The sequence below is a fragment of the Hylobates moloch genome, unplaced genomic scaffold (genome assembly GCF_009828535.3).
Source record: "Hylobates moloch isolate HMO894 unplaced genomic scaffold, HMol_V3 SCAFFOLD_3, whole genome shotgun sequence".
Lineage (NCBI taxonomy): Eukaryota > Metazoa > Chordata > Mammalia > Primates > Hylobatidae > Hylobates > Hylobates moloch.
The window spans coordinates 113,441,821-113,502,768 of NW_026652278.1; the positions used below are offsets into that span (position 1 = coordinate 113,441,821).

The window sequence follows — 60,948 nt, forward strand, 5'->3', positions numbered from 1 at the left end:
CAGAAAGTTTGTCTCTTATCCTTGAACATAAAATACAAGAGCATGGTTCCTCAGATATTCACCATTGTCTATCCGTTCTTTGGAGCCTTGCTTCCTGGGGTTAAGAACTATGGAATGCTATGGACTGAATGTTGTGCCCCCCTAAAATGTATCTGTTGAAATCTTAACCTCCAATGTGATGATAACAGGAGATTGGGCCTTTAGGGGGTGTGTAGGTCATGAATGTGTGCCCTTGTAAGAAGAGACAGGAGAGAGTTTGCTTCCCTCCTCTCTGCTTTCTGCCATGTGAGGCTACAACGAGAAGACTGCTATCTGCAAACCAGGATGCAAGCAGGCCCTTGTGACAATAGAAGTGCCAGCACCTTCATCTTGGACTTCCCAGACTGCAGAACTATGAAAAATAAATTTCTGTGTTTAAGCTACCTAGTCTGTGGTATTTTTGTTATAGCATCCAGATTGGACTAAGACATTAGGCAAGAAATCAGTAAAACTGCAAGAAAACATCCTTCTGAAAGCCTCTGAAGGCACAGAATCAAAACCACATATGGTCATTCAGGTAAATTACTATGCTGATGGTGCTTGTAAGGAATGATAGCATTTCCTGAACACGGTGCTAAGGAAATCCAAATTAGAATTCAAAGATAGAAAGAAAAGACTATGCAGTCAATTTCTAGAAGAATCCAGTCTTCAACTAGAAAGAGAAGACTATGTAGTCAAGTTCTAGAAGAATCCAGTCTTCAACTGAGGGCTGAGGATCACCAGTGCCCATTTGCCCAAGTTCAACCTTTCTGGGGCATTTTTTAAGGCAGGTTACCACTAATCTTGGTCACTAACTGTGTTAGAGTTATTCAGAGAAAGAGACCAATAGGACTATATGTGTGTGTGTGTGTGTGTGTGTGTGTGTGTGTGTGTGTGTGTGTGTGTTGTGTGTGTGTGTGTGTGTGTGTGTGTGTGTGTGTGTGTGTGTGTGTAGAGGGAGATTTATTTTAAGGAATGGGCTCACATGATTATGGGGGCTCCAAGTGGAATGTCTATAGGGCAGATCAGCAGGCGGGAGCCTTAGTAAGAGCTGATGTTGCTCACTTGAGTCTGAATTCTGCAGGCACTGGCTAGAAACCTAGACAGGGTTTCCATGTTTCAGTCTTGGGGAGAATTTCTTCTACTTCAGGAAACTTTAATCTTTCTTCTAGTAAGGACTTCAACTAATTAGATAAGGCCCACCTACAATACAGAGGATGATATGGTTTGGTTTTGTCCCCACTAAAATCTCATCTTGAATTCCCACATGTTCTGGGAGGGACCCAGTGGGAGGTAACTGAATCATGAGGGCAGGTCTTTTCCTTGCTGTTCTCGTGACAGTAAGTCTCATGAGATCTGATGGCCGTTATAAGGGGGAGTTTTCCTGCACAAGCCCTTTTTTTCTTGCTGTCATCCATGTCAGACATGACATGCTCCTTGCCTTCTGTCATGATTGTGAGGCTTCCCCAGCCACATGGAACTGTAAGTCCAGTTAAACCTCTTTCTTTTGTAAATTGCCCAGTCTTGGGTATATCTTCATCAGCAACATGAAAACAGACTAATATAGAGGATAATCTGTTTTACCCAATGTCTACTGATTTAAGTGTTAATCACATCTAAGAAAAATACTTTCACAGTAACATCTAGGCTGGTGTTTGACCAAACAACTGGGCAAAGTCAGCTTGCTTATACCCTAGCCAAGTTGACACATAAAATTAACCATCACACTAACTCATATATTTGGATTTTGGAAGTCCTGGCTACATCTCTAAGGCATAGCAGAGTTTCATCATATCTTGTAAATAAATGCCCAAAATTTGTAAGATGTGGGGCCAATGCTCATCCATCCATCCTATCATTCTGTCCACTACTGTTAATAGCTGACCACTATTTTGAATGTCAACCCTGTCTTACCAGCTAGTTGCACAATGTGTTAACATTTAGGTTGTTTGGGATGTTCATTGTTTAAACTGTCATAAAGTGTGGAGCTTAAGGTCCTAATTCATTTCTCTAATGTGAGAGTAAAGAAGTTTTGATAGACATATTTGGATAGGACTTAGATTAAACTTCCAACCATATGAAGAGTGTTTTTATTTTTCTAAGGTTTTGTTTGTGTGTGTGAATTTCTTTTTAACTGGATGTATTACAATTTTATTCAAGAAAATGAAAGGTCTTTTCCATTCAAGGAGAAAATGAGTGTTGGTAGAACTTAAAGGGAATAAAGAAGGCATAGAAGTAGATAAGCTGAGAAATAGTTCCAAATGTAAAAATTTAGGTGATGAGGGATGGAGCCAAGATGGCCGAATAGGAACAGCTCCGGTCTACAGCTCACAGCCTGAGTGACACAGAAGACAGGTGATTTCTGCATTTCTGTTTGAGGTACCAGTTTCATCTCACTAGGGAGTGCCAAACAGTGGGTGCAGGACAGTCAGTGAAGCGCACTGTGTGTGAGCCGAAGCAGGGCGAGGCATTGCCTTACTCTGGAAGCACAAGGGGTCAGGGAGTTCCCTTTCCTAGTCAAAGAAAGGGGTAACAGATGGCACCTGGAAAATTGGGTCGGTCCCACCCTAATACTGCACTTTTCCAACGGGCCTGGAAGACGGCAAACTAGGAGATTGTGTCCCACACCTGGCTCGGAGGGTCCTATGCCCATGGAATCTTGCTGATTGCTAGCACAGCAGTCTGAGATCAAACTGCAAGGCGGCAGTGAGGCTGGGGGAGGGGTGTCCGCCATTGCCCAGGCTTGCTTAGGTAAACAAAGCAGCCAGGAAGCTCGAACTGGGTGGAGCCCACCACAGCTCAAGGAGGCCTGCCTGCCTCTGTAGGCTCCACCTCTGGGGGCAGGGCACAGACAAACAAAAAGTCAGCAGGAACCTCTGCAGACTTAAATGTCCCTGTCTGACTGACAGCTTTGAAGACAGTAGTGGTTCTCCCAGCACGCAGCTGGAGATCTGAGAATGGACAGACTGCCTCCTAAAGTGGGTCCCTGACCCCCGAGCAGCCTAACTGGGAGGCACCCCCCAGTAGGGACAGACTGACAAATCACTCGGCCGGGTACTCCTCTGAGACAAAACTTCCAGAGGAACTATCAGACACCTGAATTGGTGGTCTCATGAAAATCTGCTGTTCTGCAGCCACCGCTGCTGACACCCAGCCAAACAGGGTCTGGAGTGGACCTCTAGTAAACTCCAACAGACCAGCAGCTGAGGGTCCTGTCTCGTAGAATGAAAACTAACAAACAGAAAGGACATCCACACCAAAAACCCATCTGTACATCACCACCATCAAAGACCAAAAGTAGATAAAACCAAAAAGATGGGGAAAAAACAGAGCAGAAAAACTGGAAACTCTAAAAAGCAGAGCACCTCTCCTCCTCCAAAGGAATGCAGTTCCTCACCAGCAACGGAACAAAGCTGGAAGGAGAATGACTTTGACGAGTTGAGAGAAGAAGGCTTCAGACGATCAAACTACTCCGAGCTATGGGAGGAAATTCAAAACAATAGCAAAGAAGTTAAAAACTTTGAAAAAAAAATTAGACAAATGGATAACTAGAATAACCAATGGAGAGAAGGGCTTAAAGGAGCTGATGGAGCTGAAAGCCAAGTTTCAAGAACTATGCTAAGATTGCAGAAGCCTCGGTAGCCGATGCGATCAACTGGAAGAAAGAGTATCGCTGATGGAAGATGAAATGAATGAAATGAAGCGAGAAGGGAAGTTTAGAGAAAAAAGAATAAAAAGAAACGAACAAAGCCTCCAAGAAATTTGGGACTATGTGAAAAGACCAAACCTACGTCTGATTGGTGCACCTGAAAATGATGAGGAGAAAGGAACCAAGTTGGAAAACACTCTGCAAGACATTATCCAGGAGAACTTCCCCAATCTAGCAAGGCAGGCCAACATTCAGATTCAGGATATACAGAGAATGCCACAAAGATACTCCTCGAGAAGAGCAACTCCAAGACACATAATTGTCACATTCACCAAAGTTGAAATGAAGGAAAAAATGTTAAGGGCAGCCAGAGAGAAAGGTCGGGTTACCCACAAAGGGAAGCCCATCAGACTAACAGCTGATCTCTTGGCAGAAACTCTACAAGCCAGAAGAGAGTGGGGGCCGATATTCAACATTCTTAAAGAAAAGAATTTTCAACCCAGAATTTCATATCCAGCCAAATTAAGCTTCATAAGTGAAGGAGAAATAAAATACTTTACAGACAAGCAAACGCTGAGTGATTTTGTCACCACCAGGCCTGCCCTAAAAGAGCTCCTGAAGGAAGCACTAAACATGGAAAGGAACAACCAGTACCAGCCCCTGCAAAAACATGCCAAATTGTAAAGACCATCGAGGCTAGGAAGAAATTGCATCAACTAACGAGCAAAATAACCAACTAACATCATAATGACAGGATCACATTCACACATAACAAAATTAACTTTAAATGTAAATGGGCTAAATGCTCCAATTAAAAGACACAGACTGGCAAACTGGATAAGGAGTCAGGACCCATCAGTGTGCTCTATTCAGGAAACCCATCTCATGTGCAGAGACACACACAGACTCAAAATAAAGGGATGGAGGAAGATCTATCAAGCAAATGGAAAACAAAAAAAGGCAGGAGTTGCAATCCTAGTCTCTGATAAAATAGACTTTAAACCAACAAAGATCAAAAGAGACAAAGAAGGCCATTACATAATGGTAAAGGGATCAATTCAACAAGAAGAGCTAACTATCCTAAATATATATGCACCCAACACAGGAGCACCCAGATTCATAAAGCAAGTCCTGAGTGACCTACAAAGGGACTTAAACTCCCACACAATAATAATGGGAGATTTTAACACCTCACTGTCAACATTAGACAGATCAATGAGACAGAAAGTTAACAAGGATATCCAGGAATTGAACTCAGCTCTGCACAAAGTGGACCTAATAGACATCTACAGAACTCTCCACCCCAAATCAACAGAATATACATTTTTTTCAGCACCACACCACACCTATTCCAAAATTGACCACATAGTTGGAAGTAAAGCTCTCCTCAGCAAATGTAAAAGAACAGAAATTATAACAAACTGTCTCTCAGACTACAGTGCAATCAAACTAGAACTCAGGATTAAGAAACTCACTCAAAACCGCTCAACTACATGGAAATGGAACAACCTGCTCCTGAATGACTATTGGATACATAATGAAATGAAGGCAGAAATAAAGATGTTCTTTGAAACCAATGAGAACAAAGACAAAACATACCAGAATCTCTGGGACACATTCAAAGCAGTGTGTAGAGGGAAATTTATAGCACTGAATGCCCACAAGAGAAAGCAGGAAAGATCCAAAATTGACACCCTAACATCACAATTAAAAGAACTAGAAAAGCAAGAGTAAACACATTCAAAAGCTAGCAGAAGGCAAGAAATAACTAAAATCAGAGCAGAACTGAAGGAAATAGAGACATAAAAAACCCTTCAAAAAATTAATGAATCCAGGAGCTGGTTTTTTGAAAAGATCAACAAAATTGACAGACTGCTAGCAAGACTAATAAAGAAGAAAAGAGAGAAGAATCAGATAGATGCAATAAAAAATGAAAAATGAGATATCACCACCGATCCCACAGAAATACAATCTACCATCAGAGAATACTACAAACACCTCTATGCAAATAAACTAGAAAATCTAAAAGAAATGGATAAATTCCTCAACAAATACGCCCTCCCAAGACTAAACCAGGAAGAAGTTGAATCTCTGAATAGACCAATAACAGGCTCTGAAATTGTGGCAATAATCAATAGCTTACAACCAAAAAGAGTCTAGGACCTGATGGATTCACAGCCAAATTCTACCAGAGGTACAAGGAGGAACTGGTACCATTCCTTCTGAAACTATGCCAATCGATAGAAAAAGAGGGAATCTTCCCTAACACATTTTATGAAGCCAGCATCGTCCTGATACCAAAGCCTGGCAGAGACATAACCAAAAAAGAGAATTTCAGATCAGTATCCTTGATGAACATTGATGCAAAAATCCTCAATAAAATACTGGCAAACCGAATCCAGCAGCACATCAAAAAGCTTATACACCATGATCAAGTGGGCTTCATCCCTGGGATGCAAGGCTGGTTCAACATACGCAAATCAATAAAAGTAATCCAGCATATAAACAGAACCAAAGACAAAAAACACATGATTATCTCAATAGATGCAGAAAAGGCCTTTGACAAAATTCAACAACCCTTCATGATAAAAACTCTCAATAAATTAAGTATTGATGGGACGTATCTCAAAATATTAAGAGCTATCTATGACAAACCCACAGCCAATATCATACTGAATGGGCAAAAACTGGAAGCATTCCCTTTGAAAACTGGCACAAGACAGGGATGCCCTCTCTCACCACTCCTATTCAACATAGTGCTGGAAGTTCTGGCCAGGGCAATCAGGCAGGAGAAGGAAATAAAGGGTATTCAATTAGGAAAAGAGGAAGTCAAATTGTCCCTGTTTGCAGATGACATGATTGTATATCTAGAAAACCCCATCATCTCAGCCCAAAATCTCCTTAAGCTGATTAGCAACTTCAGCAAACTCTCAGGATACAAAATCAATGTACAAAAATCACAAGCATTCTTGTACACCAATCACAGACAAACAGAGAGCCAAATCATGAGTGAACTCCCATTCACAATTGCTTCAAAGAGAATAAAATACCTAGGAATCCAACTTACAAGGGATGTGAAGGACCTCTTCAAGGAGAACTACAAACCACTGCTCAAGGAAATAAAAGAGGATACTAACAAATGGAAGAATATTCCATGCTCATGGGTTGGAAGAACCAATATTGTGAAAATGGCCATACTGCCCAAGGTAATTTATAGATTCAATGCCATCCCCATCAAGCTACCTATTACTTTCTTCACAGAATTGGAAAAAATTGCTTTAAAGTTCATATGGAACCAAAAAAGAGCCCGTATGGCCAAGTCAATCCTAAGCCAAAAGAACAAAGCTGGAGGCATCACACTACCTGACTTCAAACTATACTACAAAGCTACAGTAACCAAAACAGCATGGTACTGGTACCACAACAGAGACATAGATCAACGGAACAGAACAGAGCCCTCAGAAATGATGCCGCATATCTACAACTATCTGATCTTTGACAAACCTGACAAAAAGAAGAAATGGGGAAAGGATTCCCTATTTAATAAATGGTGCTGGGAAAACTGGCTAGCCATATGTAGAAAGCTGAAACTGGATCCCTTCCTTACACCTTACACAAAAATTAATTCAAGATGGATTAAAGACTTAAATGTTAGACCTAAAACCATTAAAATCCTACAAGAAAACCTAGGCAATACCATTCAGGACATAGGTGTCGGCAAGGACTTCATGTCTAAAACACCAAAAGCAATGGCAACAAAAGCCAAAATTGACAAATGGGATCTCATTAAACTAAGGAGCTTCTGCACAGCAAAAGAAACTACCATCAGAGTGAACAGGCAACCTACAGAATGGGAGAAAATTTTTGCTACCTACTCATCTGACAAAGGGCTAATATCCAGAATCTACAATGAACTCAAACATATTTACAAGAAAAAAACAAACAACCCCATCAAAAAGTGGGCGAAGGACATGAACAGACACTTCTCAAAAGAAGACATTTATGCAACCAAAAAACACATGAAAAAATGCTCATCATCACTGGCCATCAGAGAAATGCAAATCAAAACCACAGTGAGATACCATCTCACACCAGTTAGAATGACCATCATTAAAAAGTCAGGAAACAACAGGTGCTGGAGAGGATGTGGAGAAATAGGAACACTTTTACACTGTTGCTGGGACTGTAAACTAGTTCAACCATTGTGGAAGTCAGTGTGGCTATTCCTCAGGGATCTAGAACTAGAAATACCATTTGACCCAGCCATCCCATTACTGTGTATATACCCAAAGGACTATAAATCATGCTGCTATAAAGACACATGCACACGTATGTTTACTGCGGCACTATTTACAATAGCAAAGAGTTGGAACCAACCCAAATGTCCAACAACGATAGACTGGATTAAGAAAATGTGGCACATATACACCATGGAATACTATGCAGCCATAAAAAATGATGAGTTCGTGTCCTTTGTAGGGACATGGATGAAACTGGAAAACATCATTCTCAGTAAACTATCTCAAGGACAAAAAACCAAACACCGCATGTTCTCACTCATGGGTGGGAATTGAACAATGAGAACTCATGGACACAGGAAGGGGAACATCACACTCCGGGGACTGTTGTGGGGTGGGGGGAGGGGGGAGGGACAGCATTAGGAGATATACCTAATGCTAAATGATGAGTTAATGGGTGCAGCAAACCAACATGGCACATGGATACATATGTAACAAACCTGCATATTGTGAACCTGTACCCTAAAACCTAAAGTATAAGAATAAAAAAATTTTAAAAATAAATAAATAAATAAATAAAATAAAAAATAATAAAAAATTAAAAAGCAGAATAAAAAAAATTTAGGTGATGAGAAAAACAAAGAAGTCACAAAAATCAATGAGGCAGCTCTGCTCTGAAAATTCTATTAACATTTTGAGATATTCTAACAATCATTTTCAAGTTTTACAATTTCCACAAACAGCAATATTTTGGAGACTTCTAAGACTTGGTAGCATTTCTAAATATGATTACAGTAACCTCAAACTGTCACAGAATTACAAACTGTATGTGGTAATAACTAGGTTCTTATTAGGTAAAAGCACTAGTTATCAAGATACGCTGTTCTTTTTTGCACACTGGTCTGAATATTATATTCTTATCCAACAAATAATGATACTTTCAGAATAACTATAAAATCATTTCAGTGACTTTTATCTACTAGTTTATAAACATTCTATAACTTACTTCATTTTTTGTGCAAGAATGTTGCAGAATTACCAATGTGTTAGTTTGCTTTGCTAAGGCAAAAGATTTGGTGCAGAGAGAAAGATGTGCCAAATGCTAAATAATGGTAGATCATGAGCTAGTTTTAAAAGAACAGAGACCTCAGCCCATAGTTCAAGTGATCAGGACACATATGGACCCTCTAATGCAAGCTTGTCCAACCCACAGTCCGTGGGCCACAGGCAGCCCAGGACAGCTTTGAATGCAGTCCGACACAAATTCATAAATTTTCTTAAAACATGAGGGGTTTTTCAATTTTTTTAGCTTATCTGCTATTGTTAATTTTAGTGTATTTTATGTGTGACCCAAAACAATTCTTCTTCCAATGTGGCCCAGAGAGGACAAAAGATTGGACACCTATGCTCTAATAGCTGAGAGAGGACTTGGACAAGTGACTAGAGACTCCAGAGTCTGTCTTCAGAGGGAAGCTCCAGCCACTTCCTCCTACAAGACGAAAGAAACTCCTATGCTGAACTATTTCAAAGAGTTCTCCTTCACATGCACCGGAGCTGGAGCAATCCAGGAAGGAGGCAGAACTGTTCCAGCATTATCACTATAAAGCTCTGCTTCCCCAAAGGTCAGGCCTGGGGTAGTAAATCAGTGCTGAGCACAGACTTGCCTACCAAGAAACTCCTCACAGCCTAGTTCCAATACCATTGACCTAGATCCCACTGTCCCTCTCCTTAGTGCATAAATCATTCACTTTCAGGGGTCCTAAGAAATATAGGAAACTTTTTAAAGGAGCCCTCCTTAGAAATTGTGCCTTTTACCCAGGTTATGGTTCCGATGAAGCAATTTAAGTGAATTGAATCCATCTCTCTCCAGGCTACTATTCTGAGCAATTCCACCACCAGCACTGGCAACCATCCAAGGTACCCACCCACAAGGAGGAGTAACAGGAAGGTCTTGGGGAGCAAAGAGATGAATGTGTGTTTCAATACATTAGCCACAAGGAAGGGACAATCTGGTCAGGCTGAAAGAAACAAAATTCTGCAGCACAGCATAACATAAGGGAACACATCTTAAGATACATGTAAACAGTGGCAATGAGGCGTGAGGTCTTGCTTGCACTTTCTGATTACATTATTTATATTTGACTTACAGTGTCTTTTGCATAGAGAGAGAACCATCAAGAACCTCTTGACAGCTGTACTTTTGAAAGAGTTATGACAACCCAAGTGGCAATAGGATCGAGTGAAATCAACTCAGCACTAGAGGTAGACATTCAGGGTCCTGAGGTATCACTCAAATCTTTAAGGGAAGCAAGATGAATACTTGGCAAATCAACTGGTAAGATATACCTGGGCCTAGGACAAGACACTGTGATTGTCTTAAGGATTCAAAGCAACTGTTAGAAAGGAGAGAAAAGAGCACCAACTACTATAGAAGAAAATAGCTCAAAGTGCTTACACAACATAACACAGTCCTCCCAAGGACCCTGAATAATATTGCAGGAGGGGATGGCTTAATTAAACATTTGGCTCTTGACCCAAGGAGCCCTCAACCTTGGAGCTGGGGCCACTTTAACCCATTAGATACAGTCCTATTCTGGCCTCCAGAATCAATGTTCTTTATAAATATGTTTAACTATAAGTGTAATATTATCCATAGTACATTTTCTCCATAATATATGTGGAGAAATAGATATACTGTAGACAAACATACACACACTGCTTCCACTCTGTTCTTCATTCATCAAAAGAAATAACAAAGATGAAGCCAACACTGAAGGTTTATCCTAACTCTACTATCACTCGCTATGTGACCTTGGGAGCAAACCACTTAGTTTTCCATAGCTATATTTTTTCCTCATCTATGAACTGGGAATAATACCCACACTGTTTTTATGAGCACAAATGAGTTATGGGTAAGCGAAAATGATGCATAAATGTCCAGCACATTTCCCTCTTGTTCACTGGCACAAAATTCTCTACTATTTTGTGTCTGATATTTCCACATCTCTGGGATTAGGAGTCGAAATCAACACCATCAGTCTTTCTTCACTGTCCTTTGCCTAGGTTTTCACTACCAGATGCTGCCCTTCAATACTCCCCTTTTGACTGAGTGTCTCACCATGGCTTGCTTCTGGCCTCTCCTACACATCTGCTCAAATACCTTAGGACTCTAAGGTCCGTGATATCAGATACTCTGAACCACATTGTCCAAGTATCTCTGACTCGCGCTCAATTTTTAGAGCAGCATCTATAGTAGTACTTGAGCCCAGTGACTTCTAAAGACTCCCTGGACTCAGATTACTAACTCTCTTTTCCTCTTCTAGACTCACATGTTTCCGTGGGATGGGGAGACTCTCCAAGATTTAGCAATTTCATTTAGTGTTGAGGGAGGCAGAGGAAAGCTGATGTCCGGTATGTCTATTCAGAGGTCATGACATAAGCCTATAAGCCTCATTACTGAGGTAATTAACCTCTCAAAATTCCAGATGCCTGCATGCCTTTCTCTGCCATCTCCTCCACCGATGAAAGATAAGACAAAAGGCAAATATTATGAAAACCCTCTCCAGTGAGATTCCCTGCAGAGCCCATTGCCTGCCTGCAGGAACCAAGAAGAGGATTTGTTGAGAAGAATCCCACAGCAGAGGAGTCCAAGGATTGTAAATAATGTGATTCTAAAGTTGGGAGTAAAATTGGACATCTGTATTTTATATATAGTAGCATGATATATAAAATTAGATAAAAATGGATCATAGACCCCAATACAAAGTCTAAAACTTTAAAACTTCTGGAAGAAAACATAAGAGAAATTATTTGTGACCTTGGGCTATGCAGAATTCTCTATCTTCTTAGGAAAAAGGACACAAGCCATGAAAGAAAAAAGGAAAATATAAATCCAGACTAGAAGAAAATATTTGAAAAATGCATATCTGATAAAGAATTGGTATCCAGAATATATAAAGCACTCTCAAATCTCAGCAGCAGGAAAACAAAGACCTAATTTTTTTTTAAATAGGCAAAAGAGCTAAACAAACATTTCAACCAAAAAGGCTATACCGTGGCACATAAGAATATGAAAAGATACTCCGCATTGTTATTACTAGAAGTGCAAATGAAAACCACTACACATCTATTATGGATACTACTACACACCTATTAGAATACCTTTTTAAAAAAATAATAAAAGCTCACAATACCAAGTACTGAGTAGAATGAGGAACAACTGAAACTTCCATGCATAACTGATGGCAATACAAAATTGTGCAGCCACACCAAAAACAAGTATGTCAGTTTTGCATAAAGTTAAATGTAAGCTCAAAGTTAAACATATGAACCCAAAAGGTATACCCAAAAGATATTTACAGGGAAATACAAACATATTTCAACATTTTTAAAAAACTGTATAAAATGTTTATAGTAGCTTCATTCACAATTTCCTGACTGAGAAAATAAAAGTGTCCATCTTCTGGTGAATAGATAAACAGATTATGATACCTCCATAGAGTGAAATCTTACAGAGCAATGAAAAGGAATAAACAATTGATATAGCAGCATGTATAAATCTCCAAAGCATTACTTTAAGTGGAAGAAGCAAAACCAAAAGTTTCCATTCCAGAAAGAGCAAAACTGTGGGAACAAAAATGAGATTAATGGTTGTTTGTGGCTGGGGACAGGAGGAGAAGATTGACTATAAATGAGGCCTAGGGGAATGCTTTGAGGTGATGGAAGTGTTCTGTAGCCTTATTGTGGTAGTGGCTATATAGCTACCATGCATCTATCAAAATTCATAAAACTATACACCTAAAAAGGGTGATCCTACTACATCTAAAATATATCTCACTAAGTTTGACTTTTCAAAAAACATAAGTGAGAAACTACAGAGTTCTGTTACCATTTTGTCCACTGGTCTCCGAGCAATCACACTGTGATGTTTGAAAAACGTGAACATGGGCTATGCCACAAGTTAAAAGGTCCAGGAACACCTTCTTCCCATTTCTGAAGACTCAGAGAGCCACAGGGAAATTCAGAACTGTAAGTCCTCTCAGCAGCAGTGGCCAGTGGTAAAACAGGAGTATTCCTCTAAGAAGACTCTCCTACAACTGAGGCACTGGGAGCAGAAAATGGGGGAGCCTCAATATATCCCTGAGTCATCTGCTAAGTCAAGGTTCCTCAGCCTCATCCATACCAAGATTTTGAGCCAAATAATTATTGTGTGGGGCTGGCCTCGGCACTGCGGGATGTTTAGCAGCATCCTTGGTCTCTGCCTACTAGATGCCAGCAGACAGCCCCCTCCACTGTGGGAGCCAAAAATGTTTCCAGACATTGCCAAGTGTCCCCTTGAGTGGGGGCACAATAGCCCCCAGTTGCGATCCACAGTGCTGCATGGAAAGCAAACACTGAAGCAGATCCACTGCCCCTGGGAACACTCAGAGAGACCTACCGCAGGAGTGGACTGATCACTCATGAAGGATTTCACGAGAAAAAGTAAACTCAGATGAGAACAAGCTTATGATTACAAGGCTGGGCCCAGTAAGTGGGAACCATGGAAGAAGTCCTCTGGGGGCGACGAAGACAGACAAAAAAGCAGAAGAAAAACAGAAGACGAGGATGAATATGTTCTTACAGAAGATCCTACCAGTGTCATGGCTGTGTACTGCGATAATTAAAACATGCCAGAAAAGAGAGAGAAAACGTCCAGAAAGAAAAAGCAAAGCTCCAGAAATATCTGAAAAGAGCCAAAAAATAAGAAAGTCTACAAAAATTTAGTACATTTTTACTTTAACTTTCCTTCTCAGTTCCACACCAAGTTAATTTCATGAAGTTGAAAACAAAACAAATAATAAGTAATAACAGCTAGCCCATATTAAAAACAACTATAAACAATCAAAAAATTCCTATGGCAATTTCACTCAGGGCTCCCACTTAGAAATGGGCTGGAGAAAGAACCTCTTAATATAAATGCACAATATTTAAAACATACCACAAAACCAAATGTACATAATTCACACAATAGTCAAATGGTAATTTCACCACAGATAAAATTCTGAAAAAAATCAGCAAACTAAGAGAGTAAGAACTGGATAGAATGATTTCAAGGAAACAAAGACAGAAGTTCAGGTCAGCCAACAAAAACAGGATAGAAAGCAGTGAAATAATTGCCCAAGAACTTGTGCTAGGAGTCTGGAAAACAAAGTATTTGTTCAAGACATATGGGAACAGCTACAGGGTATTATATAAAAAGTGGAGTTTGATACAAAGACCAAGACCTTCTGAGTGGGGTCTCTGTGTAATTCTTGCCCAGGACCTGGACTTTTCAAATTAGAACTGACCTGAGCCTGTTAATACAAACAAGCAGGTATGTGAACTGAAAAGAGTCGTGAGAAAGTGAAAAACCAGGCCTTTTTTAAACCATTATTTTAGATTTCTGCAAAATTTAAAAGGATAAAAAATAAATTTCTTTTTTTTTTTTTTTAAGACGAAGTCTCACTCTGTCGCCCAGGCTGGAGTGCAGTGGCACGATCTCGGCTCACTGCAACCTCTGCCTCCTGGGTTCAAGCAATTCTCCTGCCTCAGCCTCCTGAGTAGCTGGGACTACAGGCACATGTCACTACGCCCGGCTAATTTTTTGTATTTTTAGTAGAGACAGGGTTTCACCGTGTTAGCCAGGAGGGTCTCGATCTCCTGACCTCGTGATCCACCTGCCTCAGCCTCCTAAAGTGCTGGGATTAGAGGCGCAAGCCACTGCACCTGGCCTAAATTTCTTCTTTCTAAACTTTAATGGATATTTAAAAATCAGAATATCCGTTATATTTTAACACTGACTTGAAGTTGGTGTTAACCTACCTTTTAAGTATATTTCACTAATGCTATGAAAACTCCATCAACCTGCCTTTAGTTATCCACCTAGAGGATTCAAGATTGGTTTAAGAATGACTACAGAGAAAGAAAGGGTAACTGAGTGGCCTACATATCATTTCAGTTGGGAAAATAAAGAAAGAAAATTGATTTAAGGACAATTTATGCACTGTGCATTATAGTACAAAATGTAGAAATTGATTAGAAAAAGAGGCAATTTGATGATAAAAAGAGACAAGGAAAGTAATGCTTTTGTAATATAGCTAGAGAAAGTGTAATCAAGGCACCCAAGGGTCTTGGGATATTATTTTCTATACAGGAAGTATGGAAAAGGCTGCTGTCTACACAATACCTATTCTTCCTTTCTACAACAGAACCCTCTGTATTGTGGGGGTTGGGTAGCAGAAAACAGACTGCACTCACATTTGCAGACATGTTATTTGGGAATGGATGTGAGAAACAACTGCCTGTGGTGAAAGGGTACCATAAAACTGTTGAATGCATATCCTTTCATACAAAAAAAAATGGTATTATCAATCTAAGAGTAACAATTTGGGAAGTCCAAATTTTATACAAAGCACCTTAAAATGTCCATAGCAGCAGCAATAAGCTCAGCTAAAAAATAATTACTAACTCATCTCCCAGATGCCCTTGCTTATATGATCTATGGTATATGAACCTAACATACTGGACAGAGCTTCTGAGAAACTCTTTAAACAGGAGTGAATCATCTGCAAGGCATATCATTTTTCTTTTCCCACTGCATCCTTCTAGAATGCAAATAGGATAGATAGAACCCCTTTGTGATCACAGAATGATCTTGTAGATGAAGCCACAAGTTAATGATAGAGGAATAGAAAGGTAGGAGTCTGGGTTGCTGATGGGATCATAGACAAGAACCAGCCCAAGGCTGGCTACAATCAGTCTTCACGGTATGTGAAAGGAAAACAAGCTATCTTATTTCAACCACCGTTTGTTGTGGTGGTGGTGGTGGTGGTGCTCATGGTGGCGGTTGTGGTAGTGGTGGTTGTTTTGCCCTTTATGTGGTTCAATAAGCCACTGGTTTTTGAGATCTTTATTAATAGCCATTTGCAGTTAGAATGGATATTGCCATTCCCAACTGCCTAAGAGGGCTAACTCTTACGTAACGGAGATTCTGATAGGCCCTTGCATGATATTATGGTGGGCAGAGCCAGAAACATTGAGAAGATAGTTGAAAAAAAAAAAAAAAACACTTGTGCACATGGAGCTTTTCCTCTGAATTAAGCCAAGCTAATTATGTTAATAAATTTTACTGCAATGTTTTAATAAAAAATAATTAATATGGCCGGGCGCAGTGGCTCACGCCTGTAATCCCAGCACTTTGGGAGGCCGAGGTGGGCGGATCACGAGGTCAGGAGATTGAGACCATCCTGGCTAACACGGTGAAACCCCGTCTCTACTAAAAAATACAAAAAAATTAGCCGGGCGAGGTGGCGGGCGCCTGTATTCCCAGCTACGTGGGAGGCTGAGGCAGGAGAATGGCGTGAACCCCGGGGGATGGAGCCTGCAGTGAGCCGAGATCGCGCCACTGCACTCCAGCCTGGGTGAAAGAGTGAGACTCCTTCTCAAAAAAATAAATAAATAAATAAATAATATATACAAACCCACTTCTACAGTTGAAGGTAAGATTTGAGTGATGATCTGAGTTTTAGAATGAGCAAACCCACTACACACCAACAACAAAGAGACAAATCAGGAATGCAGTCACCATTTGCAACTGCCACAGAAAAATTTCCGGGTATTTTACCTAGTAATACAGCTAACCAGGGAGGTGAAAGATCTCTACAAAGAGAACTACAAAACACTGCTCAAAGAAATCAGAGATGACACAAACAAATGGAAAAATGTTCCATATTCATGGATAGAAGAATCAATATCATTAAAATGACCATAGCACCCAAGCAATTTATAGACTCAGTGCTATTCCTATTAAACTACCAATTACATTCTTCACAGAACTAGAAAAAAACTATTTTAAAATTCATGTGGAACCAAAAGGAGCCTGAATAGCCAAGGCAATCCTAAGCAAAAAGAATAAAGCTGGAGGCATCTCGTTACTTAACTTCAAACTATACTACAGGGCTACAGTAACCAAAATAGCATAGTACTGGTACATAAACAGACACATAAGCCAATGGAGCAGAATAGAGAATCCAGAAATAAGGCCGCATACCTACAACTATATGATCTTTGGCAAAACTGACAAAAACAAGCAATGGGGAAATGACTCCATATTCAATAAATGATGCTGGGATAACTGGGTAGCCATATGCAGAAGATTGAAAACAGACCCATTCTTTATACCATATATAAAAATTAACTCATTAAAGACTTAAATGTGAAACCCAAAACTAGAAAAGCCCTGGAGGACAATCTAGACAATTCCATCCTGGACATAGGAACGGGACAAAGATTTCATGACAAGGATATCAAAAGCAATTACAACAAAAGAAAAAATTGACAAATGGGATCTAATTAAACTAAAGAGCTTCTTCACAGCAAAAGAAACTATCAACAGAGTGAATGGACAGTATACAGAACCAGAGAAAATTTTTGCAAACTATGCATCAGACAATGGTCTAATATCCAGCATCTATAAGAAACTTAAACAAATTTACAAGAAGAAAACAAACAACCTCATTAAAAAGTGGGTAGAGGACATGAACAGACACTTTTCAAAAGAAGACATACATGCAGCCAACAATCATATGAAAAGAAAACCCAACATCAGTGATTATTAGAGAAATGCAAATCAAAACCACAATGAGATACCATCTCACACCAGTCAGAATGGCTATTATTAAAAGGACAAAAAAAACAACAGATGTTGGTGAGGTTGTGAGAACTTATACACTGTTGGTGGGAGTGTTAGTTCAACCATTGTGGAAGACAGTTTGGTGATTCCTCAAAGATCTAAAAATAGAAATACCATTCAATCCAGCAATCCCATTACTAGGTAGGTATATATCCCAAGGAACATAAATCGTTCTATCATAAAACTACATGCCTGCATGTGTTTATTACAGCACTATTCACAATAGCAAAGACATAGAATCAACCTAAATGCCCATCAATGGTAGACTGGATAAAGAAAATGTGGTATATATACACCATGGAATACTATGCAGCCACAAAAAAGAATAAAATTATTTCCCTTGCAGGAACATGGATGGAGCTGAAAGCCATTAACCTTAGCAAACTAATACAGGAACAGAAAACCAAATACCACATGTTTTCACTTATAACTGGGGGCTAAATGACAAGAACACATGGACACATAGAGGGAAAAAACACACTAAGGCCTATCAGAGAATGGAGGGTGAGTGGAGAGAGAGGATCAGGAAAAATAATTAATGGGTACTAGGCTTTATACCTTAGTGACAAAATAATCTGTACAACAAACTCCCACAAAGCAAATTTACCTGCATGACAAACCTGCACATGTATCCCTGAACTTAAAATAAAAGTTACATATTTTTTTAATTTTTTAAATAATTAGTTAATTGATTAAAAAAGAGTAAGCCAACCCAGCTTTAAAAGCTGCCTGTACACATCAAAAGTGCAAGCAGCAAAAGAAAAACTAGATAAATTGAATTTTAACTAATTTTAAAATTTCTGTGCATCAAGAGAATAAAAATACAACCCACACAATGGGAGAAAGTAATTGCAAATCAGGTCTCCAACAAGGGATTAATAACAAGAATATATAAAGAATTCCTACAACTCGGCAACAAAAAAGCAAACTATCTAGTACTGACATGTGCAAAGAGCTTGAAAAATATTTCTCCAAAGAAGATATACAAATGGGCAATAAGCACATGCAAAGATGTTCAATATCACTAGTCATTAGGGAAATGTAAATCAAAACCACAGTAAGACACATTCACACCCATTAGTTATGGCTCTTATCAAAAAGCTAGAAAACAAAGTTGGTGAGGATGTGGAGAAATTGGAATGTTTGTTCATTGCTGGTAGAAATGTAAAATGGTGCAGCCACTGTGGAAAAAAATATGATGCTTTCTCAAAAAGTTACACATAGAACTACTATACAGTCCAGCAACTCTTCAAACAGGGATTTGGAGATTCTGACTTTGCTGATTAGCTAACACTTTGCAGAGTGTCAGTTACTACTTGTCCTATGCCCTTATAGACGAAGTCTCTGAAAGCTCCTCTCCATAAACTCAAGATGGGAATGTCTGCATCTTCAGCCCATCAGAGATTTAAGGACTGGAATAGTCTTTTTGGCATAGTATATGGCACAAGGTGAATTGAAAGTAAGTCTAAGTCATAGGCTCCCCTACCTTCCATCATATAGGCCTGGTTTGTATATTCATCATCAAATGTCAAGGTGGAACAAATACATATAAGAAAATCTTGTTCTTGAGCTTCGAATAACAGTGTTCCATTAGCCTGACTTCTCAAAAGCAACTTACGGCCGGGCGCGGTGGCTCACGCTTGTAATCCCAGCACTTTGGGAGGCCGAGGCGGGCGGATCACGAGGTCAGGAGATCGAGACCACGGTGAAACCCTGTCTCTACTAAAAATATAAAAAAAAATGAGCCGGGCGTGGTGGCAGGCGCCTGTAGTCCCAGCTACTCAGAGAGGCTGAGGCAGGAGAATGGCGTGAACCCGGGAGGCGGAGCTTGCAGTGAGCCGAGATCACGCCACTGCACTCCAGCCTGGGCGGCAGAGCAAGACTCCGCCTCAAAAAAAAAAAAAAAAAAAGCAACTTACACATTGTTTTATTCTATTTGTTCTAAAAAATCAAAAATAAAGTTCAGCAATGCATTAGATTCTTGCTTGACCTAAATCAGCATATGCCAAACTCTAATTCAATTCATTCATAATGATCCCATGTGGAACATCGAAAGGTTGAATAGAAAGACCTCAAATCATCTATATCAATTAAAGTTTTTTCCTTAGAAACCAGGTGATAATGATAGAACGTATCTCCAAGGGGCTGACAATGGGAAGATGCATATACAAACAATAACAAATGGTTCATGAATAATAATATGAATCCTCAAGGATGGGTCAATTAAGACTTCTGAATTTTTTTTTAAAAAATCCACTCAGTGTTAAAAATCAGTGACTACAGTTTTATTTATATATATATATGATAGAGACCTGTTAGGAGACTGAAAATCACATAAGTTATTTTAACAGGGAGAGTTTAATATAAAGAATTAAATTAGGTAAAAGAATTTTTAACTAAAAATAAAAAAAGTTAAAGAGCAGTAAAGTGTCATTAAACTAGCAACTACAGGAAGCAGCTACAATCCCTAGGGTTAAGAGAACACAAGGAAGAGGTTGGAACTATTAAAGCTTCTTAGGCTTTGGACAAGCGGCACCAGGGAGCTGACTCTCAGACCTCTGAAAAGAGTGTATTTCTTAGCTGGAGGAGGTATCTCTGAGCATGGAGGAGGAAGTCCATAGGGCAGGAACTCAGACTTCTCAAAAAGGTGAATTCCCATTGGTGGCTGCTGGTGTCTCTGAGGGGCACAATAAGGCTGGCTCTGCAAAGATTGGAAAATCTGCAAAATTGATTTAATTGCTTCTATAAAAACAAAGTACCACTGTCACATTGAAGAAATGAGACTGCTGTGATGCGGACTGGAACCCACTCGGTCAGCAAACAGGAAGGATTTCCTTCCTTCTTTTTTCTCTAGCCTTGAAATTCTCTCTCATGTCCCCATTTGTCAGAGGCTAACAGAGAACCAGATTGCAAAGGAATCCTATTTGCAGAATCAGGCCCTAATATCACAAAGCAGAGTATAAAAAGTGGATTTGGGCCTGAGACACAATAGCTTAATAATTGATACAATCTACCTCTTTGTCTACTCAGCATCCATACACATATCCATACACATCTTTCTACCTATATTTGAAATTCCATATAACAACAAAAATAACTCCATATTTGCACCTAACATAATGAAACTGTTCTTTAGACAAATGAAGGCATTCTCATCCTCTTCCAAAATATGGGGATGCAAAAGTCCCAGTTGTCACTGGGACAACTAATAATTAGGTATATTAATTATACCTAAAATCCAGTCTCAGCCACATGTAATTGTTCTTCTATCTAGACTATGTTGCAAAGTTTACAAAACTTGCATAAGATTATTTCAAAAAGGAAAATTAAAAAGATATATATGTCTATGTATACACGCACACCTGAAAGAAGATAAATATATAGCTGCTGCTGTCCTCATTTCTGTAAGGTCACATGGCCAAAGTTGATATTTATAACTCCTTTCTTCTACCTTCTGTTCATGTATCCCTTGTCCACAGTCAGGCCTCAGCTAGTCATGATTCTCTACCTTGCAGGTGAACTAAACCCTCATTTCTGAAGATTCTAAATCTCCAGTTGTACTATTTTTTTAGGTACTATAGTTTTCTATTTTCTTTCACTCTTGAACAAGAAAGTATTAAAAACTCCATAGAATTTTCTGAGTCCCAGATATATTTCCTGTTGTCCCTATAGTCTGGCAGGAACCCAATTTCCTATTGTAAATCAGTACCAATGTCCCCAAGTAGTAGTTAACCTCCTTCTTGACATATTAGCCAAAATGGCTAAGTGACAGTCTTAAGTTCAATAGTAGAACAATTGTTGCATCCTTCTTGGGAACCAACACCTCCAATCCAACAAAGTTCAAAGCTGTAGGGAAGGGAAGAAAAAAATTCTATGGGTGTTTTTTTTTGTTTGTTTGTTTGTTTTGAGATGGAGTCTCTCTTTGTCGCCCAGGCTGGAGTGCAGTGGCACGATCTCGGCTCACTACAAGCTTCGCCTCCCGGGTTCATGCCATTCTCCTGCTTCAGCCTCCTGAGTAGCTGGGATTAGGGTGGGTTATTAATGTAATAGTGAGAGGAACAATTCCCACATATACACTTTGATTGTTGTACCCACATATTGGTCCATACACTCAGCCAATGAAAGAGAAAGCCTCATATATTGGTTGATGATTCAAAGTACACCCTTGTGTTGTAAACGGGGGAGTGAGTCTCCCTTACAGGGTCTTTAAGGATCGTTTCAACATGGCTGTGGAAATTAAACTCAAAGAAAACTATGAAATTAAATGATTTATTATACTTATAGGTCCTAGAGACAGGAGGTATGCCACCCACACCACACAGGGGCCATATCGGAAGAGCTCCCAGGGAGCACATTCAACCAAGCAGGGGTGAGCCAAGAGAGGGGTTGGGGGGAGAACCCTTCAGCAAGAGCCTTTACTGGGGGTTAGGGTGGAGTACACAAGCAACAGGTGTGGTGGGGTTATGCAGTTGTGTTTGAATGTCACTAGGCCACAGTCCAGGGATGGCAAGACATGGAACTTGGGGCAGGGACCAGCTTTATCACACCAGTGTACCTGGGAAGGGGTCATAGCCTGTTTGTGGGGATAAAAATAAAAATGAAGTTTTGTTACAATACAATACTGCATCCTGTATAACAGAACCACAATCTTTTCAGCTTGTTACCTCCCAACTGGAATCATAACTGAATCTCCAGTAAGCTATTTCAGCACTGTGTTAGGACAACTGATCTGGATGATAAGGTAAAGGTCAATTTCATGGACATGAGCCCATTGTCAGACTTATTTTTCTGTGACATTAGTTACTTAATCAGAAGAATAATAGGCAGATTACTTTGATAGTAACACAGACGCTAGAGAGAATATTATGACCATGACATTATGAACGCGAAGTCAAATCCATATCAAGGACACATGTGTCTTCAAGTGAAATCAAGTATCCCCCTGCCCATGATGGTAAAAGGTGAGCACTAGGTGGCTGGCTAATTCCCTCTGGGAATGGTGCCATGCCAAGGGCTCTGTGTTGACCTCTGCTCTTGACAGGGCAGCTTATCAACAGTAGCAGTAGCCTCCAAGAGGTAAAATTCGTGTTGCCAAGCCCATAAATGGCCTTCACCCCTGCACTGTGGTCACTTTGTACATATGTTCAGTTTGCAACACTGGAGTGTCTGAGTTTGAGGCTGATGTGCACCCACAGAATGTATCATTTTGTTCAGCTATTAAGAGCCTCCTCTGCAATTGGTGCCCTTTGATTAGAATTCAGATGGGGTGCAAATATCTTTATACTACGTGCCTATTCTGAAAAAAATCTAACCACAAACCTCTCCCCTAGACCTCCTTATCATCAATCATCCTGTTCTTTCCAAGTCGCTGACCATCCAATCAAAACCATTAGAAATAGTGAAGATCCATAATTCTGGCCAGCTCTCTACCCAGACAAAGAGAACAACCAAATGCAACCTCAAAGTTCTGCCCATTTGGAGGATTTTCCTTTATCACTCTCCTTCAGGCCACTCCTGAACAAGGCTTTTATGTGGCAGATATTCAATTCCACTGGTGCCAGCAATTCTTACATAACCATCCATAAACCAGGCCTACTCTTTGTTTCTTCTTAGTCAAAACTTCCCAAAGAATTTTCCATGATGCCACAGGTACGGAAGAAGAAAAAAGACAATACAGCAGAAGTTAGTTTTGAAGGAGTCTAGGGTATCTATTCGTGCAACTTTCTTATGCCTTTCAGACCAGCCCAAGCTCAATTTCTTATATCCCATTTCCATTTGATAATCTATCGCATTGCTTGTGACTAAAATTATGGCTTGGTAAGAATATCTAGTTTATGACAGGAACCTTAGGTCACTTGATCATTTGATGCCTAATGACTGGACATTCAGCCTCTACTGAGGCCCAGTAGCAAACCTGGAGCTATTTCTCAAAAGAAGAATAGCTATCTGTAGAAGGAAGTGTGGATTTGTTCAAAACTCTAAATATCTGCTCTGTAATTATTTTATTGGTGCTTGCCAAAGACTCCATAGAGCATCCCTATTTTCCACAGCATTTTCAAGTTTATCAAATCTGCTGATTGATTAAAGCCTAAGTGGAAAAGAAGCTTTCACTGCTACAGAGCCTTCTCTGGTTGTTTCTATTCAAAACTGACAACCTACAAGTTACTCGTAGGAGGTATCATAAACATTCAAATATGACATATGTTGCCTCTTCAAAAATACCAAAGGCAAAATCAATCTAGCATTGTGCCTCTTTGTTGGCGGGTGGTACAAGGTACAATTCATCCTTCACCCTTAAAGTGATATCTCAGAAATTCTCTGAACTTGTGGGTCCCTGAATTTTCAAAGGATTTATAACCTATTCACCCCTCAGAGGCTGCTGCTACTGTTGATAGGCTGCCCTGTCAAGAACAGAGGTCAACGCTCTGAGCCCTTGGCATGGCACCATTCCCAGAGGGAATTAGCCAGCCACCTAGTGCTCACCTTTTTCTATCATGGGCAGGGGCATTCTTGACTTCACTTGAAAACACATGTATTCTTGATATTGATTTGACTTTCCAGTCCATAATGGGATTTATAACACATTCTTTGGTTCTCATAGGCCTTATTAAGGTATCTAAAGCCCTTGCTACTTCCAGCTCATTAGAGTGAATTAGCATAATATCATCCATGCAGTGGACAAATGTGATGTTTTTCAAAATGTCAAGGTGGGACAGGCGTGGTGCCTCATGCATGTAATCCCAGCACTTTGGGAGGCCAAGGTGGGCGGAGACCCAAGGTCAGGAGTTTGAGACCAGCCTGGCCAACATGGTGAAACCCTATCTCTACTAAAAATACAAAATTAGCCAGTCATGGTGATGGGCGCCCGTAATCCCAGCTACTCAGGAAGCTGAGGCAGAAGAATCGCTTGAACCTGGGAGGCAGAGGTTTCAGTGAGCCGAGACCATGCCATTGCACTCCAGCCTGGGCAAAAAGAGTGAAATTCCATCTCAAAAAAAAAAATTTTTTTTAAAGTCAAGGTGACCAAGATCCCTGTGGAAGATGTTGTAAGAAAAAGCACAACAATTGACATAGCCCTCAAGTAGGATCATGAAAGCGTATTCTTGGTCCTAACATACAAACCATCCACTTTTGTGGTTCTTGCAAATCAATATAGAAAAACAAACATTTTCCAGGTTGGTAACTGCATACAAGATGCCAGGGTCAAAGTTGATTTGCTTCATTAAGGCACCATTCTTGAGAAAAAGCTGAAATTGAAGTCAATACCTGAATAAATGTATGATATTCCACAGTCGTTCTCCAAGATCCAGCCCACTTCTATAGAGCCCAAATAAGCAAATTGATAGGGATGTGATGGTATCACCACACTTGCATCTTACAAATCTTTGGGAATGGCAATAGCCTCTGAAGTTTCTCCAGCAATGTGGTATTGCTTTTGGGTTACCATCCTGAGAGAGAGAGGATGTTCCAGGGGCATACACTTGGTCCTTCCTCCCATAATATCTTTACCTCATGAGTCAGAGAATCAATGTGATGATCCTTCCAACTCTCAAGTATATCTATTCAGATTATACATCCAGTAACCTAGGAAACAACCACAGGGGCCTGCGGATCTACTGGGCCCATGGTGATTCAAATTTAGGCCAAAACCTGATTTATTACTTGATCTCCATAAACCTTACTTTGAAAAGTGAACCACAGTGGCTTTCTGTTCCCCTGAATTTAGCATCAATTCAGAGCTGGTTCTAGTAATCCTTCAAAATTATTGGTATTTTCTTTTTTCCAGTGTTCATTTACTCTTGTAAAATGCTAGAGATACCTTGAGGAAAGCTTGGAGGAAGACTTATAGTCTGAATATTTTTCTGATATAACATTATAGTGCAAAATATCTGTTTTTTTGTAAAAAGCACTAATGGTAGAGCAAAAAGATGGTGACACACTCATGCCTGTCCATTCCTTCATTCAAAAAATATTTGATTGCAGGCCTACTGTGTACCAGGGTTGTTCAACTTGATGGATATACAGCAATATCTTTAAAGATCCTACATTTTAGAAAACAGAAAGGGAAATTAATTAAATATTTCAAATAATTTTAGATTATGATAAGTTCAACAAAAAATAAGTAAGATGATATGATGGAGATATTGACGGGAGATTTTCAAGGTGCTGCTTCAGATAAAGTAGTTTTAAAAGGCTGAGAATGTAAAATTGAGGTTGAAAACTGAAGGAAGCAGTGGAGCCAGCCCTTAGAAGAACTCGAAGAATAAATAAGTAACAGGCAGAAAGAACAGGTCGTGCAAAAAAAGACCCTGAGGTGAAAATGTGTGGTGTGGCTGCAGCGCTGTGTTGAGTTGATATGAGATGAGGCAGGTCATTGCAAGTAAGGAATCTGCACTGTAAGATCGGCTGTAATATGACACGTACTTCCTGCAATTAAAAACCTACGGCACCCATGCGGAAGCAGTCAAACACCTAAGTGACTTGATTTAACACTCAACTTTGTAAGAGGCACTTAAAAATAGTAAAAACCTGACAAAAACAGCACACTTTTGCACTTTTTTTTTTTTTTTTTGAGACGGAGTCTCGCTCTCGCTCTGTCACCCAGGCTACAGTGCAGTGGCGCGATCTTGGCTCACTACAAGCTCCACCTCCTGGATTCATGCCATTCTCCTGCCTCAGCCTCCCGAGTAGCTGGGACTACAGGCACCCGCCACCGTGCCCGGCTAATTTTTTGCATTTTTTTAGTAGAGATGGGCTTTCACCGTGTTAGCCAGGATGGTCTCAATCTCCTGACCTCGTGATCTGCCTGCCTCGGCCTCCCAAAGTGCTGGGATTACAAGCGTGAGCCACCGTGCCCGGCCCACATTTTTAATGATTAAGTTCATAAATACTACAATACATATGACACCTTACCTTAAAAAATACCTGAAGTTTGTAGAAGTAGATGTCAGAAATGATGCAGCTGTGAGTTATTGTGATGTGGTTGCAGAAGGGTCACCTGAAATCCAATGGAAAGTTGTAACGCCTGATATGTGGGGTGCGGCTTGTAACACAGTTAACTGAGGTCACTGGTGGATGTTTGAGGTGCCTGTGTGCATTCTGTGTGTCCCTGCGCTGAGCCACTCATCAGGTACAGTTTCTGCATTTACTTAGAATTTTTCACACATACGAGAACATGAAATTTTCATCATGCTCAAATTTTTCCTTAACGATTGCTTTTCAAAAGCAAGCATTATATCAGAACTGACTGTATTTTATTCTAATTGCAGAAGGTACTATCTGAAAGTTTTAAATAACAAAGTAGCATGATATAATTTTTGTTTTAAAAGACCATTTGGATAGTTAACAATAATAATATGTACTTGAAAATTGCTAACAGAACAGATCTTAAATGTTCTCACCACAAAATAAGTGTATGAGGTGAAAGATGCTAAGTGACTTGATTTAATCATTTCACAATGTATACATATATCAAAACATTAAGCTATGCACCATAACTGTCAGACCTCTGAGCCCAAGCCAAGCCATTGCATCCCCTGTGACTTGCACGTATACATCCAGATGGCCTGAAGTAACTGAAGATCCACAAAAGAAGTAAAAGCCTTAACTGATGACATTCCACCATTGTGATTTGTTTCTGCCCCACCCTAACAGATCAATGTACTTTGTAATCTCCCCCACCCTTAAGAAGGTACTTTGTAATCTCCCCCACCCTTAAGAAGGTTCTTTGTAATTCTCCCTACCCCTGAGAATGTACTTTGCAAGATCCACCCCCTGCCCCCAAAACATTGCTCCAACTCCACCGCCTATCCCAAAACCTATAAGAACTAATGATAATCCACCACCCTTTGCTGACTCTCTTTTCGGACTCAGCCCGCCTGCACCCAGGTGAAATAAACAGCCATGTTGCTCACACAAAGCCTGTTTGGTGGTCTCTTCACACAGACGCACATGAAATTTGGTGCCGTGACTCGGATCAGGGGACCTCCCTTGGGAGATCAATCCCCTGTCCTCCTGTTCTTTGCTCCGTGAAAAAGATCCACCTACGACCTCAGGTCCGCAGACCCACCAGCCCAAGGAACATCTCACCAATTTTAAATCGGGTAAGCAGCCTCTTCTTACTCTCTTCTCCAACCTCTCTCACTATCCCTCAACCACTTTCTCCTTTCCACTCTTCAATCTCCCCCTTCTCTTAATTTCCTTTCCTTTCATTTTCAGGTAGAGACAAAGGAGACACATTTTATCCGTGAACCCAAAACTCCGGTGCTGTTCACGGACTGGGAAGGCAGCCTTCCCTTGGTGTTTAATCATTGCAGGGATGCCTGTCTGATTATTCACCCACGTTTCAGAAGTGTCAGACCACGCAGGGACGCCTGCCTTGGTCCTTCACCCTTAGCGGCAAGTCCCGCTTTCCTGGGGCAGGGGCAAGTACCCCTCAACCCATTCTCCTTCACCCTTAGCGGCAAGTCCCGCTTTCCTGGGGCAGGGGCAAGTACCCCTCAACCCCTTCTCCTTCACCCTTAGTGGCAAGTCCCACTTTTCTAGGGGGCAAGAACCCCCAATCACTTATTTCCATGCCCCAACCTCTTATATCTCTGCACCCCAATCCCTTATTTCCGTGCCCCAACCCCTTCTCTGCTTTTCTGTAGGGCAAGAACCCCTCACCCCTTCTCCGTGTCTCTACTCTTTTCTCTGGGCTTGCCTTCTTCACTATGGGCAAGCTTCCACCTCCCATTCCTCCTTCTTCTCCCTTAGTCTGTGTTCTTAAGAACTTAAAACCTCTTCAACTCTCACCTGACCTAAAATCTCAGTGTCTTATTTTCTTCTGCAATGCTGCTTGACCCCAATACAAACTCGTAGTTCCAAATAGCCGGAAAGCGGCACTTTGAATTTTTCCATCCTGCAAGATCTAAATAATTCTTGTCGTAAAATAGGCAAACGGTCTGAGGTGCCTGACGTCCAGGCATTCTTTTACACATCAGTCCCTTTCTAGTCTCTGTGACCAATGCAACTCGTCCCAAATCTTCCTTCTTTCCCTCCTGCCTGTCCCCTCAGTCCCAACCCCAAGCATCGCTGAGTCTTTCTAATCTTCCTTTTCTACAGACCCATCTGACCTCTCCCCTCCTTACCAGGCCGAGCTAGGTCCCAATTCTTCCTGAGCCTCTGCTCCTCCACCCTGTAATCCTTTTATCACCTCCCCTCCTCACACCTGGTCCGGCTTACAGTTTTGTTCCGTGACTAGCCCTCCCCCACCTGCCCAGCAATTTACTCTTAAAAAGGTAGCTGGAGCTAAAAGCATAGTCAAGGTTAATGCTCCTTTTTCTTTATCCCAAATCAGATAGCATTTAGGCTCTTTTTCATCAAATATAAAAATCCAGCCCAGTTCATGACTTGTTTGGCAGCAACCCTGAGACACTTTACAGCCGTAGACCCTATAAGGTCAAAAGGCCGTCTTATTCTCAATATACATTTTATTACCCAATCTGCTCCCGACATCAAATAAAACTCCAAAAATTAGAATCCGGCCCTCAAACCCCACAACAGGACTTAATTAACCTCACCTTCAAGGTGTACAATAATAGAAAAAAGTTTCAATTCCTTGCCTCCACTGTGAGACAAACCCCAGCCACATCTCCAGCACACAAGAACTTCCAAACACCTGAACCGCAGCAGCCAGGCGTTCTGCCAGAACCTCCTCCCCCAGAAGCTTTCTACATGTGCCGGAAATCTGGCCACTGGGCCAAGGAATGCCTGCAGCCCGGGATTCCTCCTAAGCTGTGTCCCATCTGTGCGGGACCCCACTGGAAATTGGACTGTTCAATTCACCTGGCAGCCACTCCCAGAGCCCCTGGAATTCTGGCCCAAGGCTCTCTGACTGACTCCTTCCCAGATCTTCTCAGCTTAGCAGCTGAAGACTGACACTGCCTGATCACATCAGAAGCCCCCTAAACCATCACGGACGCCGAGCTTTGGGTAACCCTCACAATGGAAAGTAAGCCCATCCCCTTCTTAATCAATATGGAGGCTACCCACTCCACATTATCTTCTTTTCAAGGGCCTGTTTCCCTTGCCTCTGTAAGTGTTGTGGGTATTGACAGCCAGGCTTCTAAACCTTTTAAATCTCCCCAACTCTGGTGCCAACTTAGACAATACTCTTTTAAGTACTCCATTTTAGTTATCCCCACCTGTCCAGTTCCCTTATTAGGCTGAGACACTTTAACTAAATTATCTGCTTCCCTGACTATTCCTGGACTACAGCCACATCTCATTGCCACCCTTCTCCCTAACCCCAAGCCTCCTTCACATCTTCCTCTCATATTCCCCCACCTTAAACCCAAGTATAAAATACCTCTACTCCCTCCTTGGCGACTGATCATGCACCCCTTACCATCTCATTAAAACCTAATCACCCTTACCCCACTCAATGCCAATATCCCATCCCACAGCATGCTTTGAAAGGATTAAAGCCTGTTATCACTCACCTGCTACAGCATGACCTTTTAAAGCCTATAAACTCTCCTTACAATTCCCCCATTTTACCTGTCCTAAAACCAGACAAGCCTTACCAGTTAGTTCAGGATCTATGCCTTATCAACCAAATTGTTTTGCCTATCCACCCCATGGTGCCAAACCCATATACTCTCCTATCCTCAATACCTCCCTGTACTACCCACTATTCTGTTCTGGATCTCAAACATGCTTTTTTTTTTTACTATTCCTTTGCACCCTTCATCCCAGCCTCTCTTTGCTTTCACTTAGACTGACCCTGACACCCATTAGGCTCAGCAAGTTACCAGGGCTGTACTGCCGCAAGGCTTCACAGACAGGCCCCATTACTTCAGTCAAGCCCAAATTTCATCCTCATCTGTTACCTATCTCGGCATAATTCTCATAAAAACACATGTGCTCTCCCTGCTGATTGGGTCTGATTAATCTCCCAAACCTCAATCCCTTACAAAACAACAACTCCTTTCCTTCCTAGGCATGGTTAGTGTGGTCAGAATTCTTACACAAGAGCCAGGACTGCACCCTGTAGCCTTTCTGCCCAAATAACTTGACCTTACTGTTTTAGCCTAGCCCTCATGTCTGCATGCAGCGGCTGCCGCTGCTTTAATACTTTAATAGGCCCTAAAAATCACAAACTATGCTCAACTCACTCTCTACATTTCTCATAACTTCCAAAATCTATTTTTTTCCTCATACCTAACGCATATACTTTCTGCTCCCCGGCTCCTTCAGCTGTACTCACTCTTTGTTAAGTCCCACAATTACCATTGTTCCTGGCCCGGACTTCAATCCAGCCTCCCACATTATTCCTGATACCACACCTGACCCCCATGACTGTATCTCTCTGATCCACCTGACATTCACCCCCATTTCCCCATATTTCCTTCTTTCCTGTTCCTCACCCTGATCACGCTTGATTTGTTAATGGCAGTTCCACCAGGTCTAATCGCCACACACCAGCAAAGGCAGGCTATGCTATAGTACAAGCCACTAGCCCACCTCTTAGAACCTGTCATTTCCTTTCCATCGTGGAAATCTATCCTCAAGGAAATAACTTCTCAGTGTTCCATCTGCTATTCTACTACTCCTCAGGGATTATTCAGGCCCCCTCCCTTCCCTACACATCAAGCTTGAAGATTTGCCACCACCCAGGACTGGCAAATTAGCTTTACTCAACATGCCCCGAGTCAGATAACTAAAATACCTCTTAGTCTAGGTAGACACTTTCACTAAATAGGTATAGGCCTTTTCTACAGGGTCTGAGAAGGCCACCGCAGGCATTTCTTCCCTTCTGTCAGACATAATTCCTCAGTTTAGCCTTCCCACCTGTATACAGTCTGATAACAGAACAGCGTTTATTAGTCAAATCAGCCAAGCAGTTTTTCAGGCTCTTAGTATTCAGTGAAACCTTTATATCCCTTACAGTCCTCCGTCTTCAGGAAAAGTAGAATGGACTAAAAGTCTTTTAAAAACACACCTCACCAAGCTCAGCCACCAACTTAAAAAGGAGTGGACAATACTTTTACCACTTTCACTTCTCAGAATTCAGGCCTGTCCTCAGAATGCTACAAGGTACAGCCCATTTGAGCTCCTTTTTATTAGGCCCCAGTCTCATTCCAGACACCGGACCAACTTAGAATGTGCCCCCAAAAAACTTGTCATCCCTACTATTTTCTGTCTAGTCATACTCCTGTTCACCATTCTCAACTATTCATACATGCCCTGCTCTTGTTTACACTGCCGGTTTACACTGTTTCTCCAAGCCATCACAGCTGATATCTCTTCATGCTATCCCCAAACTGCCACGCTTAGCTCTTGAAGTAAATAAATAACCTTTGCTGGCAGGACTATGCTGAATCTCCTTAGGCACTCTCTAATCAGATGTCCTAGGTCCTCCCAATTCTTAGACCTTTTATAACTGTTTTTCTCCTTCTCTTATTCCATTTAATTTTTCAATTCATACAAAACCGTATCCAGGCCATCACCAATAATTCTACACGACAAATGTTTCTTCTAACAACCCCACAGTATCACCCCTTACCACAAAATCTTCCTTCAGCTTAATCTCTCCCACTCTAGTTCCCACGCCGCCCCTAATCCCACTTGAAGCAGCCCTGAGAAACATCACCCATTCTCTCTCCGTACCACCCCCCAAAAATTTTCACCGCCCCAACACTTCAACACTATTTTGTTTTATTTTTCTTATTAATATAAGAAGGCAGGAATGTCAGGCCTCTGAGCCCAAGCCAAGCCATTGCATCCCCTGTGACCTGCACATATACATCCAGATGGCCTGAAGTAACTGAAGATCCACAAAAGAAGTAAAAGCCTTAACTGATGACATTCCACCATTGTGATTTGTTTCTGCCACACCCTAACTGATCAATGTACTTTGTAATCTCCCCCACCCTTAAGAAGATTCTTTGTAATTCTCCCTACCCCTGAGAATGTACTTTGCAAGATCCACCCCCTGCCCTCAAAACATTGCTCCAACTCCACCGCCTATCCCAAAACCTGTAAGAACTAATGATAATCCACCACCCTTTGCTGACTCTCTTTTCGGACTCAGCCCGCCTGCACCCAGGTGAAATAAATAGCCATGTTGCCCACACAAAGCCTGTTTGGTGGTCTCTTCACACGGACGCGCATGCAAATAACTATATACGATCTTTGTTTGTCAGTTCTACCTTAATAAACCTGAGGGGCAGGGGAAAGACTCCAAACCATTACAAGAAAACACTCAGAAAAAGAATGTGATACTCAATAAGAAGAGAAAGAGAACCCCCATTTTCCTGTAGCAACTCTGTAATTGTGCACAGAAAACGGAGCGAGAACAAAGAAGTGGCCTAGTTGGAGAGTCACTGGCATATAAAGCACATCCATAAAGAATAAACCTGACACTTCACTTACAGAATCTACATACAAAAGTCACTAAAGGAAAATTTGTTGCATGAGTAAATGATCAGATTAATAAAGAAGAACCATTCCTAAGTTCTAAGTGGGAAATGATCACTTTGGTGTGTACAGAATGAGTATAGATGGATATGAATGCCATTTAACTGAGCTGGAAAACAATGAGAAAGTGCAGGTTTAGAGGGAAGCAGCCTAGTGGAAATGACAAGTTGGCAGTTGGATCTGTGCTTTCAGCCTCAGTGGAGAGGTAGAGCTTGAGGCATAACCAGCATCTGGATGGTGTTTAACGCAAAACTGGCTGCATGAGACAACCTAGGAAAGGCAGAGGCCCAGGACCTTTCTCTTCACAAGCATGCATTTGAGATTCTATGCAGTTATTTTCTTGTTCTGATTGGGTGTCTGAGGTTTGTATAGATGGTCACCATGACAAAGAAAGGAGAGCGGAAGGAAAAATGGAAGGAAGGAACTATAAAATTCCAGGTCTGTCGTCTAAAATATACTTAGGAAAGAAAGCTACTACGCTAAATTACTAGGTAAAGGTTAACGAATTCACTAACCCCTTTCCTTCTATACACAGTTTTTTAACCCATTATTCAATCTGGGATATTCTGTGGCTTTTTGGTAGAAAGAGAAGTAGATACTGTTGAAGACTAAACAGATACTTAGCTTTTAGTGAATACACTTGAATCATCTTGAGTCTTGAAACTTCCTTGGCCATTTATCTGCTTTTAAAGTAATAGCTTTATGTACCAAAACTTTCTAGTCACTCATTCCCGAAAATGAGCACTTAACAAAATATAAAATATCAATCTTATAAATGGTTTCAGAATTATTTTGCACATTATCACTGATGCTGTTATATTCAAACAGCCACTGTTTTTGACAACCATTGCTATCACCAGCCAAATAAGCTTCTTAACCAATTCACACACTTGAGCAAATCTGCCCTAACTATGGTACTTTTTAATTTTTTTACTCTATATATTTGTAATAACTGTTTCAAATTTTATAATAGTTCTAGAGTTACAGAACAATTGCAAAGACAGTAAAAGAGGTTCCATATATCCTGCACCCAGATGTCTTTTTACTAACATTTTACATTAGTTTGGTACATAGGATACAATTAATGAACCAATAGTGAAACATTGTTACTACCTAGTGCCAATTGCTTATTCAAATTTCCTTATTATTTTTTATTTAATTAAACTAAGGAATGCAGTTGTCACATCTCCCTAGGTCCCTCTTGGCTATAACAGTTTCTGAGACCTTCCTTGTCTTTGATGACCTTGACAAATTTGAACAATCCTATCGACCTAAATTCCAGTCTAAAGTTTCCTTTACAAAGTTGTGTAAAGCCCCCTTATATGCTAGTTGTAGGAAATATAGTTATTAAACCAGACTCTCAAACTATAACCTGTGAAAATTGGAGATTGTTTACTTGCATTGATTCGACTTGTAATTGGCAGCACCGTATTCTGCTGGTGAGAGCAAGAGAAGGCGTGTGGATCCCTGTGTCCATGGACTGACCGTAGGAGGCCTCGACATCCATCCATATTTTGACTGAAGTATTAAAAGCCATTGTAAAGAGATCCAAAAGATTCATTTTTACTTTAATTACAGTGATTATGGGATTAATTGCAGTCACAGCTGTGGCTGCTGTGGCAGGAGTTGCATTGCACTCTTCTGTTCAGTCAGTAAACTTTGTTAATGATTGGCAAAAAAATTGTTAATGATTGAACAAAAAAGTCATACACTAAATTTTTAATAGTGGTTAGTTCTAATCAATATGATGTTGAGTGAGTTTTATTTTTTTTATTTTGCTTTGCTTTCCTTTATTTTCTTACTTTTCAAAGCATGCTACCCTTAAAATGTGGTTTTAAAGGGGAAGACGATGAAAAGTTATTGATATCATCATCTGTCATTATTCCATGAGAGTTTGGGAATGCCGGAACAGAGTAACCCAGGACAACAAGCTCTGCAGACTGCCCTGTTAGTGCAGGGGTACTCAACCACATACCACTAATGGCTCAGAGTATAAGACTTTACTAAAAATACAGCTACATTGTTAACCACTTGACTGCAGGGACCATGTGTTAAACAATTTATGCTTGCCAAGTGCGTTGCATAAAGTAGGGGCACAGTATATTTGTCAAAAGAAATAATGATCATGGGTGGGAGTGAATATGATGAAGAGAAGTGAGGTAAAGGGTACAAACAAACAGTTAAATATAAGGAAAAAATTCAATATTTGATAGCAGAGTAGGATGACTATAATTAAAAAATGTATTGTGCTAGGGTAATGGAAGCTTTAAATACCCTGACTTGAACACTATGAATTACATTCATAAGAAAAATTTCTCATGTACCCCATAATTTGCACAAATTAAAAAAAAGGATCATGGTAGAAAAAAATAAATAATAAAGACCATAAGACACTTAGAAGTTATAGGGGATTGACAGTCACCTGGATCCAACTTTAACAAAAATCACTACATTTATAGTGTTTGACCTCGTAGCCTTCGATCATCCTTATTTAAATGGAGAGACATCCAGCCTCCTGCTGCTTGCCTGGTTCCTAGTTCCACATCAATCTGTCTTTGTCTCAAACATATCCAGAGTTTCCCCACCCCCACCAATTTTCTGGCTATCAGAGAGGGCTCAGCTCTCTGTCCCTCATATATGACTGTGGTCTACCCTACTCAGGGAGATCACATAAGCTTTTCCAAAAGATAGACCTCTTCCCAAGTTCTGGAACTTGACCTCAACAATGTATAGATAGAAATAATTACATAAACACCACAGATGCCCTGTTCTTTCTTCCTACCATAAATATTTTTATAATCAGGTTATAATTAAATGTATATGTCACCCAGACATATACATTTGGTGCCCCCACAAAACAACATTTTGCAAATATTTATCCAACATGTTTTAGTGCTAGCAGGATTAGAGCCATCAAGAAATAATTTTTATAGCACTGCCATTTGTTTTCTTAATTTCTCCTTGAGGGAACTTCCTGTGTTAGCAGGAATAAGACTTGGAAGTCTTCTGAAAATAGTAACCGTATAAGAAAAAGAAACGTGATGAATCTTCTTGGGATCCTTTCTAAGAGGTCAGACCTCATGTACTCCATGAAAGAGGTACAGTGGGTTTAAGGAAATAACATCCTGAAATAAAATGTCCAGAAAGGAAAGAAGCAAAATAAGAGGATTACAGAAAAAGCAAATACTCGATAACACTTGTAATTCATGTTGAAAAAAGAAAAGATCTGAATTAACATTAGAAAACCCTAAGAACACGAGGGAGAGGACAAAACTGAAACATATATTAAAGCACAGAGAATAATGATAAAGAAATAAAAACCAATAAGGACAGAGAAGAGAGAATCAAACTAAGAATTCTATTTTTCTCTCAGGAAGAGACCAAAACAACTGACAAAATTCAAACTTATAAATAAAGAAGTATCTAAATTTTGAAGATTCTTCGGGGTCACAGATTAAACAGTTCACTTCATTCCTGGGAAAATAAATCCATAATTAGACACACCTGGGTAAATTTTTAACATTAAAATAATAAAGAAAATAATCATAAACTTTCAGGCTAATGGGGTAGAGGGAGAAGGGAAAATTACTGACTAGCCTCACTTTTTTCTCTTATAATGTTAAATTAAAAAAAAAATCTACAGCTTTTGAACAAAAACAAATTTTATAACCAACCAAGTCGTTTTCCATGAAGAAAAACACTAAAAAGACACAAATATGCATGAACTCGGAAAACATTTCACAAATATCTGTGTTAAAAATATTCATTGAATATACACTGGCCAAAAATTAGATAAATCAAAGTAATAAACATTAATATTAGAAAATTATATATTAAAAGACTGGTGAGTCATTGCTGAAATTAAACTCCAAATTCAGGAACTTAATCGGATAATATGTGATGAAACAGATTCTGCCTTCTGTGGATAAATTATGGTCCTGCTTTCCCTGAGTTTCTCTTTTATTCATTCATTAAACAATTATGAAGCACTTCCTTTGTGCCAGGCACTGTTGGCCCCTAAAGATACAGTGATAATACAGTAAATAAGACAGTTGTAACCTCTTCTTTAAGTCATTCTGCAGTCTAATTTTTTCAGTTCTGTCCCTTCTCTAGCAGAAATAATTATTGAGTCACATTCTTCATCCCCAATTTAGCAAGAATTTCTTCTCAAATATGAGGTCTGTTTAGAATAATAACAAGTGTTATTATAGTCCAGCATTTTAAAAACAATAATTAAATTATTTTATAGTTGGAACACTGTGCCAGAAGAATTATCATACAAAAGGTCTTTTGTTTCCCCCTCCACAAAAGCAGAATTGCGCAGAGCAAAATAATAGCCATTTTCATTGCCAAGAAACTTAAATAATGATTTTTTCCCACTTTAAAGATCACATTTAATGGCCAGGTGCGGTGGCTCAGGCCGGTAATCCCAGCACTTTGAGAGGCCGAGGTGGCCAGATCACCTGAGGTCAGGAGTTTGAGACTAGCCTGACCAACTTCGTGAAACCATCTGTACTAAAAATACAAAAATTAGCCAGGTGTAGTGGCAAATACCCATAATCCCAGCTACTTGGGAGGCTGAGGCAGGAGAACTGCTTGAACCCGGGAGGTGGAGTTTGCAGTGAGCTGAGATCACACCATTGCACTCTAGCCTGGAAAACAAGAGTGAAACTCTGTCTCAAAAAAAAAAAAAATCACATTTAATGAACAGAATCCCTTGGGCTCTGTAAGTGGAAAAAATGCAGATATTATTTGTCACCATACCCATTTTCACGTTGCCTCACATTTAGGACTTGGGTTGTTTCTGTGTTGACTATACTTTAAAATAAGCCCTTATAGCAAGTAAACACATGAAAATGGTAATGGATGTTATAAAAGGACTTAACTGAACTTGGCTTCATTGCCCCTTCATTTTAGGGTCCTTTCTTCTTTCAAAAAAATGTTGGTGCTAAGGCCTTGGATATTTTAACTCAATATTCTTTCTCTCTCCCAAGCTTGCTTTGCTAGTACTTCAGACCTAAGTAAGTGAAATTGAAATACCAGAATAGTACATTATGGAGTGTTCCAATACTTAACATAAAATCAGTACTGCATAAAGGGAGGATTATTTTCAAAGTTTAATTCTATTTCACAAATCTCTTTTCCTCTTGGATTAATTAGACTGAACAAATATTTTTGTGTCAGAAGTTTAAGTAAATAAAGTATGTCTAATCTACTCAAAATGAAATACTCTTCTGCCATTAAAGATGATGTTTATACAGAACTTGCAACAATATGGAATCTCAGAAGATGGATTAGGTTGGTTGTGAGGGGAACTATAATAGTCATGGTTTGGTCAGAGAAGCAAATCCACTAGGAAATTTACATAAAATGCATTTACTGTGGGAATTTTTCCCTACCCAGTTGTAGGATCTAGTTAAACAATCTATGTGACTCTGTTGTCTCTGTATCTAGTGCCTTAAGTCCACAGGGTGGGCAATTGGGAAAGAAAGATGGACACAAAGAGGAAAGAGCAAGGGCAAACAGGAGTCTGCTGTCAGGCTCGGATAGTCCCCTGCTTGCAAGCTGATAGATTCACCTTCAACTGTTTTATGTTGGCAGAAGACCCAAGACACGTGGATCACAGATAAAGTACTTTGTTACTCACAATACAGCAAATGGCATGAACATCATGCTTGTCATAGTCCCCCTTGCTCCCCAAGTCCCACAGGGGCTTTACAGAAAATCTCAGATGGTTACTGCACATGCAGCATATCTGTATCACAGCTGAGAAACACTGAATTTGGAGAACCCATTACTTCTGTAATAAGCAGAAGTAGCTTGTTCTTTGTCACAGTGGGAGATACGTCATCTTCAGCATTCTTGCTATAAACACAACATTGAGAAATGACCAAATAAAAGGAGGCTTAAATTCTTGGCACATTTAACAAGAACACAAAGGCATGCTCACAGCCCATGGTGGATTGCCTCTTCCAATACCTCTGAGGCTGAGCTGAAAACCATGAAAGATGGATTGGAACTTTCCCTTATTTCTCACCACTTTCAAGTCTCCAACTTTGATGATGGGTGTGTCCTGCAGGGAAGACCAGTGTTTTTTCATCATAAAGTGAAATACACATCTGGTCCAGGAGTTGGGGAGGCTGAAGGAGAATAAGGCAGGAGCTGCAGTTGATGCAGGTCCAACTATGGTACAATACTGACCAGGTGAGCCTGGTCTGTTTACAGTTCCATTTAGGTTATAGTTCACAATGTACAGAGAAACCTTTAGGCCGAACTTAACATATGTAAGGAGGCAGCTTTAGGTTAAACTTGATTTAACACTGGGAACTGAAGGAGCAACAGAAACCACACTATCCATGTTGTTTTGGAGGGCTCCAAGAACACCTCCCAGTTCAGTGATACTCTAGGAAGCCTCAAAGGTCCTGGTATAAAGTTACAGCGAAGAGCTATTACAGCAAAAGGGCCTAAAGCAAAATCAGCAGAGGAAAAGTCCTATGGGGCAAAGTCCAGAGGAGGCCACACACAAGCTTCCAAGAGCCCTCTTCCAGTGGATTCCTATGGGACACACTTATTATCCCAGCAATAAGTTAAAGGAAGATCGTTAGAGCTTCACTTCTCAAGATTTTTACTGGGGGCCAGTTGTGTGGGCACTCTCTGCTTAACATATATCAAAATTCCGAACTCCCAGAAGGAAAGCAGGAGTTCCACATAATTCATATTGTTTGAACAATTTAGGCATAGTGAGCTTCTCTTATCAGTTCTAGTCAAGATGAAAACCCTCTCAAAACCCGAATTTCCAGATGCCATCCAACGGCCAATCTTTCAATCAGGCATTTCTAAGACTAGCAGTCCCAAACCTGCTGTGTGAACTCTTTTTTTACACACGTGTCTTCATATGACAACAATCATGACTCCATTGAAACTCTTGCTTTGTTCTCTTTATATGAGTGTAGAAATATGTTCTTCTGTTTGTTTTTTAAAAACTCATAAAAATAAAACACCTTTTCCCATTTCCATTTTCTATGGAAAGGATTTTCTTCTAAGCTCTCCTCTTAACCTCCCCCCTTCCCTTTATTCACACTGGCCCTAGAAAGGTGGAGTCAGTTGGGTTAACTGATTGCTAAATTTGGAAAGAATAACTCAGGGTGTTTGACTCAATTCACCCTTAGGATTGTCCTGGCTTCAGGGAACTCATGTTCCTCTGATATTCCAGGAGTCTGACCCTTCAAAGAGAGGCCTACTGCACTAGTGTTGCTGGCACATTCAATGTTAGCAATATTCAATGTTCAATCAATATTCAATATTAGCAACCCATATGGCAGACCAAGAGCCCTTATCCCAACAGTAAAGATAATTTTTGGACCTCCTCTGCCTTATTTTTTGTTTTAGTTTGTTAACTTGATCAGAACCAAGTGGGGAGGGGTGTTTCTGTACATGGAGTCCCTTCAGAGGCTCCAACAAAGAACAGGAAGAACAATTTTGAAAATGGTAAAACATTACTTATTAGAGTGGTATTTTTTTCTTTCTCTATGTCCTCAATTTTCTAAAATATCCTATTACTTTCACAATTTTTAAAAATTATTTTTATAACCAACTGAAAATTTTATGCTCAAAACTTCTTGCTTTCTTTAAAGTCAGAAAGGAGCTATAGCTGATTCTTACATAATGAAGTCATGGGGAGAACTACCTTCATACATACACACGGTAAGTTGCAATTTATCTGAGGGCTTTACAGAATCAACAACTGCGGAAAAGTCACAAGAATCACAGTGAAAATCTCTTAAATCATGATTGCATAAGATAAAGGATATATTTGCTCTAGATGGGTAACGCTGAGTTATACAATGTTATGGATAAATGTATAATCTATACAGCAATGTCGAGTATATTTTAAAGAATAAGCATGCAAAATATAATGTTGTATCTTCTCCAGCAGTTTGCACATTTGAAGTTGAAGCAGATTTTTCAATGTTTATGCACACCTTAGTTGGCTTTCAATTCCTTTGTACCTCTCTTCAGCAGAAAATCTGAAAGCAAAAACTTTTGTAATTGAGTCACTTTTTGGTTCAATTTTACAATCAAAAACCTTTCTAACCTCTTACCTAATGCTTTTTTATTCAGCTTAGTATTTATTAGAGTTCTCGATGTCAAGGTTTGATAAAGTTCTCTCTTTCAAGATGCCAATTTTCTGAGATTTGCAACAAATTGCTATTTATTCATATGACACCATGTTTCGTGAAAAGTGTATTATCATTAAACATTAGAATCCGGCACTTTGTGGTGGGGTGCTCAGGCTATGAGAAGCAAGAGGGAATGGATGTCTCCACCCTCTCTCACTACAGGTAAAGAAATCTTAAGTGCAATGTTATACTAACTACCCAAATTTTCTCTCTCCAATATTTCTCTCTCTATCTCTGTGTCTTCCTCTCTCTTCTATTCTCTCCCCCTGCCCCAATTAAATTTGCATTGGCTAAAGTGTATGGTGCTATTTCCTTAATAGAGTTAGCAGTGGAAGGATAAAACTGCTTTCTTAGGCGGGGCGCAGTGGCTCATGCCTGTAATCCCTTCGGCACTTTGGGAGTCCGAAGCTGGCAGATCGCTTAAGGCCAGGAGTTTGAGACCAGCCTGGGCAACATGGCGAAACCCCGTATCTACTAAAAATACCCAAATTATCCAGGTATGGTGGTGCTTCTTACTAGGACTTTCATCCATATGGTTGGTATGACAGCTATTTCATACTTTATTTTCTTATGCATTGACAGGATGAAACACAAGATGTGTATTAGTCAGAACTCATGGTTACTATTAGTTTCTTTTAAGATAGTTAAACTAGTTTACCTACCTTAAACAAGTTTCTTTCTTTGTGTCAAGGACACTTTCTTTGTGTCAAATACAGTGTCAAAGATGAAATTACCAGAATATGGGGATAATGAAGAGTCTAAACAAAAATAAGATGATTATTAAAACATGAAATGGATACCTTTCTCACCTTCCTCTTCAACAGATAATCAGGAATGTGAATACAGTAAACACCACTTGGATGGCTACCTATGGAGGTGGGTATCCAACAGCCATGACTGTTCTTAGTAACTTTACTGCACAGCTATAGCTTATTGATGCAGGAATGGTCAGCTAACACAAGCTGGACCACTCAAATACTGTCATTTCCAATATTTGAAATTTTGAACTGAAAGATAAAGAGACAGGGAATTGTTGGAATGGAGTCATAGTAATGGCAACACATAAGGGATGAAAAATTCATGCATTCCTGCTGCTAACTTCCCAAAATATACTCTGCTGTTTTCCATCATACTCAAGATTTAGTTGTTATTTCCCCTAATTCTTTGAGATGAATCAGTGTTGGTTGTTCATCCAACAGTCATTTTCTTCCCTTCCTCTTCCTTGATAACAGAAGCCCTAATTGGTCATTTGTCTAGGAGTCACTGGGCCCCTTCCCAGACCCAAGGCAGTGAAGTCAAAGCCAGGCATAGAGAGTCTCATTCTCCTTACCACTGATTGGTTTATGCACAGGCATGCTACGGAGATTGGGATAAAGTCAACTTTTTATCACCCAAGCTTTTTATCATCCCCTTCCCCCCATATCTGGATATCATCATATCTGTACATGATTCCTGGAACACCTAGAGGCATCATAAAGCCACAAGGAGAGACTCCCCAACAGGCTGTGGTTAGAGAGAACAGCTAGACAAAAGGTACCTGAGTCTCTGATTGAGCTACTGAATTAGCCAAATCTGGGACCTCTGGACTTCTTGTTACTTGAGATAATGAAGGTCCATATTATTTAAGCCAGATGTAATTGTGTTTTTGTTTACTTTGGGGTTAAATAAAACCAAGTTATATATCCAGTATACTCACAATCAATTTCTTTTTTATACAAAGTACCTGAGTTTATTTCTGCTACTTGCTACCAAAGACTATAAATCAGTAGATTGTGGAACTGTGTGTTCCAAGTTTTACCAGGCTGCGTGAACAAATGAGGTCATCTTTACGTTAATACTCCAAACACTGATGCTCTGATCCCACACCTGCTTGACTAGCAGAAAATTCCATGTTTTATTTATATGTTTCTCCTTAAAGGTTTTCAAAAATCTCGTGGAAATTCTTAGACTTGCTAAAGATTTACTAGTTACTTGTTTGTTTTTCATTATAATTTTATCAAATAAGCATGTGTCACTAAAAATATTATTTTAATTTTTTCTGTTCTTTAAAGTTTATATAAATTAAATCATAACATATGTATTTTATATCTTGATTCTTTTTTCACTCAACAATGTGTATGCAAGATTTATTCACATTATTTGGTGGAGCTAGAGTTCATTTCATTGCTGAATATTCCATTAAGTGATATGTAATAATTTAATTTATCCATTCTACTCTAGATATAGATATGGGTTATAGCCAATATTTTTCTTGAATATTTTCTGTCCATGGTAGAATTATACCATCTTTAAAACTGTATATTCTATTTTCATCACTTAACATTTTAGCATAAGCGTTTTTGTGTTGTTAAATTCTATTCCTAAAGATTATATCTAACAGCTGTATAACATTTCATTATGTGTACCTAGTATAATTTATTTAACCATTTCCCTAGGGTTTTCATTTAGATTGTTTTCAATTATTTGTTACTATGAATAATGTTATGGTGAATATCTTTTACATAGATTTATATCTGTATTTCAAAGCATTTCCTTAGGTCGTTTCCAAAAACTAGAATTACCATGTCAAGCAGTATAAATGTTTTAAATCAAATTTCCCTGCAGAAGGGTTGGACTCATTTATTCTTTCATGAGGAAGAAATGAGAGTGCCTATTTCACCTCATCCTTATGAGCACTAAATATGCTTGCATGTTGTTCCCTCTCTCTCCTCCCCACCATGTCCCTCTCTCTCATCTCCTTCAAGGGTTTTGATACAAACCTTGATCACTACTTGGTCATGTACCAAAAAAGGACTTTTTATGTATAAGAAATTCTAGATGAATTAGACCTTCAAAAAGAAAAAGCATTCAACAATAATAAATAAAAATATCCCTGGATTTTTAAAGAGAAAAATAGAAGAGGAAGGAGAATAAAACTGTGGCCAAAACTAACTAGACGCTCACCAAACACACATTCTCTTCTAAGCACACAACGAAATTACATTAACTAGTCTCCCTTACATTTGTGTCTATAACAGAGTTCTAGCTAATGGAATATGGGGAGAAGTGGTGCATGCCAACAAAACTTCCCATACATCACCCTACTTTCTCCATCTATAGGCTAAATGAGAAAATTCTAAGGACATAGAGGACAGAGCCATAAAAAGAAAGGAGGCTTAGTCCCTAAATGATTACGTGAAATTCCCTAAATGATCACATAAAATTCCTCCCATCCAGAAATACTCACACTGAAATGAGTGAGGAATAGATTTTATAAGGTTAAGTGTCTGAGAATTCTGGATTTAGACATTAACAGCAGCTGGAATTGTTTATCTTAACTATTACAAAATACTTATTGAATAATTACTATAGGTGCTTTGTTAGATGTGTTACTTATGTTTCCTTGTTTAATCATTATAGCAATTTGTTGCAGAAGTTCTTATTAGTACCATCTTGAAAATAAGTGATTTGCTCAATTAAAGACAAGTGATTTGCCCAAGAGGGAAGAGTCAGAATTTAAATCTGAGTTCCTCTGATGGCAAAGGCCATGCTCATCACACTATCTCAGGCTTGCTGTAAGTGTTTTATATACAGAGGCTGTATATACATAGGGACTATGGTGCATTCATTCAGCAACCAATCATTGAATGCACACAGGCTCTTTTTTTTTTTTACATATATAATGGGGCCTACATCTTCTCATCTCTAAATTATATCTCTTATAAATATAGAAATTGAAACTTAGTCATTTATATTTAGCTAATGTCATAATAAATTGTTTTATATTTTAAATATGAAGGCCATGTATTTACATGTTTTGAGTGGAGGAAAGTGAGGTGGGGCCATAGAAGGGCAGTAGAGAGATTCCTTCTCGATGATTTTGGGCCTGCATCCCATTTCCAAGTCCCATGAGGTGCCCTGGAATGTGGCAAGGCCTTTGAAGCAGTGGCTGACGGAAAGCAATAGAGGATGGGGAACGTTGTAGAGCTGCCTCTTAAGTGAACCACGCAGCAAGTCACTACAGTGGACTGTTCAAATCACTATGGCATGTTTTAGGCTGCCTGTGCCTCAATAATAACCTACACAAATTTAGCAATCCAGTTCCTAAAGAGAAAATAATCTGTGAATATACACCTTAAAGCTCCAAATTTACAGAGCAATGTCTATCATCAAAATTAATTTTAGATAGCTTCCTTTTATGTCCAGCTTCAGCTAATTATCTGCTAAACTGTATACTACAGATGCTTCAAATTTGCCCCACAACACTAAGATGAAGACATTTCATGCTATTATCTCTTTTTAAAAATCACATCATGTCAGAATCTAAATTCCTCATCTTTCATATTAATAAAAGATTTCCGGCCGGGTGTGGTGGCTCAAGCCTGTAATCCTAGCATTTTGGGAGGCTGAGGTGGGCGGATCACAACGTCAGGAGTTCGAGACCATCCTGGCCAACATAGTGAAACCCTGTCTCTACTAAAAATACAAAAAAATTAGCAGGGTGTGGTGGCGGGCGCCTGTAGTCCCAGCTACTCGGGAGGCTGAGGCAGGAGAACGGCATGAACCCGGGAGGCGGAGCTTGCAGTGAGACGAGATGGTGCCACTACACTCCAGCCTGGGGGACAGAGCCAGACTCTGTCTCCAAAAAAAAAAAAAAAAAAAAAAATTTCCCCAAACTTTATCACTCCCCTTTCCTCAATATCACAAAATAAATTGGTGGGGCTTACACAATCTCATTATGTATATATATATATAAAGGGCTTCTAAGGTCATCAGTTCATCTTTGCTCTCCGAAAAGATACAAGTTTAGATGATTCACTTGAAGGGGCAGCTCCAGAACACTCCCATTCCTCAGCCCCCTACTGCCCAACATCAGCGACCGCATCAAAGACCTTGCCATCTTCCAGGGTACTTCATGGGAACTGGGACTGGAATACAAACCAATCCCACAGAAAGGGACCCTCTGTACTCTCCCTGCCGTCTCAGCCTTAGGGCTCTACCTCACTTCTCTACTCAAAGCGTGCCTTCCTGCTCAGGGGTAATACTGCATAATCCCCTCATCCTACTTCCAATCCTACCACCCAAAACTCATGAACCAGAGACGCTTCTCACAGCTCAAACCTAAGGGAACACAACACCAACCTTTTCTTTCTGGGTTTCATTGAGGAAATGAGATCTTAATTCCTTCCTGGTGAGGATTCAGCAGCAGCAACAACAAGAGAAAAAAATAAGAAAGCAATAATAATGATGCTTTCACATACATAAAAACAGAACCTAGCAATAGACATTGATAACATAAAACTAGTCATTTTACTTAACATTATATTTTAATAAAGAGCCACTGGAATCAGGATCTTCTCAGCATCATTCATTAACTACTCAGGAATAGTCTGCTTCATTCATCTCACAGGCAGTCCCACATTTATTATTCAGCAAATGTTTGTCACATGCTTTCTACATGCCAGCCATGGCACTGGAGGCTGGGGATATAAAAATGTCCATGCTTGAGCATTTCCTCTGTCCAGGTGTGCCTTCACAATTATTAACTCATGTTAGTTCTCAATGAAGTGCACCAATATTATCTTCATTTTATATATGAGGAAAATGTCAGAGAAATCAAGTAACCTGCTCAGTCATAGAGCTGGTAATTGGTGGAGAAGGGATTCTAACTCAGTTGGTCTGGCTTGAGAGCCATACTCTTTATCAGTACCCTAGTGAGATGTATTAGGTATTTCTGTATAGCACCCATATTAGCATAATGATTGCCAGAACACCCCATCCACATCCCCCTACTGAACCCTGGAGTTTCCCATTCCAGCATCCCTTTCCCTAAGACCCACCTAACTCAGATGCATCCCGCCGTCCAGGATCCTCCAACCAAAACCCTGATCTGCACTTCTCCAGGGTAGGTATAGACCTTTAACACCCTAAACACTAGAAAGATTTTGGTGGGCAATACCACCCAATATGTACCGAAAACCACAATTTAATATTTTGAAATGATACAAGCTTAACTATACTGTAAGAAAAACCATTTCATTCAGGCCAGCCATGGTGGCTCATGCCTGTGATCTTAGCATTTGGGAGGTCACGACTAGGGGATCACTTGAGCCCAGGAATTCGAGGCCAGCCTGGGCAACCTTGTCTCTACAAAAAATACAAAAATTAGCTGAGCGTGATGGTACACACCTGTAGTCCAAGCTACTCGGGAGGTTGAGGCAAGAGGATCACTTGAACCTGGGAGGTCAAGGCTGTGGTGAGCCACAGTTGGGCCCCAGCACTCCAGCCTGGGTGACAAAGTAAGAACCTGTCCCCCCAAAAAAAGAAATTATTTTGTTCTAAATTTTTAGATATAAATTTATATGAAAGTTTATTGAAGCTGAATCAACATCTCTTCGTTTTCTACCCCCTTTTTTCCCCTCTGTCTTCCTGACATAAGCTTACACTTAATGTAGGTAATCCAGTCCAGCCCAGTCCGGCAAGGTATTTAGGAGGCCCACAGGGGAGGCTGCTCCATTAGATTGAAATTACTTTAAGCTCTTAAGCAGAGACTACGTCTCTCCACAAAAAGAGATGATCCTCAGTAGCAGTGATTATCTGTAATTTCTTGAAGTTCTTATGAACTCTAAAATTCTACGCGGCTCTAGCTGTTAACAATCATTGTTTGCTTAGGTTTTTTCTTTTAAAGAAGGAGAAATGAAGACACCATGGCCTCAGTCTTCTGTGGAGTTTCTGGTTTATGTCTGCAAAACATTGTGCTCTGCTTGATGATAAATGTACCCATTATCTTAGTTAGAAAGAAAAAAAATACATTTTTTAAAGTTACATGAATCGATTGCTTTCTCATCAACAAAATTCCTCCTATTACATCTCTCTCCAGTACATATGCTTGAACTTTATGTTAATTAAAATTAGAAATAATTAAATAAATTACCAAAAAGTATCAGTGTCAACTGCACAAAGGACGCTTTAGGCAGAGAGGAGCATAAGGCTCAGAAATGCTCTTCAAGGACTTATATTCTCTTGGAGGAAAGAGCTGAATAGGATAGTTAAAAGCACATAGTAATAAATTTCCATCAACTGCAGAATATAGATAAGATATACCACTGAAATACAGAAAAATGAGAGATCTCTTGGCTGAAGTGATTAGGCAAGTTTTAAATATGATATTCGGGTTTGGACGGGACATTAAAACTGAATGGATTTTCACAGGGAAAAAGATGGGAAGATATTCAGGTAACATACTAATGAGAGCAAAGTAGAAAAGCAGAAACTGTGGTTAAGAGTATGAATAGCAACTTAACTAGAGTGGATGATCTATGTCAGGAGAGAAGTGAGAGCTAGGACTAGAAAGATGGTTAGGGACATTCTTTACAGAATGAGGAATTGGGACTTTGGACAGTTGACCATGGGAGCTACCAAAGGTGTTTGGGTTAGTGAAGATATGACGAAAGTGGTGTCTGAAAAGTAAACTGACAAACATGATAGCAGTATTGTCAAGATTTGTTTTCATGGCCGGGCGCGGTGGCTCATGCCTGTAATCCCAGCACTTTGAGAGGCTGAGGAGGGTGGATCACAAGGTCAGGAGTTCAAGACCAGCCTGACCAACATGGCGAAACCCCATCTCTACTAAAAATACAAAAATTAGCCAGGGTGGTGGCAAGCACCTCTAATCCCAGCTACTTGGGAGGCCGAGGCAGGAGAATCGCTTGAGGCAGAGGTTTCAGTGAGCCGAGACTGTGCCACTGCACTCCAGCCTGGGTGGCAGAATGAGACTCTGTCTCAAAAAAAAAGATTTGTTTTTATTATTGTCCCCCGACCCCAGAACCTTCATAGACATTTTTCCCCTAATTGCCATCCCCTGTAAAATATTAATAGCACAGATAAACTGTATGTCTGTTTAGGGACTGTGTGTATATATCTGTGCTTTTTATATATAAACATGAAAAGAGTACGATTTTTTCAGCTCCCAATAACCAGTTTTTACCCTCTTATGAGTGACATTGCCCCCACTGAGAATGTGTAGATTGCAGGATGTGTAAAATTGGAGGATGTCTTAGTCCATTTGGGTTGCTATAACAGAATACCATAGACTAAGTAGGTTATAAACAACAGAAATTTATTTCTTACAGTGCTAGAGACTGGGATGTCCAAGATCAAAGTGCCAGCAAACATGGTTGCTAGTGTGGGCCTCTTCCCTTGTTCATAAACGGTACTTTCCAACCATGTCTTCAGATAGTGGAAGGGACAAACAAGCTCCCTGGGGCCTGTGAATAAGGGCACTAATCTCATGCATGAGGCTCCACCTCCCACAAGGTCCCACTTCCTAATATCACCACTTGGGGGGTTAGGATTTTAACATAAATTTGGAGAGACACAAACATTCAGACCATAGCAGAGGATGGTATATCAACAGATGGGAATAGGAAATATTTTTGTATTCCATGTAAAAGCCCAAACCAGCACAGGAGATAAAGAAGACAGGGCCTAATGAAAGAAAATACGTATTCTCAGCAAACTATCACAAGGACAAAAAACCAAACACCGCATGTTCTCACTCATAGGTGGGAATTGAACAATGAGAACTCATGGACACAGGAAGGGGAACATCACACACCGGGGACTGTTGTGGGGTTGGGGGAGGGGGGAGGGAAAGCATTAGGAGATATACCTAATGCTAAATGACGAGTTAATGGGTGCAGCACACCAACATGGCACATGTTTACATATGTAACAAACCTGCACATTGTGCACATGTACCCTAAAACTTAAAGTGTAATAATAATAAAATATAAAAAAAAGAAAATACGTTAGATCACAGCACAGTTTGGAGGTGAGCTGCGCTAACAGCAGGGCAGTCAACCAGGAGGAGGGACAAGGAAGTGCTCTAAAGAGGCAGCCACTTCAGGGTAAGTGCAGGCAGCGGTTTGCACCTGGGTTTCCAGGAGAAGACTATGAGGTCCCAAGGAAGCAGACAGCACCCACTAACAGGGAATCTGAGCTGGAGACTGGGGCCTGACAGCCACAGTCATCTTGGAGTTGTGGCAGATTCACAAGATTGCCAACTGGCAAGAGGAGAGGTTGACAAGAGACAAAGCTGCTAGAAACAGAAGCAAAGCAGAAATTAAGTCCTAGGAGCCCAAGATATAGGGGACAAGAGAAGCTCTGATTTGCAGACTAATCTGGGACCCAGAGATGGGCACTCAGACCTGGCCCACAACCCAGGAGGACGATTAGTGATACTTGGTGAAGGAGGTACAGAGGTACAGAGGTGGTTAACCATTACCTTCTTTATGACAGGCTGACTTGGCCTAGTAATAGAAGTAAGGCTGAGTCTTCAAGAAATGAGATATACTGGTCATACAAAGGAATCTAGGCAGTGTTGGCAGAATGGCAGAAGAGGCTGTAAACAGCAATGGCACTTAAGAAGTCATTTCAGAACATACAGTTCAAGACAGAAGTCTGAGCCGTAGACAGTTAAATGAGAATAATGGTAGTAAAAAATTCACTTGTAAGAGAACGGAAGGAAAGTCATCAGCACAAGAGAGATGTCATCAAATTTTTGAGAAATGGAAAGCTGAAGAAGTGGTGACTGATGAAGCCCTAACCAGAAATACACAGAAAAGAGGCTGCAGATGAAGAGAAAGTCTCTCTCCAAAAACAGACATACAGTTTATCTGTGCTCTTAAAATTTCATGAGGAGTGGCAATTAGGGAAAAAATGTCTATGAATGTTCTGGGGTGGGGGGCATTAATGAAAAAAAGTCTGAAAAATACTGCTTTAACATTTGCCAGTTTACTTACCAGATATCATTTTTGTCATGCCTCCGCTTGCTCAGAAACCTTCAGTAGCTCCCATGGTCAACCATCTACAGCCCCAGTTCCTCATTCTGTAGTTTAAAGCTCTTCCTATTTTGCCCCCAACCAAAGGGGGATGGTGAGTTCTTGCTCTATTAGTTCCCGTGAGAGCTGGTTGTTTGAAAAGCCTAGCAGCTCCTCCGCTCTCTCTTGATTGCTCTTTTGTCATGTGACCTCTGCCCAAGCCAACTTTGCTCCCACTTCTGCCATGAGTGGAAGCAGTCTGAGGCCTTCCCCAAATACAGATGCCAACACCATGCTTCCGGTATAATCCACAGAATCTTGAGCTAAATAAACCTCTCTTCCTTATCAATTACACAGCCTCAGGTATTCCTTTATGACCCAAACGGACTAAGACAGCCACCCTCACATGCTGACATTTAGAGGCCCCCAGGATGATGGCTGTGCAGCAAGCCTAGAGAGAAATCAATGCAATCAAAGGATGGAGGCTCCAGGAAAAAATTTTCAGGAAGAAAAATATGCATAAGGTGCCATCAACATCCCATAATGCTTGGATATTACAAACACTTAAGAAACAATAAAGGCAGCTGTCATGAGGGTGGGAGGGACAAGTATACAAGAAGGGGAATGAAATCATAGGGCACAGCTGGGTTAGATATTAGCCAATTTATCTAAACGTTTTTCTTCCCAATTACAGAATCAATATACTGACAAAGCACACAAGACTTAATTGGGATCAGAGAATATAAACAGAAGCAACCCTGACAATTTCAAAGCAAAATTACAGGTGACGTGTTGGAAGATGAAAAGGGAAGAGGAGAGATGAAGGACATTCTAGTGCTCTAACCTTTCAAAATGAGGAGATCCTTTCTATAGTTGTTGGAACGACAAATAAAAATGCAATATATTATTTAAAGTTACAGAGGTAATGAAAAGAGGAACTAAGAACAGTCGGTAGAAGAGAAAATGAATGGTGAATGGGGTAAATGAGCTTAACCACCATCTATCATGGCAGGAATCCAACAGAAAAACCTGAAAAGAAGGAATGAAGAAATCATAGTTTATGCATATTATTTATAAGTATGGATAGAACTACCTAGAACAAATAAAAATGGAAAATGATAAAAATGTTAAAAGAGTTCCCCACCATGGGAAATGGAATGGGAGTGGGAAATTGAGAGAATAAGGACTTTTCTTTTTCCTAGGAAGACTTCCATACTATTTAACTTTTTAAACATTTGTATTTATTACTTTGATAAAAATAATAAATTTTTTCTTTGATAAAAATAAGTCATTTGTATAATCCAAATACAGTAATTGGTTCCAAAAATAGGATAGCAGCAGAAATGGAAAGAAAGGGTAGATGGAAAAGACAGAATGAAGAAAGAAGTATGCAGGCTTGATCATTAACACAAAAGACAAAGAAAGAGATGATATAAAAATATTCCCAAAGATTCGAATCTGAAGCCTTTTATTCAGAAGGCTCTTAGAGCCACTACTAAAAGCAGAAAAATTGGGAGAGCTTATTTGTCTGTGGGAAATATGATGAATGTACTTTGAGTCATTCGCATACGAGAAGATAACGGTAGCAATAAGTGAATTTACATTTTTAAAACATTTATTTATTTCAAATATCAAAACCTAGCTGGCAAATAGATTCTGCAGAAGGGAATCTTTTTTCTTATGTGTGCCTGTGGCTATATATCTCATTATTGCCAGGTAACAACAATGGAGAGAAATGTGCAACATTTGTAGAAAACATTTAAAAACTACGAAAGAGAGACATGTTCCATGCTCCATTGAAGGACTGGGAGCAGGAGAGAGGATGGGAATCAGACCAAGGAACACAAACCAGTGCTTTTTAAAACAAAACTGAATGTCCTAAAATGAAAATGTAAAGTGATTCTAAACCACCAAGCAGCAAGTGACTAACCAAGAAGAAGATTAAAATCTAGATTCACTTTTTGTCTAAGTGTTGGGGTAAGGAAGATTTTATAAGAATATCCTGGGATAACACGGGAACAGAAAACCGAACACCGCATGTTCTCACTTATAAGTGCGAGCTGAACAATGAGAACACATGGACACAGGGAGGGGAACAACACTCACTGGGGCCTGTTGAGGGAGGACAGGGGATGAAGGGAGAGCATTAGGGAAAACAGCTAATGCATGCTGGGTTTAATACCTAGGTGATGGGTTGACAGGTGCAGCAAACCACCATGACACACATTTACCTATGTAACAAACCTGCATGTCCTGCACATGTATCCCAGAACTTAAAATAAAAGAATATCCTGTGATGCTGAAAAAAGAAAAAAAAATCAGTATAAATAGAAGTGTAGGTTGAAGGTGATGGAAGTAAACCTATGTCAACAGCACCACCCTCTGGGCACAAAATAGACTGCCCAGACTTGGGATGTACACACACACGCGCACACACACACACACACACACGCACGTGCGCGTGAAAGGAAAAACATATCCACAGAAGTTTTGGCAACTAAAATTAGGTATAAGTTCTAAATCAAGTAATAAACTGTTTTGCCTCATTCATATCAGCTAAATTAACTGAAGGCATATTTGGAGGTTGTACTTCCGCATAAGACATAGGAAGCTGGAAAGAGCATCACTTTTACCCTAGCAAAAATAAAATGGTGTGTATGCTGCAAAATCATGATTCTTGAAATGATCTTTGCTAAGCAGAAAAAGCCTTCCTCACCCGCAAAGATGTTCATGTCTTAATTCCCAAAACTTGTGAATGTGGGATCTTATATGGCAAAAGGTATTTTGCAGATGTGATCTTGAGGTGGGGAAATTATTCTGGATTACCCAAGTGGGCTGAATTTAATCACAAGGGTCTTCAAAAGAGAAATAGTGAGGAAGGAGAGAGTCCATCAGAGGAGATGTGGTGATACAAAGCAAATGTCAGAGTTAAGCAATTGCTGGCTTTGAAGATAAAGCACGGCCACCAGCTAAGGAATGTGCGCAGCCTCTGGAAGCTGAAATAGGCAGGAAAATAGATGGTCGTGAGAGCCCACAGATGGGGACACGGCTCTGCCCATGCCTTTACTTTAGTCCAGTGTTACTAATTTTGGACTTCTGACTTCCAGAACTATAAGATAATCATTTGTGATATTTTAAGCCACTGTGTTTGTGGTAGGTATATATATATTTGATATTTATATATGAAAATTTATATATATGTATAAATGCACACACACACACATTGCTGTAGGAAGAAAAATGGTTCCATTATTGTGAGAAACAGTTTGGCAGTTTCTTATACAGTTACACATAAACTTACCATATAGCCCAGCAATCCCATTCTTATTTACCCAAGAGAAATAACATATATCCACACATAAATATTGCACATGAATCTTTATAGTGACTTTATTCATGATGACTCAGAACTAGAAACAAGCCTGATGTCTACCAACTGGTGAATGAATAAATGTACTGTGTTATATCCATACAACAGAATACTATTCAGAAAACAGAGGACAAGCTAATTACTGATACACACTATAAGATGGTTGTATCTCAAATGCACTATGCTCTTTGAAAGAATTCAGACTCGGCCGGGCGCAGTGGCTCGTGCCTGTAATCCCATCACTTTGGGAGGCCAAGGCAGGCGGATCACCTGAGGTCAGGAGTTTGAGACCAGCCTGGCCAACATGTTGAAACCCCATCTCTACTGAAAATACAAAAATTAGCCAGGTGTGGTAGGCATCTGTAATCCGAGCTACTCAGGAGGCTGAGGCAGGAGAATCAGTTGAATCCAGGAGGCAGAGGTTACAGTGAGCCAAGATCGCGCCACTGCACTCCTGCCTGGGCGACAGAGCAAAACTGTCTCAAAAAGTAAAAAATTAAAAAAAAGGAAGAAAGAATTCATACTCAAAATGCTATACTGTGTGATTCCATTTATATGACATCCTGGGAGAAAAAAAAAAAAACCTATAGAAACCGAAACCAGGTTAGTAATTACCTGGGTTTGGGAGTAGGCAAAAAGGATTGACTAAGAAAGGGTTTTAGAAAACTTTTGGGGGAGAAGACGGGGGTAACGATAATATCCTGTAACTTAATTGTCGTGATGGTTTCATAATTGCATGCATTTGACAACATTCAAAACACCATACACCTTAAAAAAGACGAATTTTACTGAATGTAAACTTAGCCTCAATATACCTAATTCTAAAAAAATTAAAAAGCAAGTAAGTTGACACTGGACTTAATTTGAAACTGGACTGGCCATTTGCTAACTTCAAGATTATCCTGAATTGGTAATACCTGAGCTTTGCAGAATTGTGCAATCTCAAATCAAGCAGAGATTGAGCTGAGCAATAGCCATCATGTTCCCCCACACTCAGGTGGTTTATATGGAAAGTATTTTAGGAACATTCATTATGTTCCTCTTCATAGTTTTCCATTATGAATTATCAAAGATTTTATGTATTTACTTTAGGGTAATGTTTTAAAATATATATTCACCTGATTCGACAATCAAAATATTTAAAAGGTATACAGTGAAATATCTCCCTCTTTTCCCTGTCCCTCATCTACCCAGTTTTCTTCCCCACACACAATCATTATTACTACTTTCTTATGTATCCTTCAAAAGTATTCTATTCTTGCACAGCAAACGCATACATGAATTCTTATTTTTCCTTTTTTTACACAAAGGGTAACCATATTGTGACCATTATTCTACATTTCAATATCTTCATTTAACAATATTCCTTAATTCTCAGTATTTTTCCACATCAGTACAGAGGGAGCTTTCTTACTCTTTGTGGCTGTGCTGTATCCATTGTACAAATGTACCATCATTACTTTACCCAGCCCCCTATTAACAGGCTTTTAAATTGTTTCCATATTTTGTTATTAGAAGCAATGCTACAATGGAAAGCCTTACGCCTATGTTATTGCACATCAGTGGTATCATAAGACAATTTCTAAAAATACAATGGTTGAATCAAAGAGTATATATATTTATAAATGTGATCTATAATGCCAGATGCCCTCCAAAGAGAATAGAAAATTCACAATGGCACCATCCAGTTATAAGAGCAGCTGATTGAGAAGGCCTTTATCAACAATTATTTTTGTCTTGGCTAATCTGCTCAGTGAAACATTGTACCTCACCATAGTTTTATCTTGCATTATTTTTATTATGAATGAGATTAAACATCTTTCCAATTGTTGACTGATAACTTGTATTGCCTGCTCTGTAAATGAACTTTTCATGTCATTGTCCTTCATTTCTCATGAGTTATTGATCTTTTCCTTTCAATATGAAGGACCTCAATATGTATTAGGGAAACTACACCTATGAGTTGCAAATATTTTTGTGTAGGTGATTGTTTTTCTTTTAAACGTGCCTATAGTGCCTTTGACCATTCATAAATCTTTAACTTTCCATTCTAAAAGTTTAAGGTTTATTAGTTGAATTTAATTAGTCTTTTTGTCATTTATGGCTACTAGGTTTTATAACATATTAACACTTCTTCCGAAGTCAGATAATAGAGTTTATTTTAATATTTGTATGATTTCTTCTTTTTATATTTAAATCATTGATCATCATGAGCTGGGAGTTATGGATCCAGTTTTAGTTTTTTGAGATATCGATCCAAAAGAGAGGGTCCTGGCACTATTTATTTAATAGTTATATTTTCTCTCTTGACTTAAAATGATGTTTTATACTACATTTCTATCTGTATTGAGGCCTATTTCTGTCATTTTTATTCTATTTAATTGGTCTGTCTGCCTACTGTATGAGTACTACACTTCATTTTAGAGCCACTATCAAAAATAGAAAAATCAGAAAGGCATATTTGTCTGTGGGAAATATAATGAATGTACTTTGAATCATTTGCACTTGAGAAGATAATGGTAGCAATAAGTGGATTTACGTTTTTAAAACATTTGGGGGGCCTCTAAAAATTACAACAGTTGTAAATTTGCTTTAGCATGTGGTAATTCTAGCTCCTTATCACAGTCCAATTCTTTTTTTTTTTAATTTTTTATTTAATTATACTTTAAGTTCTAGGGTACATGTGCACAACGTGCAGATTTGTTACATGGGTAAACACGTGCCATGTTGGTGTGCTGCACCCATCAACTCGTCATTTACATTAGGTATTTCTCCTAATTCTATCCCTCCCCTAGCCCCCTACCTTCTGACAGGCCTTAGTGTGTGATGTTCTCTGCCCTGTGTCCATGTGTTCTCATCGTTCAACTCCCACCTATGAGTGAGAACATGAGGTGTTTGGTTTTTTGTCCTTGTGATAGTTTGCTGAGAATGATGGTTTCCAGCTTCATCCATGTCCCTGCAAAGGACATGAACTCGTCCTTTTCTATGGCTGCATAGTATTCCATGGTGTATGTGTGCCATGTTTTCTTAATCCAGTCTATCATTGATGAACATTTGGGTTAGTTCTAAGACTTTGCTATTGTGAATAGTGTCGCAATAAACATACGTGTGCATGTGTCTTTATAGTAGCATGATTTATAATACTTCGGGTGTACACTCTAATGGGATCGCTGGGTCAAATGGTATTTCTAGTCCTAGATCCTTGAGGAATCGCCACACTGTCTTCCACAATGGTTGAACTAGTTTACACTCTCACCAACAGTGTAAAAGCGTTCCTATTTCTCCACATCCTTTCCAGCATCTGTTGTTTCCTGCGTCAGATGGTATCTCATTGTGGTTTTGACTTGCATTTCTCTGATGACCAGTGATGATGAGCTTTTTTTCATAGGTCTGTTGGCTGCATAAATGTCTTCTTTTGAGAAGTGTTTGTTCATATCCTTTGCTAGCTTTTTGATGGAGTTGTTTTTTTCTTGTATATTTCTTTAAGTTCTTTCTAGATTCTGGATATTAGCCCTTTGTCAGATGGGTAGATTGCAAAAATGTTCTCCCATTCCATAGCCTGCCTGTTCACTCTGATGATAGTTTCTTTTGCCATGCAGAAGCTCTTTCGTTTAATTAGATCTCATTTGTCTATTTTGGCTTTTGTTGCCATTGCTTTTGCTGTTTTAGTCATGAAGTCTTTGTCCATGCCTACGTCCTGAATGGTATTGCTTATGTTTTCTTCTAGGGTTTTTATGGTTTTAGGTCTTACATTTAAGTCTTTAATCCATCGGGAGTTAATTTTTGTATAAGGTATAAGGAAGGGATCCAGTTTCAGCTTTCTACATATGGCTAGCCAGTTTTCCCAGCACCATTTATTAAATATTAAATAGGGAATCCTTTCCCCATTGCTTGTTCTTGTCAGGCTTGTCAAAGATCAGATGACTGTAGATGTGTGGTGTTATTTCTGAGGCCTCTGTTCTGTTCCATTGGTCTATGACTCTGTTTTGGTACCAGTACCATGCTGTTTTGGTTGCTGTAGCCTTGCAGTATTGATGGAACATATCTCAAAATAATAAGAGCTATTTATGACAAACTCATAGCCAACATCTTACTGAATGGGCAAAAACTGGAAGCCTTCCCTTTGAAAACTGGCACAAGACCAGGATGCCCTCTCTCACCACTCCTGTTCAACATAGTGTTGGAAGTTCTGGCCAGGGCAATCAGGCAAGAGAAGCAAATAAAGGGTATTCAATTAGGAAAAGAGGAAGTAAACTTGTCTCTGTTTGCAGGTGACATGATTGTGTATTTAGAAAACCCCATTGTATCAGCCCCAAATCTCCTTAAGCTGATAAGCAACCTCAGCAAAATCTCAGGATACAAAATCAATGTGCAAAAATCACAAGCATTCTTATACACCAATAACGGACAGAGGGCTGAATCATGAGTGAACTCCCATTCGCAATTGCTACAAAGAGAATAAAATGCCTAGGAATCCAACTTACAAGGGATGTGAAGGACCTCTTCAAGGAGAACTACAAACCACTGCTCAAGGAAATAAAAGAGAACACAAACAAATGGAAGAACATTCCATGCTCATGGATAGGAAGAATCAATATCGTGAAAATGGCCATACTGTCCAAGGTAATTTATAGACTGAATGCCATCCCCATCAAGCTACCATTGACTTTCTTCACAGAATTGGAAAAAACTACTTTAAAGTTCATATGAAACCAAAAAAGAGCCCGCATCACCAAGTCAATCCTAAGCAAAAAGAACAAAGCTGGAGGCATCATGCTACCTGATCACAGTCCAATTCTTTAGAAAGAATTCTCCTTGGCACTCTTACTTGTCTGTTTTTTCACATAAACTTCCAAAAATTTGCTCTGGGTATTTTAATGAGTTCACATTAAATGTATAGTTGAATTTAAGGAGAATTGACAATGTCACAATAATAACCTTATGCACACAGCATTTCATAAATGCAGGTGATGGGTAGAAAAATGCACGGAGCATTATTGCTGGGTCAGAAGGTAAATACATGTATAGTTTGGGTAAACATTGCCAAACTACCCTCCAGAGGGTTATACCACTTTTTATTCCTACTGACCATCTGTGAGAATACCTAGTTCACTATAGCTTGCCGTCACAACAACGATGTTCTCCAACTTTTGGATCTTTGACAACGATGCTCTCCAACTTTTGGATTTTTGACAATCTGATAGGTGGGAAAAGGAATCTCAGTGTAATCTGAATTTGCACTTTCCTTATTATGAGTTAAATCAAGCATCTTTTCATGCTTAAGGGCCATATTTCTTATTCTATGAACTGCCTATTCATCTCTTTTGCCCCTTTTTGTTTTTTTCTTACTATAGTACTGGTTTGGGTTTTTTTCCTTTAAAAAATGTACGTACCTTAATTTAAAACTACTTTATTGCTAAAAAATGCTAACAAACATCTGAGCCTTCAGCAAATCATAGTCTTTTTGCTAGTGGAGGATCTTGCCTCAACGTTAATGGCTGCTGCTTGATCAGGACAGAGGTTGCTGAAAGCTGGGATACTGCAGCAATTTCTTAAAATAAGACAATAATGAAGTTTGCCGCATTGATTGACTCTTTTTTTAACAAAAGATTTCTCTGAAGCAGACTCTTTTTTCTAAGAGACAAGCTCTCACTCTGTCACCCAGGCTGGAGGGCAGCAGCATGATCATAGCTTACTGCAGCCTCAAACTCTTAGGCCTCAGCCTCCCATGTAGCTGGAACTACAGGCATGCACCACCACACTAAGCTCATTATTTTTTCATTTCTTGTTTGAGAGACAGGATCTCCCTATGTTGCCTGGGCTGGTCTTGAACTCCTGGCCTCAAGCAGTCCTCCTGCCTCAGCCTCCTGAGTAGCTAAGCATAAGCCACAGTGTCTAGTAGTAGAGCTTCTTTCAAAATTGGAGTCAATCTTCTCAAACCCTATGGCTGCTTTATCAACTAAGTTTATGGAACATTCTAAATCCTTTGTTGTCATTTCAACAATGTTCACAGCATCTTCACCAGGAATAGTTTCCATCTTAAGAAACCAATTTCTTTGCTCATCCATAAGAAGCAACTCTTTGTCCATTCAAGTTTTATCATGACATTGCAGCAATTCAGTCACATCTTCAGGCTTCACTTCTACTTCTACTTCTCTTGCCATTTCCACCTTGTCTGCAATTACTTCATCCACTGAAGTCCTAGGCCCCTGAAAGTCATCCTTGAGGTTTAGAATGAATTTCTTCCAAACTCCCGGTAATGCTGATATTTTTACCTCTGCCCATGAATCATGAATATTCTTAGTGGCTGTATTAATCTGTTCCCACACTGCTATAAAGAAATGCCTAAGACTAGGTGATTTATGAAGAAAAGAAATTGAATTGACTCCACAGTTCTATAGGCTGTACATGAAGCACGGCTGGGAGGCCTCAGGAAACTTACAATCATGGCAGAAGGCAAAGGGAAAGCAAGTACATCTTACCACGGTGGAGCAGGAGGAAGAGAGAGTGACGGGGGAGGTG

At 39.7% G+C, this 60,948-nt stretch overlaps 1 long non-coding RNA gene across 1 annotated transcript; it reads right to left on the reverse strand.

Annotated features, from left to right (window-relative positions):
* Positions 1–40,440: 40,440 nt before the first annotated feature.
* LOC116463475 (uncharacterized) lies at positions 40,441–46,772 on the reverse strand. Its single transcript, XR_004246694.2, has 3 exons — positions 46,378–46,772; positions 41,919–42,014; positions 40,441–41,103 (listed from the first exon to the last, which is right to left on the reverse strand). It is a non-coding gene; the product is annotated as an uncharacterized LOC116463475 (long non-coding RNA).
* Positions 46,773–60,948: the final 14,176 nt, after the last annotated feature.